A 70,826-nucleotide genomic window follows, 5' to 3' on the forward strand; every position below is an offset into this window, starting at 1 on the left:
CCCGGCCTGCCCTGCGCTTGCCTGGGGCCACGCCAGCCCTGCCAGCCCCGGCCCAGCCCCTGGGGCCCAGCTGCCAGCCCTGCTGGGCCCAGTGCTGCCAGCTGAGTCCAGCTCTGCTGCTTACTTTCTTACAGGACCCATGCACATGATGGCACCGATCAGATGCATTTGTAAATATGTTTGAAAGTTTAGAAGTTTCCTGTAAATATGTTTTCTACATTAGAAGTTCTCTGTAAATACGTTTTGAAGATTGTTACCCCATCGGATCCCATGTAAATATCTTCTGTACGTTGTTGTTGTTGTTGTTATAACGATTGTTATAATGACACATGTTCTGAAAATCCTAGATTTGCCAATTTCGGCAAATAAATACTGTTTCTTTTTAAAACCTGACTCCTCTTGGCCATTCCTTTGGGCACAGGCAGCCTTTGCACATTTGTGGGTTCCACTTGTTCCACGTTCCCACTGCTGGAGGCCCCTGGGGGTGCTGGCACGGCCACCCCTGGGCTGGGGGTGCCTGTGCACAGGGGCTCCCACTGACACCACTCCTGGCCCTGGGCACTGCTGCTCTTCCTGGCCTGGGGCACAGCGCTGTCCCCAAGAGCTCAGCTCTCACCAGCTCTCACCCAGGGGGCTCTCACAGCACTGGCCCCTGCAGCCATGCCACCAAAGCAGCCAGCAAACCTTCAGTCACCCTTCCTGCTGCAGACACAGGCACTCCTGGGCCCAGAGCCGCCAGCAGGCCACAGCCCTGCAAAATCCACCTGCACACTCTCAAGGCCACCACAGCCTTGGCAACTGGGCCAGCTGCATCTGGGCTGCTGCAAGGACAGATCTTGCAGCCTTGCAGCCTCCAAAGGCCCTGGGCTCGGCTTCCCAGCCTGCTTTGCACTGCCCTGAGCCCGCATTGTTCCACAGACAAGAGCCAAGCCAGGGCATCCTCACCCTGCCCGCATTCCTGCTGCTGCCAGCGGCCACCGGGCCCTGGGCCCGACTCGGGTGACAGCTGCAGGGACAGGGCAGCCTGTGCTGGGCAGGGGGCACGGGGCTTTGGGCCCTGAGGCTGCTGCTGCTGCTGGGGGCCATGAGCCCAAGAGGGCCCCAAGCTCAGCCCCTGCCCGGCCAGCTGCCCCCAAAGCCCCACACTCCCTGAGCATCCCCATCACAGCTGCCAGGGGAAATACCACGGGCTTCAGGAAAGAAATTCCCCATAGTGACTAAACCAAGGGGTCCAAGGGGAAAGTACACACCAGCTGATATTTACCCACCCTTACAATGGTGGCTGCAGGGCAGGTGAGATCTCCAGGGCCTCTGGCAGTGCCTGCTCTGCACGTGAGCCTGTGCGGCTGCTCCCAGTGGGACACAGCACCAGGCTCAGGCCAGCCCTCAGCCCCTCACAGCTGATCCCAAGGAGCAGGCTCAGAAAGCAGTTTCAGACCACTTCCTCTAGATATTTCAAAGGACTAAATGTCATTCAAGGAAGCCACCTTGCACATCCAGTTTTGGTGTCGTGGCATGAGAAGCCATGAAGGTGCCTCTGAATGTGCACTCAGGGCACTTCCACTGCCATCCCAAAGGGAACACAAAGGACAGGCCTCTGCTTTCAGCACTGCTGAGCTCCTCAATGAAGTCAGCAATGAAGTCTCAGGAAGTAGTAGTTTTTTGGAGTTCCAGGGGCCTACCATTGCAACTCCAACACCTCATTAGTGCTATGACGAACTAAAGTAAGTTGCGGCACCCCTCTAAAGCAATGATCTTGCCCATTGGCTTTTGTGGGGTCATTGGGGTTCAGGTAATTTTCATGATATCATGAAGTTTTTTCTTTCCTTCTATGTACTCCCCTAGGTGTTCTCCCCTTTCTTATCCTCTATTGGTCCTAAGTTACTGCATACAAGGTCCTTTTTTCCCGCATATAACACCTTGTGTGCCCAGCCTCATTTTGTCTCCCTCCCTGGACCCTCTCCAGCACAAACCACACTGTTTGGAGTTCCACACAAACGCTCCTCTCTTGCCTCATCCATCATCCATTCAAGCAAGCCTGCTCCCAGCTCTGGGAGTGCACGTCTCTCACACAGGCTGGCTGTGGACATGCCACAACAAGGGGTGCCCAAACAGGGACCTTCTTTGAGAATTCCTGAGAGCGATTCCAGTGACGATTCCACTGTTCCACCGTCACGGGACAGAAGACGCCTTGGGTCAGCCTCCGCCCTGGAGTGAGACCTGAGTTTTATCAGGGCTTGCTGAAGGCAGCGTTGGCACCCTCCTCCAGCAGCAAGAGGGCCGACTCGATGGACAAAGCCCATGGCATATTTTGAAACACCTGCATCCAGAGCCACCAGAGCAGTGAGCTGGGGGACAGCCACCAGCAGTGCAGGATCTTTGGGTCATATTTTAGTCCTGGGGGTGGGCAGCCCTTTACATCAGGGGCAGCTCTAGGTAACAAATTATCCAAAGATGAGAGGGACGTATATGTTCCAGTTAGGGACGTTCTCCTTTCAGAATGGAAGACTTTTACTAAGGGAAGTTTGAAGTCGTTTGTTCATTGGCTGTTTACGGAGCACCCAGACATTTCTGTTGATTCAGTTCGTCATGTAGCATTTTGGGACTGAGTTAGGGAAAGACTCTATCTTTTGCAAACTCAGGGAGTGATAAGAGTCGCAACATTTTCCACAATTTTTCACATGTTTTATGGAGTTTTCTCAAGGGTTCAAAGTTCTAATATTCAACCCAGACTTTCTGTTCTGCCCCCTGCATTCCTGAACCCACTGACACCATTAGGATGAGAGACAGAAACTGCTGTAAAGCACAGACGAGCCACCTGCTGTCTGCCATCTCCCCTCCTTCTCTCCCCCCTGCCCATGTCTGTACGGATCACACAGGCCTGGATTCTAGCCTAACCCCTTCTCCAGTACCTCTCCTCCCTGGATCACCCTCAGATAGCTCTGACAAAATGGAGTCCCTCCTCTGGAGGGGGTTGTCAATGCCAAACTCCCGCCCACCCCCAGCTCTCTCATCAAATCCTCCCCCTGTGTTGGATCCCAGCTCTGCTTCAGGAACCACCCCTGCATTGGGATCCAGCGCTTCCTTGCCTACTCCCGCTGCCCTACCCCCTCCAACTCAGCCCCTTGCGGATCCCACACTGTCGGAGCCGGAGGTGTGAGGGGCGGTACCCGGAAGGCCGCCATCTTGGCTACCAGAGGCCCACACCACCGGGCCTGGCCAGTCACCCCAAGGCCCCGCTCCTCTGCCAGAGACCAAGTTCCCTCTTCTGGAGAGGAGAGGGAAGGGTCATCCCACCTTCAGCATGAGCCTGAGGATTCTTGGACAAGGATGTGGAAGCTGGCGACAGAAGAGGGGAACTGGGAATTGGTAGCTAAAATACAAGAAGCACCGGTGCAGAAGCAGAGCGGTGCTAAGCCCCAATTGGAAGTTCTCATACATGGGAGATGAAAGACCTTTAAAATGCAGCGAAAGACCATGGGAGGGGCCTGCCCTATATTAATAATTTGTTAAATACCATCTATACAATACATGTGTTGGTGCCCCACAATTTGTGCCACTTTATGCGCATCCTACTTTCTCCCACTGAAATTATTCTGTGGGAAGGAATGGGGAAAAAACTACTACAACAACTATTAAAAGACTATGCTAGAGAAGAGAGGCGGGCACACCTAACACTAGACCATCTAGCCAGGGAGGAAGATTTCACTAAACCTCATTCAATAGACCTTCCTGGAGCTCTGTTAGAAGAGACCTGCAGGGACCTGGGAAATCCCTTCTAAAGTTTATTGATCACCTTACACAAGCAATAGAGAAGAAAGTTGAACATCCAAAAGCCAGGAAGGTACTGCTTTCTAAACTTGCTGAAACAAATGCTAAAAACACCTTTAAAGACATTTTACCTTCTCTACCCCTCAACAGAAAGCCTACCATTGCACAAATGGTCGTGGCATGCACCATTAGGCCATCCTTATACTGTAATGCTACCCGACATAATGCTTCCTGTCACGGTGTAGTAGAGGTGCTAGTAGCCGCCCAGTTTATTCCCTGGCACACACATGAAAAAGGATCTTGCTTTAAATGTGACGAGATGAGGCATTCTCAATAGAATTATAAAAATACAGGCTATTACCAGGCACCTTCTAGGTGTCACAGCCACTGCCCTCACTGCCCCCCTTGTCCACACACTTTCCAACACCAGCAAAACCGGTGGCCTGCGGGAAACCCCACACAAAAAAAGGCCCCGCGCAATGACACCAAATGCGAGGCTGTTCTGCCCTACTCTCCCCAACATCGCGCACAACCACCACAGTGACCTTCTCAGATCCAGCGGGACAGCTTGATCGCTGCAGAAAACTCGACAGAAGACAGCTCTGCCCTGGAACCTAAAGGCAGCTGGTAAGCGCCTTTTCAATTCCAATCCACGCTATTTATGTTCACCATATTCCCACAGGCAAATACAGGCCTGAAGGACGGCCCAAAGACATTTTGATTTAAACCATAACCGGGAAAGGGATGCAGACACTCACTCTACTACCTGAGGTACTCGCCTTGACCTCTTTGGAGGAGATAACTGTCCAGGCTCTATGCTTAGTCCCTTTTCATTGCAAAAGGAACAGTTACAGCCAGATCACCACACCAACTGATCCAATGGTGATGTGGGCACAGACAACAGGCAGAAATAGACCCATTCCAAAGTGTGCTTTGTCATGTAAAGGGAGAAAGAGATGTCTTTCAGGACTATTAGATACAGGAGATGACATCAGCATAATTTCCCTCCCTGATTGGCTAAAAGTATGGCCCCTGGTTCCAGCAGCTGGGGTAATTTTAGCCATTGCGAGAGCCACTACCAGCTTCTGGAGTCAGGGTACCAACTGCATGGAAGGTCCTGAGGTCACAGTTGCTACAGTAAGATCATTCATCACCCAGGCACCAATAACAATTTGTGGAAAGGCCTGTTGTCCCAATGGGGGACAGGTCTAGAGATGCTATCAACACCTCAGGATTTCTAGACGGGGCCACAGAGCAGCGCGCCACACTTCAGTCAACCTCTAAGATCAATGACCCCATATGGGTGGATCAGTGGCCCCTCCCAGGCAGAAAGTTAAAGGCCCTGCAGTCCCACGTGCAGGAGCAGCTGCCTGTGGGCCACATTGTACCATCTACTAGCCCCTGCAATGTGCCCGTCATTATCATATGAAAAAGACAAGAGGTGGCTGCTGCAGGACCTCAGGAAAATCAACGAGGTCATCGAGGACATGGCTGCCCTTCAGTCCAGCCTGCCCTCAGCCTCCATGTTTCCCCAACACTGGTAGATACTTGTCATACATCTAAATGACTGCTTTTTTGACTTCTTCTTGCGCCCCAATGAAAGCCTATTTTTTGCTTTTTTCCATCCCCAAATCGACAAGCACCTTAACAGAGGTGCCAGTGGACTGTATTGCCTCAAGGAAATGAAGAAGAATCTAACTACTTGTCAATGCCTTGCAGCCCAAATTCTTTCACAAAGCCGGACAAGATGTCCTAATTCTATCATTTCTCATTACATGGACCATATATTAGTTTGTTCAGAAGCTCTGATCATTTTGGACTTTGCAGTACAGGATGTCATCACTGTGGTACAGCAGAAAGGTTTTGAGATTGCAACAGATAAAGTCCAAAAGACAGACCCCTGGAAGTTCCTTGGCCTAAAAAGCACAGAGAGAACCATCACAGGCTAAACACTGCACATCAAGGACAACCCAAACACTCTTCATGGATTCCACCAGCTCTGTGGAAGCATCAGTTGGGTATGCTCACTGCTGGGAATCACCACAGAAGATCTCGTGTCACTGCTACTCCTCCGTAAAGGCAGTGAAGGACTCCATTCCCGGCAATCACTGACACCGGAGGCAGAAGCAGCTGTACAAAAGGTCTCCTGGGTGATTCAAACCAAACAGGCACACAGATACCACCCTAATTTTCCTTTCTCTCTGGCAATCCTTGGTGTAAGTCCAAAATTCCATACATTATTGTTTCAGTGGGACTCAACTATTTTAGATCCCCAAATACAAACTGAATGTATCTCCAGAGCATACCAACCTACTAAAATGATAACAACCCAACAGAAAGTTATTACACAACTAATCAGGAAAGATAGAAAATATCAGTGCTCCCTTGCAGGAACAGACCTTGTGAATATATACTTAGTTCTAACTCAAGAGCACCTCAATTGCCTACTTCAAACATCTGAACCACTGCAATACGGCTTAGATAGTTTTTGAACAGGCTGGGATAAGCCACCAATTCTACCATCAAAACATTCCTGTGCTGCTCAGGATGTTCAATATTACCCGAGACCCGGCAAGATCACTCGTTGCCACCTGCCCAATTTGTCAGGAACATGGCCTTGCTTCTCTCAGAGCCGCAGTCAATCCAAGAGCACTAGAGAGTCTCCACATCTGGCAATCAGACATCACACACTAAGCCTCTTTTGGCAGTCTAAAGTACATCCACGTCTCAATCAAAACCTTTTCAACTGGGATTTTTCCCTCTGCCCATGCTGGTGAATAATCAAAGACGTTATAAAATATTAATTTTTAATTTCTCCACCTTAGCATATCCACAGGAAATTAAAACTGATAATGCTCTTGCTTATACCTTGCACTGATTCAAACAAGGGGCTTTCTGACCACTGGGGTATAAAACATGTCACAGGCATACCACACTCCACCACAGGACAGTCCATAGCTGAGAGGGCCAACTGAGCCATCGAAAGGATCTTTGATCAACTGAGAGGGGTAGTCCAGATATTATCTCCCATTGAGACACTGGCCAAGGCCTTTTATGTACTCAACTTTTTGAACAACTCATTTAGGGAGACAACTCCCCCAGTCATCAGGCATTTTACTAATTCAGCTGCAGCCCAATTAAAAAAACAGCCACCTGTGTTGACCAAAGACCCTGAATCTAAACAAATTATCGGCACCTTCCCATTGATTACTTGGGGAAGAGAAGATGCCCTTGTCTCTACAGCAACACTCCTAAGATCGATCCCAGCAAAATGCATTAAAACTCTTTCTGGGAACTGCGAGGCAAACACCAGAGCCACCATCAGAAGAACAGAATGGAAGCCGAAGAGAGACAGCAGCAGCCTGGGAAAGAAGAAAAAGAAGGACAGAAGAAGATCTCCTAAGCAGCGTTGACCACACACACCAAGACCAAGATAGCTCAGACCTCATTAACGAGGATATATGACTTAACATTGGTAAAAATTATATTTTAGCATTGATATATATGGCTCTTATAATAAGATGTGTTCACACCCTTGCCTTATAGAAGAGAAAGTTTAGTGGGAACAAAACTTAACTTTCATCTTCTAATCTCTTAATCTGTTTACTTTTAGTACACCCAAGCCTCCAGATACTAAATTACCAAAGTCAGAGGATGCTCCCATTGGTTGATGCCGAACAGCAATCTGGATGCTCCTCACTGAGCCACATGCCTTCAGCTGGGTGCTTCCACAGACAAGCCACAAATTCTTGTCCATGTACAAGCCTGTCAGGCATTTGAAGGCATGTGTTTTTTCTACCTGCTGTCGCATAGGGAGTCAGTATACCAGGGCATCCAGCTGCTGAAAGATCAAGGAAACAAGATGCAGATGGAAGGCAACAACAACTGGTTCAGTGGACTTTCCAACCACTGGGGGATGAAAGGCTGGCTTACATCTTTGCTGAAGACTGTTGTGTGGGTGTTGTTTATCATATTCATTGTGTTGGTTACTTTATCCTTTTTTGCTAAACGCCTGCAAAACTCTATGGCAGAAGCCTTCTTTATAGACAACAAAAAGGGGGAGTAGTGAGGGCCCAGGGGCCTACCACTGGAACTGCAATACCTCAGGGAAAAGGGACCAAGGTAAAAGAGAGACACCGCTCTGAATGCAACGATCTCGCCCATGGGCATTTTCAGGCTGGTGGTGTTTTATTGGTATCACCCGGTTCAACTGCTGTATTTTCCTTATATGTATTCCCCCTAGAAGGTCCTAGCCTCTCCTGTACCGTTTCAGTCCTGGCTCTTTCCATTGCTCCCTGGCTTTTCCCCCCAATTTTCCCTCTGTGTGCCAAGCCCCATTTTGTCTCCGTTCCTGGACGCTCTTCAGTGCAATCCACTGATGCGTTTGCAGTTCCACACAAAGATCCCTCTCTCATCTTGTTCACCAGCAGTTTAACCAAGCATGCTCCCAGCTCTGGGAGTGCAGGCCACACACAGATGCTGGCTGTGGACAGGCTGAAACAGGGAACCTGGTCTCTAATAAAAGGCACGAATCTCGCAACCTACCAGGAAAAGACCTGCATGTCTCTACTTTTTCCTTATCCTCTCAGTCCTCATGCCACTTTCCCCATCATTTCTGACAGGGAACATGGATTCTCTCTCTCCTGTCTGCAGGTCCAGCCACACATATGACCCTGCAGGAACAGCCTGACCCAAAGGGAAGTGGCAGAACACACTTTGTCAGGAACTTTAGTGACAGAACAAGGAGGAATGGGATCAAACTGCAAGAGGTAGAGGAGATTTGATGATGGGACGAAGTTCTTTACTCTCAGGGTGCTTGTCCCTGACACAGGGACCTGTGCAGAGAGGCTGTGGATGCCCCATACCCAGCAACGTCCAAGGACAGGTGGGACAGGGGCCGCAGCAACCTGCTCTTCTGGGAGCTTGCTCAGCTTGGAACCACATCACTTTAAGGGTCCCTTCCAAGCCAAACCATTCAAGGATTGGATCATTTCGCCATCCCCATCTCCCACTGCACAGCACCCCTGAATCTTCAGTGACATCACAGCTCCCAGAGGGTTCCAGGTGGAACGTCCAGGACCTGGAAACGAGCACAGCAGACACTGCAACGGCTGCCAAGGGTCAGTTGCTGCTCACCCTGCGCTCTGACCCTCAGTGCTGAGCTGCTGCTGCCGCCTGGGCTTTTCCTGACGCCTGCTCTGGAGCGCCAATCCCGCAGGATGTGCTCTGCTGTGCCCGTGGAGGTACAGTGCCATGCCAGGCAGGGGGCACCCGGCTTGGGCAGGCTGCAGCCATGTGGGAATTGATGGTGCGGGACAGAAAGCCCACTGGGAGATTGTGCTGCCCCTTGCAGACTGAGAGAGACACTGTGGAGGCAATGGATGTGGACCAGGGGCTGGAAGAGGATGGTATGATGGAGGTGGACTCCTCCTCTACTTCCATGTCCTCCCCTGTTGAGGACATGGAAGTAGACGAGGAGGAGACCATCGAGGAGATGGAGGTGGACATGGAGGATGACACGGAAGATATGAAAGTCGATGAGAACGATGAGGAGGAGCCCATGGTCCTTGGATGAAGATGGTGCCCCACAGGTAAGACAGGCAGATGCTTCCCACGCCCTGCCCACGCACACACTGGGTCCCCTGACGCCAGGCTGGGGCTGGGCTGGATGGCCCTGCCCAGGGACACGGTGCCCACAGGGGGCCTGGATTGTGCTGCCACAAGCACCAGCCCCGGCCTGCCCTGCGCTTGCCTGGGGCCACGCCAGCCCTGCCAGCCCCGGCCCAGCCCCTGGGGCCCAGCTGCCAGCCCTGCTGGGCCCAGTGCTGCCAGCTGAGTCCAGCTCTGCTGCTTACTTTCTTACAGGACCCATGCACATGATGGCACCGATCAGATGCATTTGTAAATATGTTTGAAAGTTTAGAAGTTTCCTGTAAATATGTTTTCTACATTAGAAGTTCTCTGTAAATACGTTTTGAAGATTGTTACCCCATCGGATCCCATGTAAATATCTTCTGTACGTTGTTGTTGTTGTTGTTATAACGATTGTTATAATGACACATGTTCTGAAAATCCTAGATTTGCCAATTTCGGCAAATAAATACTGTTTCTTTTTAAAACCTGACTCCTCTTGGCCATTCCTTTGGGCACAGGCAGCCTTTGCACATTTGTGGGTTCCACTTGTTCCACGTTCCCACTGCTGGAGGCCCCTGGGGGTGCTGGCACGGCCACCCCTGGGCTGGGGGTGCCTGTGCACAGGGGCTCCCACTGACACCACTCCTGGCCCTGGGCACTGCTGCTCTTCCTGGCCTGGGGCACAGCGCTGTCCCCAAGAGCTCAGCTCTCACCAGCTCTCACCCAGGGGGCTCTCACAGCACTGGCCCCTGCAGCCATGCCACCAAAGCAGCCAGCAAACCTTCAGTCACCCTTCCTGCTGCAGACACAGGCACTCCTGGGCCCAGAGCCGCCAGCAGGCCACAGCCCTGCAAAATCCACCTGCACACTCTCAAGGCCACCACAGCCTTGGCAACTGGGCCAGCTGCATCTGGGCTGCTGCAAGGACAGATCTTGCAGCCTTGCAGCCTCCAAAGGCCCTGGGCTCGGCTTCCCAGCCTGCTTTGCACTGCCCTGAGCCCGCATTGTTCCACAGACAAGAGCCAAGCCAGGGCATCCTCACCCTGCCCGCATTCCTGCTGCTGCCAGCGGCCACCGGGCCCTGGGCCCGACTCGGGTGACAGCTGCAGGGACAGGGCAGCCTGTGCTGGGCAGGGGGCACGGGGCTTTGGGCCCTGAGGCTGCTGCTGCTGCTGGGGGCCATGAGCCCAAGAGGGCCCCAAGCTCAGCCCCTGCCCGGCCAGCTGCCCCCAAAGCCCCACACTCCCTGAGCATCCCCATCACAGCTGCCAGGGGAAATACCACGGGCTTCAGGAAAGAAATTCCCCATAGTGACTAAACCAAGGGGTCCAAGGGGAAAGTACACACCAGCTGATATTTACCCACCCTTACAATGGTGGCTGCAGGGCAGGTGAGATCTCCAGGGCCTCTGGCAGTGCCTGCTCTGCACGTGAGCCTGTGCGGCTGCTCCCAGTGGGACACAGCACCAGGCTCAGGCCAGCCCTCAGCCCCTCACAGCTGATCCCAAGGAGCAGGCTCAGAAAGCAGTTTCAGACCACTTCCTCTAGATATTTCAAAGGACTAAATGTCATTCAAGGAAGCCACCTTGCACATCCAGTTTTGGTGTCGTGGCATGAGAAGCCATGAAGGTGCCTCTGAATGTGCACTCAGGGCACTTCCACTGCCATCCCAAAGGGAACACAAAGGACAGGCCTCTGCTTTCAGCACTGCTGAGCTCCTCAATGAAGTCAGCAATGAAGTCTCAGGAAGTAGTAGTTTTTTGGAGTTCCAGGGGCCTACCATTGCAACTCCAACACCTCATTAGTGCTATGACGAACTAAAGTAAGTTGCGGCACCCCTCTAAAGCAATGATCTTGCCCATTGGCTTTTGTGGGGTCATTGGGGTTCAGGTAATTTTCATGATATCATGAAGTTTTTTCTTTCCTTCTATGTACTCCCCTAGGTGTTCTCCCCTTTCTTATCCTCTATTGGTCCTAAGTTACTGCATACAAGGTCCTTTTTTCCCGCATATAACACCTTGTGTGCCCAGCCTCATTTTGTCTCCCTCCCTGGACCCTCTCCAGCACAAACCACACTGTTTGGAGTTCCACACAAACGCTCCTCTCTTGCCTCATCCATCATCCATTCAAGCAAGCCTGCTCCCAGCTCTGGGAGTGCACGTCTCTCACACAGGCTGGCTGTGGACATGCCACAACAAGGGGTGCCCAAACAGGGACCTTCTTTGAGAATTCCTGAGAGCGATTCCAGTGACGATTCCACTGTTCCACCGTCACGGGACAGAAGACGCCTTGGGTCAGCCTCCGCCCTGGAGTGAGACCTGAGTTTTATCAGGGCTTGCTGAAGGCAGCGTTGGCACCCTCCTCCAGCAGCAAGAGGGCCGACTCGATGGACAAAGCCCATGGCATATTTTGAAACACCTGCATCCAGAGCCACCAGAGCAGTGAGCTGGGGGACAGCCACCAGCAGTGCAGGATCTTTGGGTCATATTTTAGTCCTGGGGGTGGGCAGCCCTTTACATCAGGGGCAGCTCTAGGTAACAAATTATCCAAAGATGAGAGGGACGTATATGTTCCAGTTAGGGACGTTCTCCTTTCAGAATGGAAGACTTTTACTAAGGGAAGTTTGAAGTCGTTTGTTCATTGGCTGTTTACGGAGCACCCAGACATTTCTGTTGATTCAGTTCGTCATGTAGCATTTTGGGACTGAGTTAGGGAAAGACTCTATCTTTTGCAAACTCAGGGAGTGATAAGAGTCGCAACATTTTCCACAATTTTTCACATGTTTTATGGAGTTTTCTCAAGGGTTCAAAGTTCTAATATTCAACCCAGACTTTCTGTTCTGCCCCCTGCATTCCTGAACCCACTGACACCATTAGGATGAGAGACAGAAACTGCTGTAAAGCACAGACGAGCCACCTGCTGTCTGCCATCTCCCCTCCTTCTCTCCCCCCTGCCCATGTCTGTACGGATCACACAGGCCTGGATTCTAGCCTAACCCCTTCTCCAGTACCTCTCCTCCCTGGATCACCCTCAGATAGCTCTGACAAAATGGAGTCCCTCCTCTGGAGGGGGTTGTCAATGCCAAACTCCCGCCCACCCCCAGCTCTCTCATCAAATCCTCCCCCTGTGTTGGATCCCAGCTCTGCTTCAGGAACCACCCCTGCATTGGGATCCAGCGCTTCCTTGCCTACTCCCGCTGCCCTACCCCCTCCAACTCAGCCCCTTGCGGATCCCACACTGTCGGAGCCGGAGGTGTGAGGGGCGGTACCCAGAAGGCCGCCATCTTGGCTACCAGAGGCCCACACCACCGAGCCTGGCCAGTCACCCCAAGGCCCCGCTCCTCTGCCAGAGACCAAGTTCCCTCTTCTGGAGAGGAGAGGGAAGGGTCATCCCACCTTCAGCATGAGCCTGAGGATTCTTGGACAAGGATGTGGAAGCTGGCGACAGAAGAGGGGAACTGGGAATTGGTAGCTAAAATACAAGAAGCACCGGTGCAGAAGCAGAGCGGTGCTAAGCCCCAATTGGAAGTTCTCATACATGGGAGATGAAAGACCTTTAAAATGCAGCGAAAGACCATGGGAGGGGCCTGCCCTATATTAATAATTTGTTAAATACCATCTATACAATACATGTGTTGGTGCCCCACAATTTGTGCCACTTTATGCGCATCCTACTTTCTCCCACTGAAATTATTCTGTGGGAAGGAATGGGGAAAAAACTACAACAACTATTAAAAGACTATGCTAGAGAAGAGAGGCGGGCACACCTAACACTAGACCATCTAGCCAGGGAGGAAGATTTCACTAAACCTCATTCAATAGACCTTCCTGGAGCTCTGTTAGAAGAGACCTGCAGGGACCTGGGAAATCCCTTCTAAAGTTTATTGATCACCTTACACAAGCAATAGAGAAGAAAGTTGAACATCCAAAAGCCAGGAAGGTACTGCTTTCTAAACTTGCTGAAACAAATGCTAAAAACACCTTTAAAGACATTTTACCTTCTCTACCCCTCAACAGAAAGCCTACCATTGCACAAATGGTCGTGGCATGCACCATTAGGCCATCCTTATACTGTAATGCTACCCGACATAATGCTTCCTGTCACGGTGTAGTAGAGGTGCTAGTAGCCGCCCAGTTTATTCCCTGGCACACACATGAAAAAGGATCTTGCTTTAAATGTGGCGAGATGAGGCATTCTCAATAGAATTATAAAAATACAGGCTATTACCAGGCACCTTCTAGGTGTCACAGCCACTGCCCTCACTGCCCCCCTTGTCCACACACTTTCCAACACCAGCAAAACCGGTGGCCTGCGGGAAACCCCACACAAAAAAAGGCCCCGCGCAATGACACCAAATGCGAGGCTGTTCTGCCCTACTCTCCCCAACATCGCGCACAACCACCACAGCGACCTTCTCAGATCCAGCGGGACAGCTTGATCGCTGCAGAAAACTCGACAGAAGACAGCTCTGCCCTGGAACCTAAAGGCAGCTGGTAAGCGCCTTTTCAATTCCAATCCACGCTATTTATGTTCACCATATTCCCACAGGCAAATACAGGCCTGAAGGACGGCCCAAAGACATTTTGATTTAAACCATAACCGGGAAAGGGATGCAGACACTCACTCTACTACCTGAGGTACTCGCCTTGACCTCTTTGGAGGAGATAACTGTCCAGGCTCTATGCTTAGTCCCTTTTCATTGCAAAAGGAACAGTTACAGCCAGATCACCACACCAACTGATCCAATGGTGATGTGGGCACAGACAACAGGCAGAAATAGACCCATTCCAAAGTGTGCTTTGTCATGTAAAGGGAGAAAGAGATGTCTTTCAGGACTATTAGATACAGGAGATGACATCAGCATAATTTCCCTCCCTGATTGGCTAAAAGTATGGCCCCTGGTTCCAGCAGCTGGGGTAATTTTAGCCATTGCGAGAGCCACTACCAGCTTCTGGAGTCAGGGTACCAACTGCATGGAAGGTCCTGAGGTCACAGTTGCTACAGTAAGATCATTCATCACCCAGGCACCAATAACAATTTGTGGAAAGGCCTGTTGTCCCAATGGGGGACAGGTCTAGAGATGCTATCAACACCTCAGGATTTCTAGACGGGGCCACAGAGCAGCGCGCCACACTTCAGTCAACCTCTAAGATCAATGACCCCATATGGGTGGATCAGTGGCCCCTCCCAGGCAGAAAGTTAAAGGCCCTGCAGTCCCACGTGCAGGAGCAGCTGCCTGTGGGCCACATTGTACCATCTACTAGCCCCTGCAATGTGCCCGTCATTATCATATGAAAAAGACAAGAGGTGGCTGCTGCAGGACCTCAGGAAAATCAACGAGGTCATCGAGGACATGGCTGCCCTTCAGTCCAGCCTGCCCTCAGCCTCCATGTTTCCCCAACACTGGTAGATACTTGTCATACATCTAAATGACTGCTTTTTTGACTTCTTCTTGCGCCCCAATGAAAGCCTATTTTTTGCTTTTTTCCATCCCCAAATCGACAAGCACCTTAACAGAGGTGCCAGTGGACTGTATTGCCTCAAGGAAATGAAGAAGAATCTAACTACTTGTCAATGCCTTGCAGCCCAAATTCTTTCACAAAGCCGGACAAGATGTCCTAATTCTATCATTTCTCATTACATGGACCATATATTAGTTTGTTCAGAAGCTCTGATCATTTTGGACTTTGCAGTACAGGATGTCATCACTGTGGTACAGCAGAAAGGTTTTGAGATTGCAACAGATAAAGTCCAAAAGACAGACCCCTGGAAGTTCCTTGGCCTAAAAAGCACAGAGAGAACCATCACAGGCTAAACACTGCACATCAAGGACAACCCAAACACTCTTCATGGATTCCACCAGCTCTGTGGAAGCATCAGTTGGGTATGCTCACTGCTGGGAATCACCACAGAAGATCTCGTGTCACTGCTACTCCTCCGTAAAGGCAGTGAAGGACTCCATTCCCGGCAATCACTGACACCGGAGGCAGAAGCAGCTGTACAAAAGGTCTCCTGGGTGATTCAAACCAAACAGGCACACAGATACCACCCTAATTTTCCTTTCTCTCTGGCAATCCTTGGTGTAAGTCCAAAATTCCATACATTATTGTTTCAGTGGGACTCAACTATTTTAGATCCCCAAATACAAACTGAATGTATCTCCAGAGCATACCAACCTACTAAAATGATAACAACCCAACAGAAAGTTATTACACAACTAATCAGGAAAGATAGAAAATATCAGTGCTCCCTTGCAGGAACAGACCTTGTGAATATATACTTAGTTCTAACTCAAGAGCACCTCAATTGCCTACTTCAAACATCTGAACCACTGCAATACGGCTTAGATAGTTTTTGAACAGGCTGGGATAAGCCACCAATTCTACCATCAAAACATTCCTGTGCTGCTCAGGATGTTCAATATTACCCGAGACCCGGCAAGATCACTCGTTGCCACCTGCCCAATTTGTCAGGAACATGGCCTTGCTTCTCTCAGAGCCGCAGTCAATCCAAGAGCACTAGAGAGTCTCCACATCTGGCAATCAGACATCACACACTAAGCCTCTTTTGGCAGTCTAAAGTACATCCACGTCTCAATCAAAACCTTTTCCACTGGGATTTTTCCCTCTGCCCATGCTGGTGAATAATCAAAGACGTTATAAAATATTAATTTTTAATTTCTCCACCTTAGCATATCCACAGGAAATTAAAACTGATAATGCTCTTGCTTATACCTTGCACTGATTCAAACAAGGGGCTTTCTGACCACTGGGGTATAAAACATGTCACAGGCATACCACACTCCACCACAGGACAGTCCATAGCTGAGAGGGCCAACTGAGCCATCGAAAGGATCTTTGATCAACTGAGAGGGGTAGTCCAGATATTATCTCCCATTGAGACACTGGCCAAGGCCTTTTATGTACTCAACTTTTTGAACAACTCATTTAGGGAGACAACTCCCCCAGTCATCAGGCATTTTACTAATTCAGCTGCAGCCCAATTAAAAAAACAGCCACCTGTGTTGACCAAAGACCCTGAATCTAAACAAATTATCGGCACCTTCCCATTGATTACTTGGGGAAGAGAAGATGCCCTTGTCTCTACAGCAACACTCCTAAGATCGATCCCAGCAAAATGCATTAAAACTCTTTCTGGGAACTGCGAGGCAAACACCAGAGCCACCATCAGAAGAACAGAATGGAAGCCGAAGAGAGACAGCAGCAGCCTGGGAAAGAAGAAAAAGAAGGACAGAAGAAGATCTCCTAAGCAGCGTTGACCACACACACCAAGACCAAGATAGCTCAGACCTCATTAACGAGGATATATGACTTAACATTGGTAAAAATTATATTTTAGCATTGATATATATGGCTCTTATAATAAGATGTGTTCACACCCTTGCCTTATAGAAGAGAAAGTTTAGTGGGAACAAAACTTAACTTTCATCTTCTAATCTCTTAATCTGTTTACTTTTAGTACACCCAAGCCTCCAGATACTAAATTACCAAAGTCAGAGGATGCTCCCATTGGTTGATGCCGAACAGCAATCTGGATGCTCCTCACTGAGCCACATGCCTTCAGCTGGGTGCTTCCACAGACAAGCCACAAATTCTTGTCCATGTACAAGCCTGTCAGGCATTTGAAGGCATGTGTTTTTTCTACCTGCTGTCGCATAGGGAGTCAGTATACCAGGGCATCCAGCTGCTGAAAGATCAAGGAAACAAGATGCAGATGGAAGGCAACAACAACTGGTTCAGTGGACTTTCCAACCACTGGGGGATGAAAGGCTGGCTTACATCTTTGCTGAAGACTGTTGTGTGGGTGTTGTTTATCATATTCATTGTGTTGGTTACTTTATCCTTTTTTGCTAAATGCCTGCAAAACTCTATGGCAGAAGCCTTCTTTATAGACAACAAAAAGGGGGAGTAGTGAGGGCCCAGGGGCCTACCACTGGAACTGCAATACCTCAGGGAAAAGGGACCAAGGTAAAAGAGAGACACCGCTCTGAATGCAACGATCTCGCCCATGGGCATTTTCAGGCTGGTGGTGTTTTATTGGTATCACCCGGTTCAACTGCTGTATTTTCCTTATATGTATTCCCCCTAGAAGGTCCTAGCCTCTCCTGTACCGTTTCAGTCCTGGCTCTTTCCATTGCTCCCTGGCTTTTCCCCCCAATTTTCCCTCTGTGTGCCAAGCCCCATTTTGTCTCCGTTCCTGGACGCTCTTCAGTGCAATCCACTGATGCGTTTGCAGTTCCACACAAAGATCCCTCTCTCATCTTGTTCACCAGCAGTTTAACCAAGCATGCTCCCAGCTCTGGGAGTGCAGGCCACACACAGATGCTGGCTGTGGACAGGCTGAAACAGGGAACCTGGTCTCTAATAAAAGGCACGAATCTCGCAACCTACCAGGAAAAGACCTGCATGTCTCTACTTTTTCCTTATCCTCTCAGTCCTCATGCCACTTTCCCCATCATTTCTGACAGGGAACATGGATTCTCTCTCTCCTGTCTGCAGGTCCAGCCACACATATGACCCTGCAGGAACAGCCTGACCCAAAGGGAAGTGGCAGAACACACTTTGTCAGGAACTTTAGTGACAGAACAAGGAGGAATGGGATCAAACTGCAAGAGGTAGAGGAGATTTGATGATGGGACGAAGTTCTTTACTCTCAGGGTGCTTGTCCCTGACACAGGGACCTGTGCAGAGAGGCTGTGGATGCCCCATACCCAGCAACGTCCAAGGACAGGTGGGACAGGGGCCGCAGCAACCTGCTCTTCTGGGAGCTTGCTCAGCTTGGAACCACATCACTTTAAGGGTCCCTTCCAAGCCAAACCATTCAAGGATTGGATCATTTCGCCATCCCCATCTCCCACTGCACAGCACCCCTGAATCTTCAGTGACATCACAGCTCCCAGAGGGTTCCAGGTGGAACGTCCAGGACCTGGAAACGAGCACAGCAGACACTGCAACGGCTGCCAAGGGTCAGTTGCTGCTCACCCTGCGCTCTGACCCTCAGTGCTGAGCTGCTGCTGCCGCCTGGGCTTTTCCTGACGCCTGCTCTGGAGCGCCAATCCCGCAGGATGTGCTCTGCTGTGCCCGTGGAGGTACAGTGCCATGCCAGGCAGGGGGCACCCGGCTTGGGCAGGCTGCAGCCATGTGGGAATGGATGGTGCGGGACAGAAAGCCCACTGGGAGATTGTGCTGCCCCTTGCAGACTGAGAGAGACACTGTGGAGGCAATGGATGTGGACCAGGGGCTGGAAGAGGATGGTATGATGGAGGTGGACTCCTCCTCTACTTCCATGTCCTCCCCTGTTGAGGACATGGAAGTAGACGAGGAGGAGACCATCGAGGAGATGGAGGTGGACATGGAGGATGACACGGAAGATATGAAAGTGGATGAGAACGATGAGGAGGAGCCCATGGTCCTTGGATGAAGATGGTGCCCCACAGGTAAGACAGGCAGATGCTTCCCACGCCCTGCCCACGCACACACTGGGTCCCCTGACGCCAGGCTGGGGCTGGGCTGGATGGCCCTGCCCAGGGACACGGTGCCCACAGGGGGCCTGGATTGTGCTGCCACAAGCACCAGCCCCGGCCTGCCCTGCGCTTGCCTGGGGCCACGCCAGCCCTGCCAGCCCCGGCCCAGCCCCTGGGGCCCAGCTGCCAGCCCTGCTGGGCCCAGTGCTGCCAGCTGAGTCCAGCTCTGCTGCTTACTTTCTTACAGGACCCATGCACATGATGGCACCGATCAGATGCATTTGTAAATATGTTTGAAAGTTTAGAAGTTTCCTGTAAATATGTTTTCTACGTTAGAAGTTCTCTGTAAATATGTTTTGAAGATTGTTACCCCATCGGATCCCATGTAAATATCTTCTGTACGTTGTTGTTGTTGTTGTTATAACGATTGTTATAATGACACATGTTCTGAAAATCCTAGATTTGCCAATTTCGGCAAATAAATACTGTTTCTTTTTAAAACCTGACTCCTCTTGGCCATTCCTTTGGGCACAGGCAGCCTTTGCACATTTGTGGGTTCCACTTGTTCCACGTTCCCACTGCTGGAGGCCCCTGGGGGTGCTGGCACGGCCACCCCTGGGCTGGGGGTGCCTGTGCACAGGGGCTCCCACTGACACCACTCCTGGCCCTGGGCACTGCTGCTCTTCCTGGCCTGGGGCACAGCGCTGTCCCCAAGAGCTCAGCTCTCACCAGCTCTCACCCAGGGGGCTCTCACAGCACTGGCCCCTGCAGCCATGCCACCAAAGCAGCCAGCAAACCTTCAGTCACCCTTCCTGCTGCAGACACAGGCACTCCTGGGCCCAGAGCCGGCAGCAGGCCACAGCCATGCAAAATCCACCTGCACGCTCTCAAGGCCACCACAGCCTTGGCAACTGGGCCAGCTACATCTGGGCTGCTGCAGGGGCTGATCTTTAAGCCTTGCAGCCTCCAAAGGCCCTGGGCTCTGCTTCCCAGCCTGCTCTTCACTGCCCTGAGCCCGCATTGTTCCACAGACAAAAGCCAAGCCAGGGCATCCTCACCCTGCCCGCATTCCTGCTGCTGCCAGCGGCCACCGGGCCCTGGGCCCGACTCGGGTGACAGCTGCAGGGACAGGGCAGCCTGTGGTGGGCAGGGGGCACGGGGCTGTGGGCCCTGAGGCTGCTGCTGCTGCTGCTGGGGGCCATGAGCCCAAGAGGGCCCCAAGCTCAGCCCCTGCCCAGGCAGCTGCCCCCAAAGCCCCACACTCCCTGAGCATCCCCATCACAGCTGCCTGGGGGAAATCCCACGGGCTTCAGTAAAGAAATTCCCCATAGCGACTAAACCAAGGGGTCCAAGGGGAAAGTCAGCACCAGGTGATGTTTACCCACCTTTACAAAGGTGGCTGCAGGGCAGCAAGCAAGAAAGATTTTAAAAAACCCAAAACAAACCACAACAGAGAAACCTAAAAAACCTTCAACAGCTGAGCCCTGCTCAAGTTATTTCTTTAGGGACAGCTACCACTCTCCAGCTGAAATGCTGGGCTTTTGGGGAAAAAGAAAATTACATGTTCACCTCCAAATTGAAAAGGATTAAGATAAGAGAACCTTTCAAACTAAAAATTACTGTCCGAAAGCTTTCATCTTTGCAAGAAATCTCTAGGTAAGACCAGCCTGACAGTTAAACAACTGGTTCTTCTGGTGGGGAGAAACCCTCCTCCTTAAGGGAAGCAGCCTGATAGTTAAAAGCAACTGTTTGCTCAAACTTAAGGCTCCCTGGCACAGCCTGCACTGCCTTTCCTTCCTGTTCACTGATTTACAGGCAGTGCCACGATGGCCCGGGTTCAGATGTTCGGTGCCATCCAGGCAATTTGGCATTGCCATTTCCATATGTTTTAATCGAAGTTTCAGTCCTTGCAACCACTCTTCAAGTGCCAGCTTTCCTTTCTTTTACAGAAAGCTCAAGGTTCCCAGAAGACTTCTGACATCCTCTCTTGCGCTCAGAGAGATGACATTTTCAAACAGATGTTTCCAAAGTTAACAGCATTTGAAAGAATAATGACCTCAAATGCCCCTGCATTCCAGCTTAGCCCAACTCCATTCTGTGTCAGACACTGAGATTCCCACCTCTAAGGCAGGAGCCCTTTGTGCCCCCATCCCTCCTGTCCTTCTCCCCAGCAGCCTGTGCCTGTTTTCCCCGGCAGGATCCCTGTCCCCATGCACCAGGAGCAGCTGCACACAGGCTCACAGCTCCCCTTGCCCTCACCAGGGGGTTTCTCTCATCCCCGAACACGCCGATGAGAACGTCGGTGCGATGCGTGCCCAGGGCCTGCACTGCCACCACAACTGGGATCTCTGCTGTGCTCTGGGGCTGCACAATCCCACAGGGCTTGGGGCTGGAGTAGAGCACAGCAGAGTCCTCCTTGCGCTTCTGGAAGGGACACAATGAAACGCAGATTCAGAGGGACCTCTCAAGAAACTGTAGGCTCCTTAACGTCCACCACAACAGCAACTTACACACACCTTGAAAGATCCCCAGGACAAAGGTCAAAGGCACAAACAAGATGCAAGAATTGTAGGGTTAGCACTCCCAGGGCATCCTGCAAGGAGGCTGCCAGCACAGGCACTGGTGTCTGTGGGTGCAGCAGCTTTTCACAACCCTCTAAGATCTCCCACAGGAAAACACCCTGAGGACTAGAGCATCAACTGTTTCCTCAGGAGCTTAAACTGCCTCCTCAAGTTAACACTGGGGTAGGATCCTGTTCTCAGCAGATCTTTAAGACTGAATAGAAAGCAGCAAGGTCTTATCCAAACCCTTTGTTCCCCTAATAATCTCCTCAGGAATATTTGACAGGAGGAGGTGGATGTGATGCCAAACCTGGGGAATAAGCCTGTAGCAGCCAGGAAGGTGGCTGGCATTCCTAATGAGGATCTTCCTCTCATAGGGCACCTTCAGGTGGCACTCATCACACAGCAGCACTGGGGAGGACACTTGGAGCTCAGGAACGAGACACCTGGGCAAAGAGATGAGCCCAGGACAATCAGAGATACTGAGAGAATGGAGAATGCCTACACCCAAGGATTGTGAAATGGAGCAGAACACATTGGTCACTGTCAAATGCACACTGAAGAGCCCTGCAGGGATAAATTGCCTTCTACCTCTTCCCACTCCCACATGTCTTGTCAAGGAGGGGCAAACCCTGAGAGGCAGCACCCAGAGGCTGCCAAGTGCCCCAGGCAGAGCACTTTGCCCCACAGCTGCCTCAGCCCCTCCTTTACCCAAGAAGGCTTGCAAGGACTCCTGCAATAGTGCCAGTGACCCACGAGCTCTGGGGGAGCCTTCCCAACAAGGATCAGTGCTCCCTAAGGCTCAAGGAACACACAGCTCCAGGGTCTCAGTAAAAATGACTCCCTTCTCTGCCATGGTGCTGTTGCCCTGCCTGAGAACTCAGCTCTTTGCCCCAGCCCTGGAGGGCACGAGACAGCAGCTGCCCCACAGAGGGGCTGATCAGCCCCTGCCAGGCCCTGCAGCTCCCTGGCTCCTTCACTGCACAGCTCCAGGCACTGCCTGGCCCCAGCTCCACCTGCTGTACACAGTGGCAGCCCAGGCACTGCCTGCATGGCTCTGCCTGGCACAGGGAACAGCACCAGGGAGCTGCATCCCTCTGGGCATCACACTGACACCCACAGCAGCACAGCAGCATGGAATTCTGCTGCAGCAACAACGACTTTTGCTCTCAACTCTGACAACATTAAAGCTCAAAATGGGAAGCAGAGGCAAGGACAACAACTGGAGCTGACCTGCCACATCAAGGACTGCTTTCCCCTTGTCAGACCTTGCCCTCCCCACTCTTGCTGGGAGCCACTTCCCCCCTGCCATGTGCCCTCATGGACAGAGGCAGAGCCTGACTCTCAGCAGCTGCTTGGTGTGGCCCAAACCAGTGCACGGTGCTCACAACCAGCACAACTCCACCTCTTGCAGCCAAAAGGAGAGGAGGCCCTCAGGAAATTTGTTCCACCTCAAGCACCAAAAACAAGGCCAATCAATGATATCATTCCTGGTGCCTTTGGAAGAGGGCCCAGGACCGTGCTGGGCTGGGAGCAAACGTGCTTTTCACTACAGGCTGCTGCCCAAGCACTGCTGTTCTCGTGTCCAGCTGGCACAACATGAGGGCATTCAGCAGCACTTCTCCTTGGCAGCTGCAGCCAGCACAGCCTGGGCAAGGCAGTGCCTGGGGGAGGCCAGGCAAGGGCTGGTACCTGGCTGTGATGATCAGGCTGCCACTCCCTTGCCAATACCCTCCAGGTCCACCAGCAATCTCCGGTAGAACTCCATCACCGTGTTGGAGCACAGGGTCACCTGGTGGAAGAGAAGAACAGTCAATTCTTCCTTCCAAAACCTCATTACCCACGGGTGATATCCTCCAGTTCCTGAGGGAGGATTTGCCTTTCATTCTTCTGCTGCTCCATGTGTCAAGCACAGTCTCAGAGTAACAAAAGCCTTCTGGCAATACCACACTTGTTAAACACACCTTGCTATCAGGGCACAGGTCAGCTACATTAAAACATTAGACTACAGCTCCATGCACCGCTGCATTCAAATTAAGGGGCCAATTTCTCATCTGACTACAAAGACATCCATGCAGAGGAAATCTGACTTGACCACAACGAGTTCAGCTTTACAGCAGGAGGCTGAGGGCAAAGTGTGGCCCAGCAGGTGCTGGGCAGTTCATGGCTGCCCTGGGACCCCAAGCCCGGGCTGGCTCTGAGAACTCCAGCCCCACGCCAGGAGTGGGGAACTGCCCCAGGGTGGGCAATGACCACAGGCAGAACCCTCAGAACTGCCCCAGAGTGGGCAATGACCACAGGCAGAACGCTCAGAACTGCCCCAGGCTGGGCCATGACCAGAGGCAGAACCCTCAGAACTGCCCCAGGCTGGGCATTGACCACAGGCAGAACCCTCAGAACCTCTTGCTCTACACTGCAAGAGAGCAGCCACCAACGGGACCAGGCAGAGGAGAAAGGAGGAGGATCTGTGTCTTGAAATTACACAAGAAAGGGTTTATTCCAAGCAAAAGGACCAGAGCCAAAAGAGCCCTGGACACTCCTGTGAAAGGGCTTTTGTACAGACACAAATCAGGGGGTGGATACAAACAGCAAACCAAAAGGGAATCCTCAGGGGAGCACTGAAGGGATTACATCAAGTGTCTGCGGCCACTTTGGGTAGGAGGGTGGGGAGGATGGCTCACTTGGGCCAAAGGGGCCTCCAGGAACAGGGGAATTCCAAAGGGGCGTTGCAGACAGGGATTGGCTCCAGGTTAAATTGGCAAAGAAAGTTGGGGAACAAAAGGGGCTGGGTTTGACAGGCAGGGAAAGAGCTGGAACAAGGGGCAGGGAATGGCATGAGGGACAGCTTTGAGGGAGGGTAAAACCCAGGGGTAAACTAACTCCGGGACAACACGGGGTACAGCACAACAAACCACTTCACAAGGAATCAGTACAATAAATTTGAACCGCTACACATGGCTGCAGATTTGTTTGTCTCCACTGGAGCTTCCTGCAGTGAACACAAATCATTCTGCTCCCCAGGAGGGGGGAAATGACACCAAGAAGAAAAGCTCACTGCATGATACAATGACATCTCTCTAACAGCCACCTTCTGCCCTCATCCTTGCTCTGCCCCGTTGCAATCAAATCAATTGCTCTCAAAAACACAAGAATGGTTTCAGGCCTTGACCATAAGGTCTGTGAGCTCAGCATATGAGTTTGGAAAGCAAACAGTGCTCCTTGAGGAACATCCCGACTAAGCCAGCCAGCAGAGGCCTCCCAGCAGTGCAGATCTCTCAGTGCCAGCATGCTCCAAGCTGGCACCAGAGCCAAAGCCCTCCCACCCTGCAGTGCAGCTCCAGCCCTGGTGCTGCAGCGGCTGTGGCCGGGCTCTTGCCGTACCTCGATGTCCTGGTGTCCCTGGGGGAGGATGGTGCCTCCGCTGGGATTGATGGTAAACTCCCTGGGCTCCACATGCAAATGGATTCCCTTGCTCCAGGCCGGGTCGCTGTCCCTGCGGATCTGATCCACGCTGTCCACAGCCGGCTGCGTGCCATCGTCCGACATGCGGAGCTGGAACGTCAGGGGCACCGCGGAGCTGCTGGTGAGGCGGCAGCGCTGCGTGTAGGGAAAGCCTGGGCAAGGACACAAACAGCCATTCAGGCACCCAGCAGGGCATGATCCTGGGGGCAAGATCCTGGCACGATCAAAGTGGGATTGGAGTTGAGCTCTTTATGATCTGAACTACAGCTCACCCAGAAGCTGCGTGAGGAATTAATCGTCACTTAGTTCCCTTTCACACAGATTCCAGACTGCAGCCTTGAAAATGCCCACTCCTAGCCCTGCTGAACACTGCAAGCTTCTCTCTTTGGGATGGGGACGAGCTCCCTCACCTGCCCCAAACCAGCCCCAGTTCTCTCTCAGTGATGAGTGTGCACCCAGACCCAGCATTTACTCTGAGAATTCAAGCTGTCCAATTCCCTGCTCAGCCTGCCAACACTCCCACCTTTTTCAAGACATATAAAGAGTGAGTTGTCAGTGAGAAGAAGCTACAGCAAAAGAAAGTGAGGATGGGATCAGCAACTAGAACGTGATGCAATGCACCCTAATGCAGCTTCTCTCTGCAGGATCCTTAAGGCATCTCTTGCTTTGGGCCAAACAGACTGAGCACGCGACAGCTCAGAGCCCACTCAGCTGGGGGCACAGCCGAGCCTTGCTTTGAGATTAGCAATCAGGAACCAGGTCCCACCTCAGCCCACAAACAGGGACATCACAGCCATGCTGCTCACTGAGAGTGCTGCCTGCAAGGGTTTACCCCACTTTGGCTCTGAGATTTGCTTCCCATCCTGCAAAGCCAGAGATAGGGCCACTCATGGTGGGGATGTCCTGCAGAGCGCGCAGAGCAGCCACAGCCTGCTCTGCACTGCACATCTGGCTGGGCTGGCCAGCTCTGTGGGGAGGAGACTTCTCCCCAGGCCTGCTCACCAAGAGTCACTGGGACACAGATGGGGAGGAAAAACAACTGCAGCTGCAGCCCAGAGCTTCTCTGTGCCCATCCAAGTGACCACTGCCAGCTCCAGCAGGGACTCCAGCAGGGAGGCAAGAGAGGCACAAAAAGGACAAACCCAGATGTCAAAACCTCCAACGAGACTGAGGCCAGCACATGCAGACAACAGTCAACAGTTACAAAGAAGCAAAGATACAACAGCTGCCTTCAGCTAAGAGCCCTTAGGCATGAAATTGGATTCAGCAGGATCAGTCTCCTGCTTCAGACCCATATTTCCGTCTGTTGCCTTTCTTGTTTCATTCCTTCCAAAGTCAACTTGACAAGCACCTCCGTGGTGATGCAGGCTGGGGAAGAAGCAGCTCAAGAAAGGCAATGAGTTTCCTTCAGAAGTTCATGAACTTCTTTGTTGTGGCTTTAGGCTTGGCCGTGAAGGGTGCCCTGGGTCTGGGAAGGGGTTCTGGGGGGTTTTGGGCGGTTTTGGCCCTGGGCTGGGCCTTTCCCTTGGGGGTTTTTGGGAGTTGTGGCGTGATGCCGTGGGCGGCTGTGCAGTGGGAGCTGAGGCTGGGCAGGGAGCGGAGCTTCCCTTCCTCCCGCTCGGGGGTCGCAGCTCGGCCGCTGCTGCTGCGGGAGGTTTGTGCTTGGCCCGGGGCTGCCCTGGCTGCAGCTCAGCACTGGCACCGACCCTGCCTGCCTGCCCCGCTGCTGCTGCTGCTGCTGCTGCTGCTGGGCACTGCCCGCATCCCCTGCCCTCTAGGGCTCTGCAAAAGGAGCATTTCCTCCTTCCCTTCCCTTCCCGCACCGGCTGGGGGGGATCCCTGCCCTGCCAGAGCCCACAGCTCCTCCTGCTGTCACCAGACCTCCACCAAAGGGGAAAAACAGGACTTGGCATCTGGGAAATGTCTGTTCTTGCCTTCTTGTCTGTGCTCTCCTGAGATAGTCTAGCAAAGAACTGTTATTCCCTTTCCCACAGTTTTGCCTGGGAGCCCTGTCATTTCAAAGGGATAATCATTTGGAGGGAGGGGCTCACCTTTCCATTGCAGCAAGATTCCCACCTTCCTTGGCAGACATCTGTCTTTTAAAGCAGCACAGAGACACCAGAAAATTCTGCCTTTCTATTCCTTGCTTCCATTGGATCTCACAATGGCAAAATGCCCCCTGAGGCAGCAGCAGCCCTGCAGTTCACAGCCTGAAGAGGCTGCTGGGGCAGAGCAGGAGTGAGGGATGCTTTTCTGTTGGAAGGCACAGATCCCTGAGGCTGTGTCCCAGCCCAGGGAACACTCACCAAAGGAGATGTCCCCGAAGTCGAGCTCAGCGAGGTCGAAGTGTAAACTGGGTGCAGTGACGCTGCCCCTGCAGGCCGAGGACAGAGCAGGCAATGGCTCGGTTAAAGGCATTGCAAAGGTGCGGCTGTCGTGGCTCGGGGGCACAAAACGCGGGCTCAGGGCACCCTGGGTTTCCAACCAACACAGCCCCGTGTGCTCAGCACAGGGCCCTGGGCACAGGAGGCAGCTCCAGCCAAGGGGCAGCAGCCAACAGCCCCTGATGGGCTCTGGGCACAGGGCAGGCAGGAGAAGCCCCCGGTGTTTTGCGGAGAAAAGAAGAAACCTCACAAGTTTATAAAAGTTGTAAAGCCCAGTATGTTTATTTACGGCGCGCGCGCCGGATGCAAGTCCCCCAACAAGGCATGCGTACTTCTGAAGACCTCGAGTCTTCTTTTATCCCCCTTCCAAATGCATATGCATACAGTTTCACAATAAGTTCATACATATTCATTCCGTGTGACATTTAGCACCAGTTCTTCTTTATCAAAGGAATTTCTAAGTCAGGGGCAAATCGACCTTCAGGTCTTTTCTGTTTTTCTTTCTCTGTCTCCTTGCTGTCTCCGCATGCTAGTTCTTGCTTCAGCTTTGGCCTCACAGACTTTTCACCTCTCTTAGACACTTCACCTAATTCAGAATGGATCTTTACTCTGTCTCATTCCCCCTTTCCTAGGAAATAAGTAAATTCTTTTACTTAATGAAAACCTTCACTACAGTAAGTGTCTTTTAGTGCTTCACCATGTGCTTTTTACAAAGATGTTAGTACAGCTATTCGTTGTAGCATTCTCCAGTTCCAAATTAACAATATAATAGATAATCCTAAGCTTACCCCAACTAATAGTAGTAAAACTACAATGGGGTGGCACAACTTATTAAAGATTCCATTTGCAGTTGGTGACCACCCAAAGATCACATCCAATAATCTTAACAAAATTACATATACAGAGATTAGAATGGTTTCTACTAGACAGAATAACATCATTGCTATCAATTTGTACAGCAGCACAAGCAGTTCTCAAGCATACACCCTTTTCCAGTATATACGAGCACAGTTTTCTGGTCAGTGACTGGATGAATTTCAAAGTGACAAATACTCTGCTCAGTGTCCAAACACACATCCTGAGCATTAATAGTATTGCTTTCACAAATGAATCCCATCTGTTCTCTAGTAATGCAGGATTCTAAGTTTACTGTCTGCCACTTTGCATTCATCTTTCGTGCCCACACTCTATGTTCTGAAGGATAGAGTATTGTTTTTTCATGGTTTAATCCTAGGGCAATGATGGGATGGATAACATAAACAGTGGCATTATGTATGGAAGCACAAAGGCAGTTGCCACATTAGAAACAGGATCACAGGTGAAATTCACCATAGTCTGCCAGGATTGAAAGTTCCTTTCAAAATCAATTGCATTATCCCAAACAATTTCTTGAATTTCAGCTGGAAAATTACCTTCACCCCTTTCCCATATGATCAGAGCTGCTGTTGCTTGTATCCATAACTGTGCTTGTATACAACTGAAAGCTAAAGACACATTATCTTGAACTGTACTAAGTGCTTCTACTATCAGCTTGTGGTCTTGGTCCCTGGCCTTTCCATACTTCCTTAGATTGGCAGTACTTTTGAAATCTGTCACTGGCTAGTTCCTAATGCCAATAGAGATTACTATAAAGGCTGCTTCAATTTTGTTAGGCTACCTGCTGCAGTGGCGAGTTTATTCACCAGTATTTCTGAATCAATTCCATTTAAAACTCCTAATCTTGTCCCTAATATGCCAGTTAGATGTTTGTTATGGGGAACAGGAACTGCTTTCTGTTTATGACCATCCCTCCCTGCCAGAGGGATGTGCTGGACTCACACTGCAAATTCAGACACACTTCACCAGTGTATCTGACAGAGGTTTAGGTCATATTTGAGGCAGATGTTTGTTCTGAAATGTAGAGACCTCAGGAATCTCCTTCCCCCTCCAGAGCACCTGATTTCCCAGATGTGTGGCAAGCAGGAATGTCTCTCCTGGTCTACGAAACTTCACTCACCTTGCCCCTAGCTTCAGGTCTAAGCTTCAAGTAAATAATGAAGGGGAAGTCTAAGAGAAGAGCCTAAATTCATTGCAGTGCCTCAGAAGAAACTGGGATCAGGTTTCTGCTACTTGAAACACTCAGCACAAAGGTGATGCTCAAAATCCTACAGCTTGCTGCTGAGCTCTGAGGTGGAGTCTCTCTCTACCTCTTTTAAGCAGAATCCAACTGCCTCAGACTGGGACAATCACTGATCCAAACCTCAGTAGGAAAAGGGATAGCTATAAATAAAGAAAATCACCTTTCTTGCTTGGGTTAATTTACCACCTGCAGTTCAGCACCCTTTACCAGTCATTGCCTGAGTGTTCAGCCAACCGGCTTGGAAAATGACCTAAGGAGCTGCTGTTCAGTCACATTCTTTACTACGTTAGGTTCAAGTTTGGAGTTTGGGTAGGGTCTGAACTAGTATGGGGTGTATAAGGCCCTGCTGTGGTAAAAAGTGCAGAGTCCACTTTGAATTCAAATGAAAGTCTGATAGTAATTCGAGCTCAAAGGCAGGTCACTTCTACAGGCTGTATCAAGGTGAAATTACACTAACAGTCTGATTCACTGAGGTTATTACAGACTTCCTGGCGTTCATATACATCAGGGGAGGTTCAGACACTAATTACATCTGGTCTCTCATAAGCTACCCTATTGATGACCTGGCACCCTACTTTGATTTCTTCTCCTCTGATTCCTTGAAGAGTCCACAGTTCCTGCTCTTGCCATTCTTGCTCCTCACATACCTGATTCTCGTGGATTACTACAGTAGATATGTTTAAATCTTTTATCTCAGAAGGTTTTCTTATGGATCCAGTATACTGATTAAATGCCAGGGACCAAGGCCATTTAGCATTGCTTTGAACAGAGGTACTCTCAAGTTCTGAAACTTCAGTTATGATTACACACAATACAATTCTACAAACTAAAATATGAGCTACTCCCGACCGCAATATACTCAGTTTGCCCGAGTAAGTTTTAATCTCAGTTCATTGTCTCCTGGCGTCACTCCTTAAGGGGTTTCTGGGCCTTCTTCACCCGAGAGTGATGGATCCAGGCATTCTGCTCCTTGATTTTGATTGCAGTGAAGGTGGTGAGAAGTACTCGCAGTGGTCTGTCCCACTGTGGTTCCGAAGTCTTCTCTGTAAGAGACTTAACATATACATCATCTCCAGGCTATCGAACTCCCTGCTCCGAGTTCCAGCCACATGTTTCTCAATTACTCTGAACTGTTTGCTTAATGCCACCATGTAGGTGGACATTCTGGACATTCCCTTTGTGTTCTATATGGTCTTCTATAAGGCATTCCAAAAGGACTCAGCATTCCTTTAGCTCAAGGTTTAGTTTGAATTTTCAATAGTGCTAGTGGAAGAGCTTGGGCTAGGGTAGATTAACTTCTTGCCCCAGTCTTATGATTTGCTGCTTAATCAAATGATTCATTCTCTCCACCTGGCCGCTTGATTGGGGGTGGTATGGGGTGTGAAGTTCCTGATCTATGCCCAGATGGCTACTAATCTGTTGCACTATTTTGGAAATGAAATGTGATTCTTTATCTGAGGATATCGTGGCTGGAACTCTGAAGCGTGGTATTATTCCTTAAAAAAATAATCTGGTCACCTCTTGAGCTTTGACAGTTCTGGTGGGGAATGTTTCTGGCCACCCTGAAAATGTATCTATCAGTACCAGTAAATACTGGTACCCCCCTTTCCTTGGGAGTTCTGAAAAGTTAATTTGCCACTGCTGTACAGGCCCATGGCCTCTCCCAGTCTGACCGAGTTTTGGCCGGGGGGTATTTTGGGGTTAGTCTGGAGGCAAGGATCACATTGTCGGCTTACCTGAGTGATAGTGGCATATAAATTCCTGACAACGATACAACGATTGTTTCAATCAGATGTGTGTTCTAGAAAGCCTGTGGAAATTACTGCTTCAAAGTCAACACTTCATTTCAATGCACTCTGTATCACTCGCAGCCTTGGTCATTTCGAAAAGGAGCCACACTCTATAAAAGGCTTCTAAGTAGTTAGGCCCTAGTGTGTTTTCTAGTGCCCTTCCTTCACTAGTAACCATGAAAATGGGAAGGGATTACTAGCTCTCTTTCAATGGTAGCCCACCCCTTGCAGTTGTACGTCTCTTTTGGTTAGTATTATTGTATTATGGCTTACCTTCGAGGAAAATCTGTACCTCACTCTTTGCTGCTTTCTTTGCCTCTCCATCCGCCAGCTCATTTCTTTCCTCCAATTTTAAGCTCACTCTCTAGTGTGCCTTAATATGCCTTTTCAGGTAGCTGAACTGCTTTCAGCAGCTGGATTGTCTCTTCTTTCCCTGCGAGGTCAGCAGTCCCCTCTCTTTCCAGATGGCTCCATGTGCATGTATGACTCCAAATGCATACCTCGAATCTGTGTAGATGGTTATTCTCCTCCCTTTTGCCCTTTCCAGGGCACGGGTCAGGGCAATTATCTCAGCCTTCTGCGCAGAGGTACCTGTTGGTAAGGGTCCAGACTCGATTACTTCTCTGCAGGTGGTCACTGTGAACTTTGCAATGTCGCTTTCCTGTCAGTGAACCAGGTCTCTGCATCGTCCGGAGGAGTGTCCCTTAAGTCTGGGCGGCGGGAGTAGGTAGCTTCGGTGGTCTCTAGGCAACTCTGGTGTCCACTGAGAAAAGAAGCTGAGTTGACAATATTAGTCACCACTATCTCTACATCGTCTTGCTCTACCATGATGGCCTGGTATTTCAGAAACCTCTGCGGTGAGAGCCAGTGGCCACTCTTTACTTCCAGTGCTGCGGACACTGTGTGGGACACTAGCACAGTCATTTTTGTCCCAGGGTAAACTTGCGTGCCTCTTGAATATTCAGCACGACTGCTGCTACAGCTCTGAGGCAACCTGGCCATCCTTTGGCTGTTGCATCTAGTTGCTTAGAGAAGTAAGCAACTGCCTTTCAGTAAGGGTCTAAGTCCTGAGCCAGTATTCCCTGGGCAATTCCTTGCGTGGGAAAAATAGAAAGAATGGTTTACATCTGGAAGTTTCAAAGCTGGAGCTGACATGAGGGCACTCTCTCTAGCTGGCGAAAGGCCCATGTGGTGTCTTGTGTCCACTGGAGATCTCTGTTTCCATTGGCAATAAGAGCATAGAGGGGTCTGGCGAGCAGTTCATAATTATAAACCCACAGCTGGCACTACCCTGCCATGCCTAAGAGGGTTCGGAGTTCTTTCGTTGTCTGGGGTTTCAGGGTTTGGCATATGGCTTCCCTGCCTTAAAGTCTGCTGCACAGCACTCGCTTCTTACCCCAGGCAGATTACTTTCTGTTTCACTACCTGTGCCTTTTTCTTTGAGACTCTGCATCTTTGGAGTCTTAGGAAATTCAAAAGGCTTACCGTCCAGGCTTCTCTCACTTCCCTCATCCGAGTGGCTACTAGAAGATCGTCCACATACTGCAACAGCCTCCTTTCCTCTTGTGGAGCTTCCTGGGACTCTGGGTCTTTGCAAGCTGTTCTCCAATCGGAGTGGGGAATCTTGAAGCCTTCAGGCACATGGACTATGTGAGCTTGAGTTTGAATGCAAAAATTTCCTGGCTGGCTTCGTGGATAGGGAGGCAAAAGAAGGCATCTCTTAGGCCTAAAACAGTGAACCAGGTTAGCTCAGGTGTTAAACAAGTTAGTAAGGTAGATGGATTTGCTACCACAGGGTATAAATTCTGTGTTATCTTATTGACAGCCCTTAATCCAGTACTATCAGTTATTGGGCTGATTCCTTCCTTATTTTCCTTTTGAGGGTACTACTCAATTCTCACTAGTTGTGTTCTTTCCTTAAGCTTGATGCTCATGGGGGAGCATCTTTCACTCTCCCTGGTACAGCAGAGGCCCATACCCTTGAAAACACTTATTTACTTATTCTAATATCTCCTTACTAATGTCTTTCTTAATTTCAGTGTCTGTTAATGTTAAGCCTAACATCTTTATATCATTTGCCTCCAGAGTAACCTTTCTCATTTGAGAATGTTTAGCAAATTGAGCGAATTGTACAAAAGCTTTTAGGTACACATAGTACACATATTACTTTAAAGGTTTGCACAAGGATGCCTTCTCAGACTGGCCAGCTGTTCAGTTGTTCCCCACACTGCAACATAAACATTCTCCACAGGTACTAAAGTTTTATTTAAAACTGAATATATGGCTCTTGTGTCAACAAAAATTCTTCCCTTTTGGGGAGGTCATCTTTACCCTTCCTCCCTTACTTTGGGAGGAGCCTTTAGCAAATCATATGTACTCATTTTGTGAACTGTGATTGCTTTGCATTTCAGCATGATAATCCTTCCCTGATTTCATACGTTGCTATCTTATGCTGCATGCTGAACAACATGTTTGATTTGCTTTCTCTTTGCCTTGTTTTCCCTTTTCAAGAAATCTGGGTGATTTCTTAAAACACAAAGACATTTCAGCATACAAAACTCTATCCCATTTATCCTCCTATTTTAAAACAGTACTAACAGCAATGAAGTATTATAAAACTTTTTATTTTCTGAGCTGCTCCTACTGGCAGCCTTCTCCCAGTGAGCCCCTCCCAAAAGGGGCTAATTTAGGAACCTTTTTGCTCTGGTCAGTTCCCATTATTTATTTCTCCTTGCCCTATCTCGCTTCCACTCAAAACTTTTTGCAGACCTTCACAGTAGTTTCTCAACTTTCCTCCTATACACACAGCTCCAGGTGGCAGGTATCAGATGTGGTTCCCACACACAAGTTCTAAGAACTTAGGTTCTGAATCCGCTTGACCAGAAACCTCTAATTTACATGTGCCCTGACACTTATTAGAACAGCAAAACCAGTGTTTCTCATAAACACCGCACTGCAATAATAACTGCACATCCAGCTTTTGCTCACAGGCCATTCCCGTGTTCCCTGGGAATACGGGGCAGCCAGAGCTGTCCCTGTGCCCAGGGGACAGCCACTGTCACCTCACACAGCATGCTAATCAAAAACGTGACATAGACACTATATTCTGAGCAAACAAAATATCAGTCTTTTCTAGTTCTCTTCTTGCACAATCTAATTAAGCCCTGTGTCTACTTACACTTGTTTTACTGCTTTGCAAAAAGGCTGTGCTAGTCACAGCCGAAACTCTGATATGCCCACAGACACAAACACTCGCACCCGCACCCCCCCTTTATCTCAAATTCCTTAGAGCCAAGGCTTGAATTGCTGTGAGGGGGGGGGAATTCTTGGAATTCCTTTAACTCTATCGTAATTAAGCATAAATCACCGTACTATAGTTCTCCTATGTAAAATGCCACTCTTGTTCAACAAAATCTTAAAATCTCCACAAACACTACTATACAATCTGAGAATCAAATTACCACAATGCAGCGGAAGAAAATCACCACACAAAACCACTGGGAAAGGGCATATCTCTCAAAGTGCTCGCTTTTCTCAACACAACATAGCATGCCATAATTCAGCATTTACTCACATCAATTTTCTTGGACACAATCAAAATCAAACATCCAAGGCAAAGGAACTCTCTGAGCTCATACTCATACTCACAGTTAAAATGTACCAGATCTACACAAATCACTACATTTAAACACGATAAATACCATCACTGACATTCTTCCACTCGCTTCTCTGCGGGGCACTTCTCTCCCTGCCCCCGCAGCCTGCTGCAGCCGGCGCCTCAGGCCTCACTCAGTTGCTTCAAACACAGGTAGTACTGACCCTCCCGCACTGTAGATTTATTCTCTTTTATACACCATACACTTATACACTTGCACGATTAGAAACACAGTGCACCGACCACACAATGCACACATTAACTATACAGCAACACAGTGTCTGGACATCACACACACACAAAAAAAGCACACACGGGCTCAACAGTTCTGCTCTATCACAACTATGAACCCCCAACCCACACATACACGGGTTCACCCGGCTCACCCCCAGAGCCACTAGTGTCTGCTTTATCAGAACGATGAACCCCGTCTCTAATACAGCTGCTCTATCAGCTATACCCAGACGTCTCTGGGTGGTTTACTGCCTTGCTCTCCTTTCCCTCCCCCGGGGGCCCCTCAGTACATACCGTATCTTCCTCCGCAGGCCAGCAGGTCCTTGTCTGTCCTCGCAGGTGGCAAGTTGAGACGAGCGGAGCCCCACCAGGAAAAAATCCTAGGGCGCGCCTTGGAGGTCCGTCTATCCCCCCTGCCCCTGCGGGGACAGAGAACTCCGGGCTTGGCTCGCCATAATGTTTTGCGGAGAAAAGAAGAAACCTCACAACTTTATAAAAGTTGTAAAGCCCGGTATGTTTATTTACGGCACGCGCCGGACGCAAGTCCCCCAACAAGGCATGCGTACTTCTGAAGACCTCGAGTCTTCTTTTATCCCCCTTCCAAATGCATATGCATACAGTTTAACAATAAGTTCATACATATTCATTCCGTGTGACATTTAGCACCAGTTCTTCTTTATCAAAGGAATTTCTAAGTCAGGGGCAAATCGACCTTCAGGTCTTTTCTGTTTTTCTTTCTCTGTCTCCTTGCTGTCTCGGCATGCGAGTTCTTGCTTCAGCTTTGGCCTCACAGACTTTTCACCTCTCTTAGACACTTCACCTAATTCAGAATGGATCTTTACTCTGTCTCACGGGGTTGCTGGGGGTCCCATGAAGGACCCTGAACACACACCCAGACATGGCTCCGTGCCTCAGTTTCCCCATCTGCAATGGCATGGACATCAAGGTGTCCCCACTAACTTCTGTAAGCAGCCCTTCCAGCCACAGCTTCCCTGCTTTGCTCCTTCTGAGCTGCAACTGCTGTTCCCATGGAGGAGCTTTCTCAAGAGAGTTTGACCCACACAATCATTACAGACACTGTTCTGAGACACGAATCCAGGGCATTCCCAAACATCCTCTGAAAAGAGCAGCAACAGTTCTACCCAGGGCACAGATGAATCCTACAGGAAAGGACCAGCTTGTCAGCAGTGCACCAGCTGGCACAGCCAAGAGCAAGAGCTTCAACAACCAAACTTGGCTGTCCTGAATCTAGCACAGCACCTCACCTGCCCTTGAACTCAGCAGACACACTCCAAAAGCCACCAACATCCACTGAAATCAGCACTTGAAGCTGCACAACATTCACCAGTTGATTTCATGGTTGATGCCAATCAGTGCCCACTCTGCCTTTTGGTTCAAAATCAAGAACCAGTGAACTGTGTCCTCTATTGTACTCACAGGACTGCCCCTGGCTCTGCTCTGCACATCTCAACAAGAGACACCTGCCCCTGCTCAAGGAGAAAGCTGCTTATGCACAAACACCCCATGGCCATTTTGGGGGAGGGACAGAGGAGAATCAATTATTTGATGGTGAAAGGTTACCTCTTGATTTCCAAATGTAAAAAGCAGCACTTTTCCTCCAAAAACAAAGGCAGCATCATTGTTTCTCCACTATGGGCACACCTGCTCACCACTTTTCTCTTGCTAAGGAATAACTTCCTTGTTCTTCTCTACCCATCTCCCTTATCTCATTGGTATCATCCAGTGCAGATTGCTTTCATTTCTTCACTGCCTTGAGCCAGTGCCGCCCAAGAGCAGCAGCCCAGCTCCAAAGCTGCAGAGCAGCCAGCATCAGCTCTCCTGCTTCCACTCCATTATCCTGCAGCACATGGCTCAGGCTGGCAGGGACAAGGCCTCACGCTGCTGTGGTGCTGAGCACTGAGCTCTGCCTCCCCTATGATCCGCCCTTCTCCCTGTGCCTGGGCCAGGATTGTCTCTTGCCATGGCACCAGCCCACGGGATGGTGCCCAAGTCCTTGGCACAGTTCCTGACTCCCACATCAGCGCTTTGCTGGCTGTGCAAAGGAGGCACCAGAGCCCTCTGTGCACAGGAGCTGGGGGCACAGCTTGTGCCCCACAGCATGGCCATGAGAGGTGAGCTGAGGCTGCTGCTGCCCATCTGGCACGGAGTATTCACACAAGGTTTTACAAACACTGCTGCTGCTGCAGAATCAGCCAGGCTGGCCCATCTGCAAAGCCCTGAGGGCCTTGCTGGGTGTTCAGCTGGGACATCCCAGAGTAGCTGCTGCCCAAAGCTGATCCATACCACTGCCTGCCATGGCCCAAGGCACAGGGAGATCCCTGCAGGGAGGAGTCATTCCAGCTCCCGGCTACCACACAGGGCAGGAGGCCGCCTCACACTAAAGCAACCCAGCGGCAGAGCAGAGATTCAGACCTCAGGAAACACCTTTTTCCTCTGCTCCACCCCAAAAGGAGGCAGGTGGGGGATGTCCCAGAGACAGCTACAGATGTGCCCACCCAGCTCCCAGGGTCCTTACTTGATGGTCAGGATGGCAGGCCTAGGAGATCCAGCCACACTGAACTGCAACTCCTCCTCAAAGCTCCCCAGCACGGTGGCTCTGAAGGAGATCTGCACAACCTGGCTCCCACCTGCTGCAATGATGCCCTCCTCGGGGGCAAACTTGAAGAGCAAGCCCAGGTTGGTGGCTGAAGGGAGACAGGTGAAGGGAGCATCAATAGCTCCTTGGTTCATCAGTTTCACCTGCAGCAGCAAGAAAGCAAAATGGAAATACGTGTGGAATCTTCCCTTCTTGTGAGTTATTGTCTAATGATGCAATGAACACCCAGAAAAGGCAGAAGATGCTTTGTGCTGCTGAATGGCACAAGTCCAAAGAGACAACAGGACAAGTTCTGCCTTTGGGTTTTCATGCAGAGCAGTGGCAACTCCACAGAACTGCAGTCACCTTGGGCTTATCCCATGGACACAGAGCAGTGCCCCTCTGCTCAGCAGCACCAAGCGCATTGAGAGCTGGCGCTGAGAGCAACGTGGGCTGATTGCAGCTGCCTAGGGAATCACCCCAGAGCTGCTGCTGCCCCAGTGAGCACAGCTCCAACAGCACCATCTGCTCATTCACCTTTTCCCAGACCATGAAAACAATACCTTGAGAATGAGGCATCAGCATCAAAACAACACCATCTTTTGGTGAGAAAACTCAGCGTGTCTTTCCCATCCACAGCCAGGCTTTTGAAAGTGTCTGCCATGATGCAGTGCTTCATGAAGTTTTGCAAGCTTGACTCTACTGGGGGAGAGGCAAATAGGTAGAAAACCCCTTTGCTTTATTCCCAGGAACACTTTTCTCTTTCTAGAGCCAGAGATGCACCGAGGCTGAAGTGTGCAGAGGGACTGGTCAGCAAGGGAGAGAACTCCCAAGGATTTCCTGTGATTGCAGCAATAAGCAGAAGACACTTGGCTGGGAGCTGTTGGCAGTGGGCTGAAGCTCAAAGGCAGCCAGTTTGTTGCAGCTGCTTCTGCAGAGCCCAGTCCAAAGGTGCCTTGTGTCTGGCACTGCCACACAAGCCTCTGAACATGCAGCTTTGGGAGACAGTGTTGGTTTCATGTGCCAAGGGGTTGTTTTGCAGGAAGCCTCCCAGCTGATCCCTAAGGAAGGCTGCCCAAAAGAAGGGACTGGGGCTTCAGGAACAACTGACACACCTTTGTGACCCCCCAGATTTGAGCAGTCCATCAAATATTCCCTGCTCACAGCTGCCCAGGTTGGCAGCAAGTCCACAGCTGCACCAGGCTTGCTGCTGCTTCAGGAGCCATCAGGATCCATCCCAAGCCCTGCTGCTCACCTCACAGACATGGGAGGTGTTGATGAAAACATTCCCAATGTTCAGAGTAGGAGAGCTGAGTTCAACCAAGGCTCCTTGGCCTTCCCCTCTGAGCTGCAGGGGCAGCCTGCTCTCACGGCCTGGGGAGAGATGTCCATTGCAGTACAATCATTCCCTCTGCTACACTGGATTTTCCAGGCTGCCTCAGTGCTAGTCCCTGACTCTGAGCTGGATGCAACCAGCTCCTGATGCTGCAGGAGAAGATATGGACCCTTCTCTTCCCTCAGGACATATCCCCTGAGGCTGACTTGCAATTTCTAACCCATTCCCTGGGCTGCTTTTCAATTTGAGCCACCAGTTTGCTGAGTTTAAAACATCTCTGATGCCTGTAGTGATGGGTCAAAGAGTAATGGGTACAAATGGAGAGAAAGGAGATTTAGGTGAGATATTAGGGAAGAAATTTTTCCTGTGAGGGTGGTGGGGCACTGGAGCAGGTTCCCCAGGGATGTTGTGGAGGTTCCACCCTGAAAGTGTTCCAAGCCAGGCTGGATGGGGCTTGGAGCTCCCTGCTCTAGGGGGAGGTGTCCCTGCCCATGGCAGGGGCCTTGGGATTAGATGATCTTTAAGGTCCATTCCATCCGTACCATACTGTGATTCTGTGGTTTCCTTCCCATGCACCTAGAGGAGCTTTGAAAGCCATTCAGTGCAGGCACAAAGCTCCTACAGAGTTTGGCAATTCCCAAACTCCCTGGCCCAGGAGCACAGGACTTTGTTGCCCAAGTGCTCCCCTTGTGACACTCAGCACTGTGTTCTATTGCCACAGACTGAGAGCTGCAAGGTGACAACTGCCACACAGGGAGAGAAGCAGCTGCTGGCCAAGGCTGCTCCCTCTACCAACAGCCCGGGCTCAGTGGGGCTCAGCCCCCTCTGCTCTGCTGCTGTCTGGGCACTGGGAGGTGGTCCAGGCTCAGGGAGCCCATTTCTAACTCAGCTCCTGCTTCCTGATGATGGATCCATGGCAAATGGAGCCATCCTGGAGGCCAGGCACCTGCAGGGGCTGAGTGCTTGTTCACTAAAGCTGTTCTGCTCTGGAGCTCTCTGGCCTTTGAGGGAATGCTGGCAAAGCCATGGCATGAAAACCTCTCCCTGCACTGCCTGGGCTGTTCTGGGATCACTCAGGCACACACAGCATTCTGAGCCCTGGCCTGGCACGGGAGAATCCCTGGGAGCTGCAGGGCCAGGGGGGATGTGCCAGCACTGCCCTGCTGACCAGGGACCCTTCCCAGCACTTCCATGGGAGCCCCGTGGGCTCAGGCTGGCACCATGGCTTCACTGAGGGGGAGAGAGGCAGGGCAAAGGAGCTGCACCTGAGATGCTGCAGTAAGCCACACTTCCATACTCCAGTGCTTCCAGGGGTTTGAAGGTCACCTTCATTTCAGCCAAACAATTCGGCCCAATTTCTCCCTCCTGCAGCAGAAAGAGACAGCAAAACATTGCTCTGCAAACTTCACATTGCTTCTTTTCACCACCCTCCTGTAAGCCTTTGTTTAGAGTATCACTGATGAGTGAACAGCACAAGGAGCCAAGGAAACACTCCAAACCCAGCCCAACACAGCTCTCAATGCTCAGCTGATCAGCTCCCACTCTCCACAATATTCCTGCTGCTCTGACACAAGCTCTTGGGCACATCATGCTGCTGTCAGCTACAGTGGGATGCAACTGCCACTGTGCCCTGCTGGCTCTTGGCCTTAGATGGACCATAGCTGTAACCAAGAAGAGAACATGATCCCCTTCCTTAGAAATAAAAATATTAGTTTAACCTGTACTGAAAGAAAGCAGAGGCTGGGATTATTGTAGGGTTTACTCCAAGATGAGAAGGGTGTTCCACTGTGCAGACACCAGGCATTCATCATCTCTCACAATGCCAGTACTCAGAATAAAGGCTCTGGTCGATGGGAGCATGTGGCAGTTTGCTTGCATCACCAGAAAAGGAAAAGGTTTTCTGTCCCTGTGTGCAGGACAACTCCAAAGGCCCATTTCAGCCTTCCACCCTGGTGTCCAGGCTCACAGATGACACTGGAAGGGACACTCAGAAATAGTGCAAGGCATGGTTACAGGAGGGGATGGCATTTCTGTCATTAACCTTGGGCTGAATTTGGCCTCCTTTTGCCAGAGAACAATTGCAAGCTTCAGGTCAGTGTGTGAGCTGGCAGTGCTCCAACAGCCTCTGCTGAGCCCCACGTGTGGGGGGAGCCCCTGCCTACAAGAACTGCTCCCTGGGACACTGACAGGACACGCAGGCAGTGCCTTGAGCTCGAGCCTGGCAGCAGAGCTGGGCTTTGTCAGGCTCCCAGCCCTGCCTGGAGCCTGCAGGGCACAAATGCTTTCAGCAGCGAGCCCTGCAGCCTCACCAGAAACTCCATGTCCTCCCTGCCAGCACATGGAGCCAGCTGAGGATCTGCCCAGTGACCGCAGCCGGGGAAGGGGTGGGTGTAGGGAGTAGGGTGGGAGGAGGAGGAGGAGGCGGAGGAGGAAGAGAATGTTCTCAGCTATCACTTACCATTGGCTCAAGGAAAAAAATGTCATCAGAGAACAGCATGGGGTCTTCCTGCACCTTTGCCATCTTCTCCTGGTCCATGCTGCTCAGGAGGGCACTGTGATCTCCACAAAAGCCCTTCACCTTCTCTGTTTCTTTCTCCTCTGGGAAGTTTTCCTGGGACACCTCTTTGGGCGGCCGCAGCAAACACTGCCTGCAGCCCCAGGGAGAGACAAGGCCAGCAGATGGTTTCATGAGCCACAGATTTGCAGAGAGAAGTGTCAGCGCAGGAGAGCAAAGCACCTGGGGAGGAGCAGCAGCAGCAGCTCCCCAGCAAAGGCTGAGCCCAAGCCACGAGGGTCCCACAGGGATCAGAGGACAACTTGCTGTTCCCCGGCCCAGCAGGGAGTTTCACTCCACCCTTGCAAGCTCAGCAGAGGTTTGCAAAGCCAGCATCCCTCCAGAGAGCCTCCTGCCTCAAAGCCTCTGCCACAGCTGAGGGAGAATCAACCAGCCATTTCAAGTGGCTTTTCCTCCCACTGAGCTGCTCGGGGGGGCACAGAAAGATCACAGAGCACCCACTGCAGCATTTCCCTGGCAAGGGGAGACAAAGCTGGCTTGCAGCTACGTGTTACCAGCATCACTCTTTGTTTCTTCCATTTTGGACCTGCCCCGTTCCCTCCTCTGCCTTTCACAAGAGCATCCCAGAGCACTTCCACAGGAAATTGATGAATTCAGGCACCGAATCCCTTCGGGGACATTCAAGTTTTTATATGCAATATGCATGAAAACAGAGGCTCTGAGAGGGGAAGGAACTTTGCTGTGCAGGAGGGAGACAGCAAACTCCTGGAGAGACCTTTTCATGAGCCAGAGCTTTTTGGATCCCATCCCAGTGCACGGCACTAGAATGTCCTGAGAGGGAAAGGATCCTGCACTATCTTCTCTCACAAAAAATCCTCTCTGCTCTGAGAGCACAAAACCTCTCTGACAGCAGCACAGGGACACACTAGCAGCCCGCATGGGCAAGGAGCTTTTGAAGGAACTAAGGGGAAAAAATAGGGTGTATCACCTTTGGAAAGAGGCAACTCAGGAAATGTCTAAGGATGTTGCCAGGTCATGTAGAAAGAAGATTAGAGAGACAAGAGCCCAATTAGAACCTGAGGAAATCCGGTCATCACAATCAAGCTTTCCTTCCCAAAATGCCATCCCAAAATTCCATGACCTGGAATGCTGAGTGCTGAGCTCCTGAAGCCCAGGGACACACACCCCAGTGCCAGGAATGGTTCACTTGGCCTAAACCATTCAAAAGCACCAACATCCCCTGAGGCCACTCGTTAGTTTCAGTCTTGGGCCTGTATCTCACTGAAATGCATCTTTCAAACCAACCTCCTCTTCTCTTCATTCTCTTCTTCCTCAGTAGCAAAAGCCTTCCACTGGAAGTGGGCTGTGATGTTACTCCTGTTTTCAATGAACGGGGTTCTGTGGCTTGACATGGTGGTGAAAGTCTTGTCAAACTCCACGGAATTTGTGCTCAGCCCAACGTTGACATCTACAGCTTCTCCCTGGAGCTTTGTGTGGATTCTTTCTTCACCTGGAACAAAGCAAAGGGGAGTCTTTGCTCAGCTCACTGGCTGATGGAAGCACAAGGAACAGAGCAAAGCACAGGGCACAGAAGAAAGTGTCCCAGTTTTGCGCTGAAGGAGCAGTTCTGTGGACCACTCCCTTGATCACATCCTTCAGCTCTGTGTGTACAGCGTGAGGATGTCCTGGGCACCTCCTAAAACACCTTATTTCTGAGGGTGTTTGTAGAGATTTGGCCCCAAGGGGACAGGATGGACAGGGAGATTGGTCCATGTGCTCCGGTGACCCACTCAGATCACCAGGATTTCTGCATCCAAGTCCTTCAGGTGACAGGGCTGAGGAGCCCTGCTCAGTCCTGCCTTGCCCAGGCTCTCTCCAGACATCCCAGGAGACTCCTGTCTCTCCTGATCCCTTGGATCCCTTCTTGCTGACCAGCAAATATGCCTGGGGGCAGGTGGGCAGCAAAAGGAGGCCCAGAGGAACAAGTGAAGTGACAGCCCACAGCAGGAGGGGACACAGGTGAGGAAACACAACCAGCCTGGCTCTGTAATTTGACAAACCACTACAGAATGAGCACCGTGAAAATCATCTCCCTGTCCAAATCCACAGCCACATCAGCCTTTAAATATTTTACACTGTTCTTATCTGAACAACCAAGCTGGAGCATTTCAAATCAAATAAGAAAGGGACAAAGGAAAGATTAGTGAGTACAGAGCAGTTTCTACATTAAGACTGAATGGGATCCCTCAGTCTAGAAATCAAATGGGAGATAGACGTGAGAGGTTTGCAACAGCTTGAACAGCCTGGGAAATGGGGACAGGGAAAAATTTGTTTTGATTTGTCACAAAAAAGGAACTTGAGGGCCTGAAAATGTTGTTAGGCAGAAACTACATCTATGTGTAAGGGCCACATAGAAAAAGGGCCTGTGACAAGCCAGTGGAGAAGCAGCATATGGGACAGAGGTGTGCAAGAAATCCATTGCATTGGAGAGAGTCTGATGGAGACCTCACCTACAGCACTGCCCAGGAATCAAATAAAACTTCACCCAGGCATAGCCACATGGTAGTGGAGAATCAGAGTTCCTCCTTCCTCCACTCAGCAAGTCCCAGCAAAACAGCAGTCAAAAATCTTTGCCTTTCTCAAGCCCCTAAACACCAAGCAGTTCTCAGTTTGCTTTGGGGTAAGGCTGAACAGGGGAGGCACCTCTGGAGGCAATGCAGGGGATGGGACAGCAGGGAGCCACGTGCAGAACTGTCCTGTGCCCTGCAGGGCCCAGCACTCACCTGAGCTGCAGCACACGGCCAGGGAGCCGCAATGGGCACCGCTGGCCAGCGGGTGAAATGCCACTGTCACCTGCACGGTGTCACCAGCGCCCAGAGCTCCTGTGGCCGGCACCACGGAGAAAGGACTGCAACACAGAGAGAGGGGTCAGGCCTGGGGACGCCTGGCCATGAGATTCCTGCTGCACTGCAGCTCCCTGCAGCTCCCTTGGGCAAGCAGGGAGCAAACCAAGCACAGGCAGCACAAGAGACAGAACAGACAGGATCACAAACAGCCACTGAGCCACTGCTGACAAGATCCTGGGGGTTAAAGGGCCTCAGCTCCCCATACTCTGCATCCAGCTCTCTGCAATGAGGCTCAAGGCTCCCACTGCCAGCAATCCCATCAGAGAATGGTTTGTGAAAGCACAGAGAGGGTTCAGAGCTATTTGCATGCACAACTTGACACTGACTGCCTCAGGAATTTCTCTTTTCGTACTGCCTATAAATCGCATCTCAAGAGATGCAAATGGTAGGGCACTCCCTGTCCTGGGAGATTACAGCCTAGCAATCAGACAGGGAGAAGGAACTTTTCCCTGAAGACCAAAGAATAGTTCCTGTTGAATTTGCAGTGTGCTTCTTTGGTTTATTTTAATTTGAAATCCTCATGATTTAGCCGAAAAAGGGCAACTTTTCTAAGCATTTCAATGAAAGCTGCTCTAAGAAAAGGAGTAATCAAAACTCTGAAAGAGTGCAAATGCAGATTAGAGCAATACAGTGACATGGAAACCCAAAAGGACAATGCCATTTACAGTCTGAAGGGTCCAATCCCAGCTAAATGAAGCACCATGAGCAGGAGCACATCAAGGAGGCAGAACCGGAGGTTTCTGTGTGTTTACCAGCAATGCAGTCTGGGACTCTGGGCTGTCATGCAGGCTGGTAACTGTTTGCTTGGCCCAGCAGAGAAACTCTGTGCAATGTGTTGGAAATAATGATGCAGATGCGTTGGTGCACTTTGGATTTAACAGGAGCAATCAGGATTTAGTCACCAGGTAAACAGCTCTTGCCTGACAAACACAAGACTCTGTGCTTTGATGCTCAGGGACAGCTCAGGGGAAATGTGCTTCTGCCCAGCAGCTGCTGGGCTTGGTGCCCTTCTACAGCCCCAGTGAGGAAACAAAAGTTCCTGGCCTTGGTGCTTTGTTGCTGGTCAATCTGTCACATCAAATGTGTTCTGGGGACTTTGCTGATGAATGCATCACACACAAAAACAAAGAGAACATCTGGCAAGCTGAACTTTGTTCATGTCAGTAGTAACAGCTGATGAACTCGCTTCAGGTTCTGCTCCTTAAGGACCTCTTGCTGTAATTATGGGCTGACCTGTTCCCATTGCCACTGGTGAGAACATCACTGCTGGCTGATGGAGAAGCCTTGGGCCAGCAATGTTCATGTGCAGGACGTGAGACTTTGGAGGGAGGGGAGGAAAGACAAGGCCCCAGCAGCCCCAGAGCCAGATCAGTGCTCGTGCTCCTGCATCTGCCCCGGGGCTGATGCCAGCACTGCTGCAGCTCTGCTGGGGCTGGGGGGATCAGGGCCTGCTGGGGGCAAGGCACAGCATTCTGTTCTTAGTCTTTGGCCAGAAATTTCACTGCAATAGAGAAGCTGCCAGTTAGGGGAATCCCTGGCCAGGCTTCAGCACTACCTTCCATTCCATTCCCTTCCCACTCCTGCCCCATGTTACATGCTCCTGCCTTCAGGTGGCAGGATGGGAATAACATTCCAGGGATGACTTCAGGGCTTGCCTGAGATACAAGGTGTCTTCTTCTTTTCAAATTATCAGGAGAAGAGGATCCAGCCAAGTTCAGGACTCAGCTGTCAGGACTGAAAAACTGAGTGCAAATCAGCCCCCGCATCGCCTCCATCCCTGGGCTCTACCCACCAGACTCCTCTGTTCCTGCTGTAGCAGTCATCTCTCACACACACCTGGCTCCCCAAGACCCAAAGACACAAGCTCCACAGCTAAACTTAACTCCTCTGAATTTCAGCCAACACCACTAAACTGTTCCCTGAGCCCACAGCTAGAAGAGCTGTGAAGGAGACATCCCTGACACTGTAAGAACCAAATTAAAATCGCTGTCAAGAGATGGGCCTGGAAAGCTAAATTTTGGGCTTTTCTCTGTTAATTGTGAGCTGCTCCTTAAGACACTTCTCATCCTGTTAGATCCATCCTCTCAATGAATCACTACTGCACCTGACAGGCAGAAAAGATAAGGTATGGAGGGGGTTTTAAAAGGTTGTTTTCTTCTGCTTTTATAACTAGGTCCATTGACATGTTTGTTTTCTTGTATGGCATCTAAAGACAGGTCCATGTCTCCCAATGGCACCTTGCAACCCCCAGACACTACTCTTGCTTTGAGCAGTGTGTTTGCTCAGATGATTTCCAGAGGTCCCCTCCAGGACCACTGCAAAGCCACGTGCCTGTGGCCTCCCAGAGAATGGCTCTGTTTGGCTGACAGTGCTGAGGAAGCATTTCAGAAGCTGCTTGTGCTCAGCAGGGTGCAAGCCGGCTCCCAACATGTTCCAGCAGCCTCCAGGAAATCTGGGACACAGAAAGCTCCAAGGCCACTGAAAGCAAGAGCAGATGCCTTCCATCCTGCTCACTTCCAGCCAGGCTGCAGGGCAGCAGATCCGGTGCTTGGTTCCTTCTGTAGCTCTTTCCCAACTCCGCTCTCACCCAAAGGTGTTTGCACAGGGACAGATGAGCTGCCTCACCTCTGGGTTCTCAGCTGGTACCGAGCTGCCCGGGCACCGACATTGCGCACCAGCAGAGTCTGCTGGGTGCTGACCTTGACTGGACACTTGGAGAAGTCCAGCTGGGCAGGGAAGTTCAGCACAGCTCGGGCACCAATGGCCCGAATTGGCACAACGATCCTTTCCCTTGCAGTGAGGCACACCAGCTCGTGGCAATAATCCTGCAGGAAAAGAAACTGGCTCAGCACAGGACATTTAGTGCCATCCCCATGGCAGAAGAAAAACCATTTCCTATACCCCTTCCAGGGCATCAATTTACCTATTGCACCCTCACATGAACACTAAGTTCTACTACTATGTCACATTTTAAAGGCACCAGTGCACTTTGCAAAATCTGTCTCAGTGGCATTCAGCTCTTGTGTCACTTGGGTCATAGAGATAACAGCCCTAGGCCACCATCATTTTTACTCTAAACTTTAATGATGTTAAAGAATTCCTAAGCCCCTTCTAAGCAACATGGAGCTGGGGAACACAGGACATAGCTCTTTAGGCTTCTATATTCCCACTGTCTGAGAATAGGACAAAGTGTTCAACTGACTCGAAGCAGCAAAAGGAAGAGGAGAAAACAGCTGCACCCAAAGACATCCTGCACCTCTGGCCTGGTGCAGAAACATCAGTTGCCTCACAACTCCCCTCTAACTTTGCCTGTCCAACCAAGTCAGGAGAAGAACGGTGCTAAGAGGTAGCAGGATGCTGTTGGAAAGGGCCTCTCTTTGTTCCCTGCAAGGCTTCCTCCCTTCCATGCCACGCCCTCAACCCTTCTGTATGAACAAGCCTCCAGATCAGAACATGAACCCTCCAGATCCCAGCACTGAGATCAGACTTGCCAGGGCCTCAGCACTGCTGTTCAAACCTCCCCGCAAAAGCACCTTTGGCACGGAACGGGTGCCAGCTGACAGAGCAAGCACAGGGACAGGCATGAAGACAGAGCCCCAGCAGTGTCACTGCCATGGCCTCTGGGCTCACAGCTCTGCCTGCAGCTTGTACCTGCCCTACACCAGCTCCTTCAGGCAGGTGTCCAAGTGCCCTGCAGCTCAGCAACCTCCTGCTGACCAAGGGCACCCAGGGCCCAGTGTGCCTGTGCCAGGCCGGGCTCACGGGCACAGCACATCCTCTGCCCTGGCCCTGCAGCTGTGCCATGCTCACTTGTGCTCTGGGACAGCACAGCTGCAAGGCTGCACAACAGAGGGGGTGACAAAGCACCGGCTTTGCTCCAGCTCAGGGGCAGGCAGGGAAGCTGTTGGCAGTCCAGGAAGGAGGAAAGCTCTCTGACCTCTTTGTTCCTCTGGTGTTTTTCATCAGAATGAAACCCCTTCCACTGGACCTAGAGATGGCCCAACATCTATCAACACCCCTCTGTCATTTTCATCCTGTTTCCTGTGCATCTTCCCTTGGCAATGCTCTGCAATGCGCAGGGAGGGGAAGCAGAGCCTGTCAGGCCTTGCTGCAGTGCCTGCCAGCAGTGCCAAGGTGTGACTGGCTGCAGGCTGCCTGCCCACGCCTGGAGCCAGCCCACAGCATGCAATGGGCTGGAGCCAGAGTGCAGGCAAAACAATGGCTGTGGAGATCATTGTGTGCTTTGGCTCCTCCAGCCTCACCCTGTTCTTGCTGGGGGTGAAGCGGATGCGCACAGGGGCAGAGGCGCCCGGCGGCACGGCACGGTACGCATCGCTGGAGCTCACCAGCTGGAAGTAAGGTGAGCTCTCCATGGAGACCTTCACCACGTGAAGAAACTCCAGCAAAGACATGAAGTTATGATTTTGCGACTTGTGGAAACAGGATGGATTTTTTTGCACTGCCCTTTCTGGCCCACCTCTCTGTCCCAAGGTTGCTGAAAGCACATGTGATGAGCTGTGTCTGTTTTCACTCTGAGTTCAGGTTTGGTAGAGAGTTGTGTGCCTCCTGTGAAAGGAGTTTCCAAAAGCAATCCCTGCAGCTGGGACAGTGCAGCTCCTGCCAGCTGGTGTCCTGTGCACAGGGACCTGCCATGGCCATGGCCAGCACACCTTGCTGTGGGGACAGAGCCAGGAGATCAAGCCTGGTGGGATGGGCTTGAGGCTCCTGCAGCAGGTGGACAGGAACTGGCAGGGACATGCCCCTGCAAGCAGCACTGCTAGTGCCCTCCCTGGCACAGCAAGGTGATGCCCTGCATGCCACAGGGCTGGGCACTGAGCCTCCTCTGTCCCATCCCACAGGAGGCCGCTGCTCTGTGCCAGTGTCCCCCATATGCCTCAGATCTCTGGGGACCATCAAAGCAGCAGTTTCACGATGCAGAACATCAAGGCTTCCCCACATACAAGTGCACAGCTGCAGCGTCTCCTGGTACACCACAACAAGGTAGGTGTGATGAAGGTAGAGACACAGAATGGTGACTGAGGCTTTAAGCATTGCTGACTATCCAGGAGGAATCTGTGCCTTCAGTCCCCAGGGAGACCTGGGTTAGGAGGATTATTGGAGGGTGCTGGATTGGGGCCTGCATTGCAGCCAGCTGCCCTCTCCTCCTCAGCCTAGTGTGACCCTGCTGCACGGTGATGGACACATCTCGAGGGGCCGTAATGACCAGCATCGCACGGCGATCAGGACACAGGATGCGTCAGACATGGCCCTGTCGGGGCAAGGGGGTCAGTGACGACAGGGGGCTGATTATCTGCAGGGTGCTAGCTGGGGGATGAGTGGGGCTCTGTGTAGCGAGCTGGGTAATGTGGCATGGGTATTTTGCGTCTGGGGTAAGAAGGAAGGGGCAGAATGGAGCAGGAGGACTGGCACATGGGGCAACTGAGCTTGGAGCTGGAGTTACGTGGGAGAATGGCCATGCCCAGTGTGGGACAAGACCTTGAGTCCTGGTGCGCTGGAGCCAGCACCTGTGGCGGCTCACCCTTGTCCTTCACCGCCCAGGCCCTGCCGCCTCAGGACAGCACCGGCCAGGCACAGCTCCTTGACAGGTCTCATGGGCCCCAGGGCTCGAGCAGCCTCTCCAGCCCCGCCAGACATCAACAGCCCCCAGCCAGCTGGAAAGGACTCAGCGCCCAATGCTCGGCCTGGGACATCTTGTCCGAAGCGAGAAACACCTGTGACAACTGTCATAAGGAACTTGACTTTTTACTTGTATATAATAACTAAGTTAGTTGTATATAGTTATTAGGTTAATAAAAACTGTTAAAATTACGGGCAGAGCCTTGTCTCACATCCTGTCTCTCCCCGGGCTCTCTGGTGCACCTTCAGCTCCTTCCCCCCTGCTGTGGCTCTGCCCCCGGGCTGAGCAGATCGAGCCCCGGGCCAGGCCCTGAGGCCGCTGCTGCTCCCGCGGCGCCTGCGGGGCAGCCCTGAGGCTCGGGGCCGGCTGTGGGAGCAGGAGCCGCGCTGCAGAGCCCGCGGCCCTCACGGGCTGTGAAGGCCCTCACAGGCAGATGGCCATGGGGCCCAGCTGGCAATGCCGGCGCTGCTGCTCTCGGCTGCCACCTGCAATCCTTACAGGCAGCCCTCATGCCGGCTCAGGAGCCGCTCGGAGCCGTGCCCGAGGGCTGGCCCCGACCCGCGGCCCCCAAGGGCACTTGTCCCTTCATCTCTGCACTGCCACATTCCGAGCTCATTTGTCAGCTCCCTCCTCCCCTTCCTTTCTGCGGGGCAGCGTTAGGGGCCGGCCCAGCGGCTTTCCTCCCGCACAGCCGGCAGCCCCTGGCCCACAGCTCCCTGGCGGGAGCCAGAGCTGCTTTCCAGCCGGGCAGCCCCGCCGTGTCCCGCAGCCCGGGCCGGCTCTTGCCCGCCGCCGGCGAGGCCCAGCGGCTGGGCCCGGCCATCCCGGGCCAGAGCAGCTCCCTGGCCGGGGGAACACAGCCGGTCATGGGAGGACACACAGCAACACAAAGGGGACACACGACGGGCACCGTTTCCCTTGTCCCCGTTGCCGCAGAGCAGTGCTGTGTGCGGGGCTGGCACAGACCCGGGCACAAAGCAATGTCTTTGCTGTCACCGGAGAAAGGACGCGGCAGGGGTGCTGCTCACGGATGAGGGTGCTTGGGGCTGGGGGGGCTCTCCGACCTTCTCACACCTGCGGAGGTCGGGGCAGTGTCTGTCCCTCTCAGCCCTGGTGTGACCCCACCCAAACGTCATCGGGATCAGAGGGACAGAGACACCCGCAAACCCCCAGAACGGCAGAACCTGGGATTTGGTTTGGGGCTGAGGATTTAGGAAGGGGCTGGAATTGGGGCTGGGTGGGAGTTGGGGCTGAGATTTGGATTAGTGCTGGGATTGGGGTTAAGGCTAGACATGGGATTGGCTTTGGGCTGGGGTTGGGTTGTGGTCTGGGGCTAGACAAGTTTGGAATTGGGATGTGATTAAATACAGAACTGTGTGTCTAAACGTGGAGTGAGACTGAGACCAGGATCAAGGTCAGGTTTGGGACTGAGCTCACACAGAGCGGGACAGAGGGGATGTCACTGCAGGATGTCCCTGGCATCATCCCAGCCCTCCTCAGGCACCTCCAAACATGAGGGGCAGCTGGGTGCCCCAAGATCCAGGTGCTCGCACACTGCCCCTTCATACCAGGCGAGCATTCCCTGAGGGAAGCCCTGACTGTGACCCTTAGGGCTCTGGGATCAGCCCTCACATCCCTGTGGGAGCAGCTGCAGACAGGATGAGAGATTTCCCCCCCTCTTCCCTGTGGAAAGATGAAGCCCAGCTGCCCTTTCCTTCTGGTGCCTCCTCCTCTCCTCAGCTGAGGATGTCAAACTTCCCAGGAGCAGGAAAATCCCCATTCCCTGTTTCCTTGTGGCTGCAGCTTGGAACACCCACTCAGAATTAAGGACTTTCTGACAGCCCTGCTGAATGACACTGGGAGGAGATTTGTGAGAAAGGGAGGAAATTGTATTTCAATAGTAAATAAAAGGCGCAAAATTATTTCTTCTGTCACATTTGTTTTCAGTCAGTTGCACTTCTGGTCCCAGGCCAGAGAAGAGGGTGGGGCTGGGGGCTGGGAGAGGCAGGGGGCTGGGAAAAGGTTTGCGTTGGTGCTCGATGAAGAGATGCAGGGGGGTCTGGGTTCTCAGGAATGGGGGTGCCAGGGGGGTCTCAGGGTCATGGGAATGGGGGTTTGGGCAGGGACGTGGAGAGGTAGAAGGGAGTTCCAGGGGGTCCTTGAGCCCAGGAAAGGGGAGTCCAGGGTTTCCCAAAAAGGGGGGACCAGAGTGGGGACACCCGGGATGTTCGGAAAGGGGGAGTTCAGGCTGTCTCTGCTTTTGCAGAAAGGTGTGCCTGGGAAAGGCAGGAATAGGAGACCAAGGCGTTCCAGGTCGTCCCAGAGACAGGCCTACGCCAAGTCTGGAGGCTGGGAGCCATGGGATGGCCGGGAAAAGGGGAGCAGCGGGACCTGATGTCCAGAACAGGGGGATTCAGGGGGTCCCTGTGCAGGCTAAGGGGCGCAGGGGGGTCCCGGTGCGGGCAGTGGCGGTTCAGGGTCCCGGTGCCGGGGGTCCCACTCGCCCCTGGCCCCCCAGGAGCGCCCTCAGCCCCAGCGCTGGAGCCATCGCGCTGCTCCTCCTCACTGCCAGTGTGATCCCAGGATGATCCCAGTAGAACTCAGTCACCCAGGAGCTGCTCCCAGGATGATCCCAGTACAGCCCAGTCACTCCCAGTCCTGGCATCCCCCCAGGCCTCTCTGCGTTCCGACCTGTCCTGGCTCCATCCCCGCCCCTGCCGGGGGCTGCGAGGGCTGCGGGAGCGGAGGAGGAGGAGGAGGAGGAGGAGGAGGAGGAGGGGGGAGGGAGGAAGAGGCGGAGCGGGGGAGGAGCGGGGGAGGAGAGGGGGAGCCAGGCGGCTCCGGCGCTGCCTGAACTTTCAGCAGCCTCTTGTCCCCTCCTGTCAGGGAGTTGTGCAGAGCCAGAAGGTCCCCCCTGAGCCTCCTTTTCTCCAGGCTGAGCCCCCTTCCCTGCTGCCTCAGCCCCTCCTGCTGTTCCAGCCAGGGTCGGATACTAGTGCTGCAAAGAGCAATGTACAGACCTGGCATAGGTGCCTTTGTCACCACATTTTAACCTTTCATTAGTTACAGAAAGACTCTTGGGAAGCCCCAAACTGCAGTCAGTCGCTGCAGTGACAATGTCCTTTGCAAAGCCCTGCGGCCCGGCCCGGCCCCGCCCGGCCCCGCACTCGGCGCCGCGGTTGCCCGGTAACCGCGGCCGGGCCCTCAGCGCCTGTGACAGCGGCGCGGCCTCAGCTGCCTGAGAGCGCGGCCCTGGCTGGGTGTGCGCAGCCCGGGCTCCTGCAGGCGGCTGCACCGGGCCATTCGCCGGGTGAATTGTCGGCGTAGAGAATTGCTAAAGTTGCAGAGCATTGGCCTCTGCGAAAAGCTCCGCAGCGTGCAGAACACTGGTGTCTCCTAGGGAGTCCTGAATTTCATTTGAAGGTAAAGACCGACTAAAGTTGAACTTTTTGGTTTTGTTTCATCTGTGCTCTGAAAGAGAATGCCAAAGGGAAATAGAGGATGTGATCATGCCAGTCTTCTGGCGCAGTAGTTCAGTGACATGTACACCTGAGAGGATGAACAATAAAGTGACTACTGATTGTGCTTTTTTTACAGAAGAAATGCAACATTTTCTAAAGATAGTAGTCTATACATTTTTTTCCTATGGTAAGTGCTTAAACTGCTTAAAGGTGAATGAGTTCTGTTCAAGTTTCAGTGGGTTTTTATCATCTGGGTTTTAAAATTTTTAGGGAGATGCCTCTGTATTGAGGTGCAAAGGAGACCATATGCCAAAGTCAATGGTCTGGATTTTATGGAACAGTAAATGTGAGGGAGAAAGAGAGAGAAAGAAAAGAAAAAGTGGGAGGGGGATGGAGGTTGGGAAGGGGGGGAGGAGAAAGAGAGTGACAGAGAGAGACTTAGTAGAAAATATCACCATTCCATGGATCCCATTGGCCTACCATTAAATCCTCTTCTGGTCTTCTCTGTGGTGAGGTCTGGCAAAATGTAAGACTCCAATGGATTAATGCAGATTTGGGCAAGGTGATACCTTGTCCAGGTACCTCCCAGGAGTGGGGCAAGTTGGACTCTGTCTCTTGCTACTTTCAAATAATATAAAATCTTTAGCACCCGTATATCCTTTGAGTCTGCCATGAGTTGGGTTCTGGATTTTCAGATTTGTTCTGTTAGCTTGCATGCCCTGCAGTCGTCTGGTGCGAGGCCTCAGGAATGGGTCTGGAGGCACTGCGGAGGTCTTTGCTGGGAGGTTTGTGTGCAAACCTGGCCTCAGCAGAAGAGTCTGTGGCTATGACTTCCCCAGCCTGAACCCAGACAGAGCTGATTTTCAGGACAGCTGCTGGGTTTGGCTTTGTTGTGGATAGGTTTTTCTCCTCAGCCTTGTTTACTTCTCCCCAGACCTGAGCTAATGGGACAATAGTGTCACCTTGATCTTGTCTCAAGTTCCCTTAGGCAGCTTAACTCACAGTGCCAAGTTCCAGTCAGGAGGCATTTTCAGGGAAGGGTGGGCTTGGGTGGTCGCAGCTTCTTTATAGAGTTTTGTCACAATGGGCAGAAAGTCCTTTATAATGATATTTAAGCCATTAGCCATAACATTCCAGTCTCTCATTAGTCTCTCAGCTGTGAGGAGCAGCTGAGAGAGCAAGGGTGCTTTAGCCTAAAGAAGAGGAGGCCCACTCTAGCAATTTTTGAGTAATATTTAAGCTACAGCTTTGTCTGTTCGAACTGTTATTAATGTTCAGATTTTTAGCTCCAGGTTTCAGTATGATCTAACTTTGAATTGCACAAGGTAGCCATAGAGTTCAAATAAAGTCCAACTAGAGGCCTAACTATACTAGCTGCTTACACCAAACAAGCACTTAGCTACTTTCAAGTAATGTAACATTTTTAGCACCAGAATATGCCTTGAATCTGCCATGAATTGGGTTGTGGATTTTCAGAGTTGCATTGTTGCTCCTTCCAGTTTTGTTGAGGCATTGTTGCTCACCTGCGACATCGTCCCTTGGAAATGGCGTCTGGATTGCCAAAGAAGACACCGACACCTCGTCTTTTGTCCAGGGAAGGGCTGAAGCCTAATGCTGTGAGTACCCCCTGGGGCTGTGTTAAGGCTGGCACTGCCCTGGTGTGCCTGCTCTCCCTGCCCCTGTTGTCCAGCAGTGCTGTGAAGCTGCAGAGCCCCTCCCCAGCCCTTTGTGCTGTGCTGCTGTTGCTGGGGCTGTCCTGGTGCAATAGGGAACACTGTGGGATGCTTCAGCTGTGTCTTGCCTGGCTGTGCCAGCAGAGCCAAGCGAAACCAATGTACAGCTGAAGCCCTGAGCATGTGTTCTGTCCCTTTCCCTGTGCCACAGGAATTCCTTCTGTCAGGCTGGGCACCAGTCACCTGTGCTGCTCTGACCATGCTGCCCTTGGGCACCTGGGCGTGTTGGGGGGGGGAAGCTCAAACTCTGCCCAAAGCCTTGAGAGCCATGGCTGGTCCCAGCTGGAAGAGCTTCCAAAGCAGCTGCTCTCTCCCAGCTCCTGTGTGGGCACAGATGCAGCCCTGCAGGCAGCGCTGGAGCCAGGGCCACAAAGGTCCCTTGCTGTCTGCAGCTCACTTGGCTGAAGATGCCCCACTGCTCAGGCTCTGTCAAGGAGATGCCTGTGGAAGGCTCTGTCAGCCCAGACAGAGAAAACAATCAACAGGGAGAACTAAAACCTAGAGACATTGCTGTGCACCTCAATCTTGTTACAGTGTTCCTTTCTTGCATCTCTTGGACTCATCCAGCAGCGATATCTCCTTGCTGTGAGTTCTGAGCGTTGTGCAGGGATGGAGTTCAGGCAGTTGTGAGAGCTCCTCCCCATTCTCTGGAAAGGTCACTGCCTCAATCCAATGAAACGTAAGAGGAAACAAATGCCCAAAGAGCAGAAATCCCCAACCATGTCCCATGCAGTCATGGAGAAGCCAATGGGACAGAGCCATATGGCTGGAGTTTGTGTGTTCCACTCTGTGTTATTAATTCACTGATGCTAAGTATTTCAGCAGGAAACTCCCAGGGCTTCCAGGAATGTCCTAGTGGCTGTGATCACAAGTTATTCACCAGTGCCACTTGTTCAAGAAAAGCCTTTCTGAACAAGCACAACTCTGAGGCTCTAGCTGGTTTACTTTTGCCTTTCAGCTGCTTCCCTGTAAGTTCCAGAGGGAGAAGTTTCTCAGCAGGAAGAAGGAGGCCAGCACTGGGGGGAGTATTCTGCCCAGAATTGGCCCATTTCTAGACAGGAGTGAGACTCGCCCAAAGGTAGCCTTTTCCTGCTCTTTTCCTTTCTGTTTCACATGAAGTTTGAAGAGGGTGTGTGCTTGTGACAGGCTTGCCTCCAGCAAAATACCTCAGTGTCCAGGTCCTGCTGTCATTGCAAGGTGCTGGGAGTGGTGGACTGCACTGGGAGTCCTGATCTGCACTAAGCCAACACAAATACCCTCTGCTGGAGCTGCTGGGGTGTGCTGGAGTGCAGCTGCCATTGCTAAAACAATGGGAGGAAGGCTGGGGACACAGAGGCCCAAAATTGCCCTCTGCCATTCTCCTGCTGAAGGAGCCACCTCTTGCTTTGGTGTGGTCACCATGAAATGCTCGGGGTCACAGGATTTCCTGCAGAGTGGCAGCGTTGGCCTTTGAAGGCCAAGGATCTGCAGGAATTACTTCAGATTGAACAAAACAAATTGCATTACTGCTTTGGGCTGGAACAATGTGTTGGAGCCTGACGGGGTGTTAGATTTTGCAGGCTGCCAGATGTAGAGGGGACTGGCCCTGGGCAGAGGGGAATGGATGTGCTTTGTCTGGATCAGTGCCTACTCAGAGGTGTGTTTAAAGCTGCTTTTCTGGCAGGACTAGCTCGGTATAAAGCACAGTCCAAACGGGTAGGTGACTGAGGTGGGCTGTTGAGCAGGAAATTGGCAGCAAGAGACACGGAACACAATCCAGGTTAAGGATTGTCCTGGAGAGGAGCCTTGGGAACACCTCAGGGAAGGGCACAGCTAAGGGACAGTGTGCTGCAGCCACTCCCTTCAAGGGAATGTGTCTGCTGTGAAGTCACAGAGGAGACCTGCTTGTGTCTCTGCGGTGACAGCAGTGTGGCTGGAGAAGGCAGACAAAGCAGGGCAGAGTTTTCTCCAAGCAATGTCTCTGCTCCAGAAGCATTTGCTGTTGTTGTGTCATTCCAGACGTGCCTCTACAATGGCATGAAATAAGGTTGCAGTAATGACAAGAAAGCACCCATTTAAAGGCCATTGAAAAAGGAGATACCAACTCTGCTTTTACCCAAGTTGCTGAGAAAAAAACCTGAAACTTATCCTCATTCAGCATTCATCTCACTTGTCTTTCTATTTTCAGCTCATTTGTCTTTTTATTTTTGCCTTTTCCTCTCTTTGGAACACACTAACTTTTAAATACAATGAAAAGGAACAAAATCATCAAAGCAAAAGAAAAGTGTTTCTTAGTAAGGATTCAGCTGAGCTGGGGATGTCTCCCTCCCTGAGAGCCAAGCGCACACACATCCTCTGAGAAAATGGCAATCTTTGTATCCCCTTTGTACCCGGCTGGGGCGGTCCCTGTGCCCTTTGCCATTGGATGGGTACTCAGGAGCTTCCATTCTCTACTGAGCACCAACTTTTCTGTCCGCTCCCTTCTCATCCTCCTTCCTTTTGGTCAGGTCTTCAACCCTGTCCCTCTCACTGTGACACTCAACAAACCAACCTGAACAAATCTAAACCACAAATAACACACAGAACCAACAAATTCCATTCTTTTGCTTAATAACCATTTGGCTTCAGCCAAATGTCACCTCATCTCTCACACCTGCTCTGGTCCTGTGCTCTTCTTACTGATGTCTAAGTTCTAGAGCAAAAAAGATATTTGCAGTTGTGTGGGCCTCGGTTTCCCTGTCTCAGAGCAAAAGACATCCCATATCCTTTCCCATGGAGTCTCCTGTAAATTCATGGGTTTTACTTACTCCATGAGTGCTCAGTCAGTGCCCCAGAGCTCTGTGACCGCATGGGCACAGGGCAGTGTTTTAGGAAAGTGCTGCCTGGCATTCTGGAGAAAGAAACCTGGAGAAAGAGCAGTTTGGCTTGAGCCTGCTCTGTGTGGCCCAGCAGCTGTGGATGAGCTCAGAGCAGAGGTGGGTGAGCCACTGTTTGCCCAGTGTGGGCTGGGCAGACGTGCTCCCTCAGAGTCTGTACTTCACTGGGGATCAGTGGAAGATTCTCCTGCATGAACCTTCCTCCCAGCAGCTGAAGCACTCCCTGCTCTCTCTCCTCTCCAGCTGCCGTCAGCTGCCCCGAAACAGAGCTGGTTTGGGGTTTCCCCACCAGAGCTGGTATTTCAGAACTTTGTCGCTCGGGAGGTGTCGGAAATGGTGCTGTCTCTCATGAATAAGGACAAGGTAAGTGCTGGCACCCAGAGCTTTGACGCTGTGCTGGAAGAGGAGAGTGCTCTCATTCCCTGAGTGTACAGCAAAGCAAGTTATCTGCTGCAGCACATGCAGAAGAAAATGTCTTAGCACCTTCTTCTGCAAGATGGTGGAAATCTTCCTGTGCTGGGAATTGTCCCCATATTTTGGCCAGGCATTGATGGTGTCTATCCCAAAGGAGTTTCCTTCTCTTGAAAGCTCTGGATTGACTGGAATGTTGAGGGCTGTGCAGTTCTTCCCTGCTCTCATGCTTTGCCTTGGGTCTATAGCACACCCTGTGTGTCCTTGGTTAATCTTGGCTCCTGGTAGGAATCTCTGCCAGTTTGGCTCCCTTTGTGCAGCTCACAGCCAAAGCTCAGGGGCTGAGCCTTCTGCACTTTATGCTGGAATCACTTCTCATTAATGGCATTGGCCCTGCAGGAACCGTGTTCTGAAAGAGCCCTGCAATCAGAGTGATGGAGCAGAAGCAGTGAGAGGCCTTTAGGTGCCACTTGAGGCTCCTGCTCAGCTCCATCCAGCTCTGCTCAGCTTTTCCAAAAGCAACACGGTGCTCTGCTTTCCCTTTGCAGAAGCACAGCACATCCAAAGCCATGTGCTCCTGGAGGTTTCCACCTTCACCTGAAGAAATTGGCATTGTTTTGCAGTTTCCCAAGAGAGCTGAGAGGGAAAAAGTTGAAAAATGTCAATTGTGTTCCACTGTAAAGAGGAAAACTTGAGACCATTTGAATTTCAGTCCGGGAAACATTTTCTCAAGTGAGGCTTGTGCCAAGAGTGGGCTGGTGGGAGGAGACAGGAGGGAGTCCAAATCACCTGGTTTAGACTTTTGGAGAGCATTTTGGTGCTCAGGGGTTGATGAGATCAGTGTGCTAGAAAATGCATGTGTGCTGTGCACGTGTACCCCAGAGGGCCGAACCTGGCCTGCTGGCTGCAGGCAGGAATGCCCAGCAGCCCAGCTTGCCTGCACAGGCAGCAGGAAGCCCTGGAGAGCCAAGATTGGCTTTGCATACTGGAACCACACTGTCAGTCAGTGCTGGTCCTGTTTCTCCAGGCAGAAAATGCCTCTGAAGCCCCACGGTCAATAGCCACCGCCTGTCTGTGTTTCTGTCACTTTTGGCAAGCTGGTTGCTCTCATGGTTTTATGATTCTTGCTTGCTGCTTTACTGCCCATTTAAATTCTCTTTGCCATCTCCTTGTTTTAGGGATTGTCTTGCTGTGTTCATTCCTTCTTTTGCTTTTCAGGTTTGCTTTTATTCTCAGTAAGACCACAGTGTTTGGTCTCCTGTCTTGCTGCTCTGCCTGCCTGACTGTATCCCCAGAAGGTCCCTACCCAAACCTGATCTGCTGGAAGGGAATTTCTTCCTTCCCCCACAGTAATGGGCTGGTTTGCTTTTAGGTAGCACATTCCCCCTCTGGAACATGACCACTTCATGGCTGTGTGCAGGCAGAAGCCAGCAGGTTTTTTGGCCTTGTTGAATATGCAGGTGACTTGGTTCAGGTGCTGTGTCTCCATCCTGCTGGTGCTGACCTGCTCGGCCCTTCCTTCCCAGCAGGCACTGCCCTACTGCCCCTGGCCAAAATGCTGGAGCCAGAGAGAAGGGATTCAAGTTCAGCCTTGTGAATGATGTGCCTGTGCCTGCTCAGCTGAAAGTGCTTTGGAAAAGGGGCAGGGGAGGGATGTTAGCAGGCCATGGACAGGTCTCCTCTCGTCCTGTTTCCACAAGTGGCAAAATCATAATTTCATGTCTTTGCTGCAGTTTCTTCACGTGGTGAAGGTCTCCATGGAGAGCTCCCCTTACTTCCAGCTGGTGAGCTCCAGCGATGCGTACCGTGCCGTGCCCCCGGGCGCCTCTGCCCCTGTGCGCATCCGCTTCACCCCCAGCAAGAACAGGGTGAGGCTGGAGGAGCCAAAGCACACAATGATCTCCACAGCCATTGTTTTGCCTGCACTCTGGCTCCAGCCCATTGCATGCTGTGAGCTGGGCTCCAGGCGTGGGCAAGCAGCCTGCAGCCAGTCACACCTTGGCACTGCTGGCAGGCACTGCAGCCAGGCCTGACAGGCTCTGCTTCCCCTCCCTGCGCATTGCTGAGCATTGCCAAGGGAAAATGCACAGGAAACAGGGTGAAAATGACAGAGGGGTGTTGATAGATGTTGGGCCATCTCTAGGTCCAGTGGAAGGGGTTTCATTCTGATGAAAAACACCAGAGGAACAAAGAGGTCAGAGAGCTTTCCTCCTTCCTGGACTGCCAACAGCTTCCCTGCCTGCCCCTGGGCTGGAGCAAAGCCGGTGCTTTGTCACCCCCTCTGTTGTGCAGCCTTGCAGCTGTGCTGTCCCAGAGCACAAGTGAGCATGGCACAGCTGCAGGGCCAGGGCAGAGGATGTGCTGTGCCCGTGAGCCCGGCCTGGCACAGGCACACTGGGCCCTGGGTGCCCTTGGTCAGCAGGAGGTTGCTGAGCTGCAGGGCACTTGGACACCTGCCTGAAGGAGCTGGTGTAGGGCAGGTACAAGCTGCAGGCAGAGCTGTGAGCCCAGAGGCCATGGCAGTGACACTGCTGGGGCTCTGTCTTCATGCCTGTCCCTGTGCTTGCTCTGTCAGCTGGCACCCGTTCCGTGCCAAAGGTGCTTTTGCGGGGAGGTTTGAACAGCAGTGCTGAGGCCCTGGCAAGTCTGATCTCAGTGCTGGGATCTGGAGGGTTCATGTTCTGATCTGGAGGCTTGTTCATACAGAAGGGTTGAGGGCGTGGCATGGAAGGGAGGAAGCCTTGCAGGGAACAAAGAGAGGCCCTTTCCAACAGCATCCTGCTACCTCTTAGCACCGTTCTTCTCCTGACTTGGTTGGACAGGCAAAGTTAGAGGGGAGTTGTGAGGCAACTGATGTTTCTGCACCAGGCCAGAGGTGCAGGATGTCTTTGGGTGCAGCTGTTTTCTCCTCTTCCTTTTGCTGCTTCGAGTCAGTTGAACACTTTGTCCTATTCTCAGACAGTGGGAATATAGAAGCCTAAAGAGCTATGTCCTGTGTTCCCCAGCTCCATGTTGCTTAGAAGGGGCTTAGGAATTCTTTAACATCATTAAAGTTTAGAGTAAAAATGATGGTGGCCTAGGGCTGTTATCTCTATGACCCAAGTGACACAAGAGCTGAATGCCACTGAGACAGATTTTGCAAAGTGCACTGGTGCCTTTAAAATGTGACATAGTAGTAGAACTTAGTGTTCATGTGAGGGTGCAATAGGTAAATTGATGCCCTGGAAGGGGTATAGGAAATGGTTTTTCTTCTGCCATGGGGATGGCACTAAATGTCCTGTGCTGAGCCAGTTTCTTTTCCTGCAGGATTATTGCCACGAGCTGGTGTGCCTCACTGCAAGGGAAAGGATCGTTGTGCCAATTCGGGCCATTGGTGCCCGAGCTGTGCTGAACTTCCCTGCCCAGCTGGACTTCTCCAAGTGTCCAGTCAAGGTCAGCACCCAGCAGACTCTGCTGGTGCGCAATGTCGGTGCCCGGGCAGCTCGGTACCAGCTGAGAACCCAGAGGTGAGGCAGCTCATCTGTCCCTGTGCAAACACCTTTGGGTGAGAGCGGAGTTGGGAAAGAGCTACAGAAGGAACCAAGCACCGGATCTGCTGCCCTGCAGCCTGGCTGGAAGTGAGCAGGATGGAAGGCATCTGCTCTTGCTTTCAGTGGCCTTGGAGCTTTCTGTGTCCCAGATTTCCTGGAGGCTGCTGGAACATGTTGGGAGCCGGCTTGCACCCTGCTGAGCACAAGCAGCTTCTGAAATGCTTCCTCAGCACTGTCAGCCAAACAGAGCCATTCTCTGGGAGGCCACAGGCACGTGGCTTTGCAGTGGTCCTGGAGGGGACCTCTGGAAATCATCTGAGCAAACACACTGCTCAAAGCAAGAGCAGTGTCTGGGGGTTGCAAGGTGCCATTGGGAGACATGGACCTGTCTTTAGATGCCATACAAGAAAACAAACATGTCAATGGACCTAGTTATAAAAGCAGAAGAAAACAACCTTTTAAAACCCCCTCCATACCTTATCTTTTCTGCCTGTCAGGTGCAGTAGTGATTCATTGAGAGGATGGATCTAACAGGATGAGAAGTGTCTTAAGGAGCAGCTCACAATTAACAGAGAAAAGCCCAAAATTTAGCTTTCCAGGCCCATCTCTTGACAGCGATTTTAATTTGGTTCTTACAGTGTCAGGGATGTCTCCTTCACAGCTCTTCTAGCTGTGGGCTCAGGGAACAGTTTAGTGGTGTTGGCTGAAATTCAGAGGAGTTAAGTTTAGCTGTGGAGCTTGTGTCTTTGGGTCTTGGGGAGCCAGGTGTGTGTGAGAGATGACTGCTACAGCAGGAACAGAGGAGTCTGGTGGGTAGAGCCCAGGGATGGAGGCGATGCGGGGGCTGATTTGCACTCAGTTTTTCAGTCCTGACAGCTGAGTCCTGAACTTGGCTGGATCCTCTTCTCCTGATAATTTGAAAAGAAGACACCTTGTATCTCAGGCAAGCCCTGAAGTCATCCCTGGAATGTTATTCCCATCCTGCCACCTGAAGGCAGGAGCATGTAACATGGGGCAGGAGTGGGAAGGGAATGGAATGGAAGGTAGTGCTGAAGCCTGGCCAGGGATTCCCCTAACTGGCAGCTTCTCTATTGCAGTGAAATTTCTGGCCAAAGACTAAGAACAGAATGCTGTGCCTTGCCCCCAGCAGGCCCTTATCCCCCCAGCCCCAGCAGAGCTGCAGCAGTGCTGGCATCAGCCCCGGGGCAGATGCAGGAGCACGAGCACTGATCTGGCTCTGGGGCTGCTGGGGCCTTGTCTTTCCTCCCCTCCCTCCAAAGTCTCACGTCCTGCACATGAACATTGCTGGCCCAAGGCTTCTCCATCAGCCAGCAGTGATGTTCTCACCAGTGGCAATGGGAACAGGTCAGCCCATAATTACAGCAAGAGGTCCTTAAGGAGCAGAACCTGAAGCGAGTTCATCAGCTGTTACTACTGACATGAACAAAGTTCAGCTTGCCAGATGTTCTCTTTGTTTTTGTGTGTGATGCATTCATCAGCAAAGTCCCCAGAACACATTTGATGTGACAGATTGACCAGCAACAAAGCACCAAGGCCAGGAACTTTTGTTTCCTCACTGGGGCTGTAGAAGGGCACCAAGCCCAGCAGCTGCTGGGCAGAAGCACATTTCCCCTGAGCTGTCCCTGAGCATCAAAGCACAGAGTCTTGTGTTTGTCAGGCAAGAGCTGTTTACCTGGTGACTAAATCCTGATTGCTCCTGTTAAATCCAAAGTGCACCAACGCATCTGCATCATTATTTCCAACACATTGCACAGAGTTTCTCTGCTGGGCCAAGCAAACAGTTACCAGCCTGCATGACAGCCCAGAGTCCCAGACTGCATTGCTGGTAAACACACAGAAACCTCCGGTTCTGCCTCCTTGATGTGCTCCTGCTCATGGTGCTTCATTTAGCTGGGATTGGACCCTTCAGACTGTAAATGGCATTGTCCTTTTGGGTTTCCATGTCACTGTATTGCTCTAATCTGCATTTGCACTCTTTCAGAGTTTTGATTACTCCTTTTCTTAGAGCAGCTTTCATTGAAATGCTTAGAAAAGTTGCCCTTTTTCGGCTAAATCATGAGGATTTCAAATTAAAATAAACCAAAGAAGCACACTGCAAATTCAACAGGAACTATTCCTTGGTCTTCAGGGAAAAGTTCCTTCTCCCTGTCTGATTGCTAGGCTGTAATCTCCCAGGACAGGGAGTGCCCTACCATTTGCATCTCTTGAGATGCGATTTATAGGCAGTACGAAAAGAGAAATTCCTGAGGCAGTCAGTGTCAAGTTGTGCATGCAAATAGCTCTGAACCCTCTCTGTGCTTTTCACAAACCATTCTCTGATGGGATTGCTGGCAGTGGGAGCCTTGAGCCTCATTGCAGAGAGCTGGATGCAGAGTATGGGGAGCTGAGGCCCTTTAACCCCCAGGATCTTGTCAGCAGTGGCTCAGTGGCTGTTTGTGATCCTGTCTGTTCTGTCTCTTGTGCTGCCTGTGCTTGGTTTGCTCCCTGCTTGCCCAAGGGAGCTGCAGGGAGCTGCAGTGCAGCAGGAATCTCATGGCCAGGCGTCCCCAGGCCTGACCCCTCTCTCTGTGTTGCAGTCCTTTCTCCGTGGTGCTGGCCACAGGAGCTCTGGGCGCTGGTGACACCGTGCAGGTGACAGTGGCATTTCACCCGCTGGCCAGCGGTGCCCATTGCGGCTCCCTGGCCGTGTGCTGCAGCTCAGGTGAGTGCTGGGCCCTGCAGGGCACAGGACAGTTCTGCACATGGCTCCCTGCTGTCCCATCCCCTGCATTGCCTCCAGAGGTGCCTCCCCTGTTCAGCCTTACCCCAAAGCAAACTGAGAACTGCTTGGTGTTTAGGGGCTTGAGAAAGGCAAAGATTTTTGACTGCTGTTTTGCTGGGACTTGCTGAGTGGAGGAAGGAGGAACTCTGATTCTCCACTACCATGTGGCTATGCCTGGGTGAAGTTTTATTTGATTCCTGGGCAGTGCTGTAGGTGAGGTCTCCATCAGACTCTCTCCAATGCAATGGATTTCTTGCACACCTCTGTCCCATATGCTGCTTCTCCACTGGCTTGTCACAGGCCCTTTTTCTATGTGGCCCTTACACATAGATGTAGTTTCTGCCTAACAACATTTTCAGGCCCTCAAGTTCCTTTTTTGTGACAAATCAAAACGAATTCTTCCCTGACCCCATTTCCCAGGCTGTTCAAGCTGTTGCAAGCCTCTCACATCTATCTCCCATTTGATTTCTAGACTGAGGGATCCCATTCAGTAGAATATAGAAACTGCTCTGTATTCACTAGTCTTTCCTTTGTCCCTTTCTTATTTGATCTGAAAAGCTCCAGCTTGGTTTTTCAGATCAGAACAATATAAAATATTTAAAGTCTGATGTGGCTGTGGGTTTGGACAGGGAGATGATTTTCATGGTGCTCATTCTGTAGTGGTTTGTCACATTGCAGAGCCAGGCTGGTTGTGTTTCCTCACCTGTGTCCCCTCCTGCTGTGGGCTGTCACTTCACTTGTTCCTCTGGGCCTCCTTTTGCTGCCCACCTGCCCCCAGGCATATTTGCTGGTCAGCAAGAAGGGATCCAAGGGATCAGGAGAGACAGGAGTCTCCTGGGATGCCCGGGGAGAGCCTGGGCAAGGCGGGACTGAGCAGGGCTCCTCAGCCCTGTCACCTGAAGGACTTGGATGCAGAAATCCTGGTGATCTGAGTGGGTCACCGGAGCACATGGACCAATCTCCCTGTCCATCCTGTCCCCTTGGGGCCAAATCTCTACAAACACCCTCAGAAATAAGGTGTTTTAGGAGGTGCCCAGGACATCCTCACGCTGTACACACAGAGCTGAAGGATGTGATCAAGGGAGTGGTCCACAGAACTGCTCCTTCAGCGCAAAACTGGGACACTTTCTTCTGTGCCCTGTGCTTTGCTCTGTTCCTTGTGCTTCCATCAGCCAGTGAGCTGAGCAAAGACTCCCCTTTGCTTTGTTCCAGGTGAAGAAAGAATCCACACAAAGCTCCAGGGAGAAGCTGTAGATGTCATCGTTGGGCTGAGCACAAATTCCGTGGAGTTTGACAAGACTTTCACCACCATGTCAAGCCACAGAACCCTGTTCATTGAAAACAGGAGTAACATCACAGCCCACTTCCAGTGGAAGGCTTTTTTGCTACTGAGGAAGAAGAGAATGAAGAGAAGAGGAGGTTGGTTTGAAAGATGCATTTCAGTGAGATACAGGCCCAAGACTGAAACTAACGAGTGGCCTCAGGGGATGTTGGTGCTTTTGAATGGTTTAGGCCAAGTGAACCATTCCTGGCACTGGGGTGTGTGTCCCTGGGCTTCAGGAGCTCAGCACTCAGCATTCCAGGTCATTTATACTCCAACCAGGGATGGCATTTTGGGAAGGAAAGGTTGATTGTGATGACTGGATTTCCTCAGGTTCTAATTGGGCTCTTGTCTCTCTAATCTTCTTTCTACATGACCTGGCAACATCCTTAGACATTTCCTGAGTAGCCAGTCCCTCTTTCCAAAGGTGATACACCCTATTTTTTCTCTTTAGTTCCTTCAAAAGCTCCTTGCCCATGCGGGCTGCTAGTGTGTCCCTGTGCTGCTGTCAGAGAGGTTTTGTGCTCTCAGAGCAGAGAGGATTTTTTGTGAGAGAAGATAGTGCAGGATCCTTTCCCTCTCAGGACATTCTAGTGCCGTGCACTGAGATGGGATCCAAAAAGCTCTGGCTCATGAAAAGGTCTCTCCAGGAGTTTGCTGTCTCCCTCCTGCACAGCAAAGTTCCTTCCCCTCTCAGAGCCTCTGTTTTCATGCATATTGCATATAAAAACTTGAATGTCCCCGAAGGGATTCGGTGCCTGAATTCATCAATTTCCTGTGGAAGTGCTCTGGGATGCTCTTGTGAAAGGCAGAGGAGGGAACGGGGCAGGTCCAAAATGGAAGAAACAAAGAGTGATGCTGGTAACACGTAGCTGCAAGCCAGCTTTGTCTCCCCTTGCCAGGGAAATGCTGCAGTGGGTGCTCTGTGATCTTTCTGTGCCCCCCCCCCGAGCAGCTCAGTGGGAGGAAAAGCCACTTGAAATGGCTGGTTGATTCTCCCTCAGCTGTGGCAGAGGGTTTGAGGCAGGAGGCTCTCTGGAGGGATGCTGGCTTTGCAAACCTCTGCTGAGCTTGCAAGGGTGGAGTGAAACTCCCTGCTGGGCCGGGGAACAGCAAGTTGTCCTCTGATCCCTGTGGGACCCTCGTGGCTTGGGCTCAGCCTTTGCTGGGGAGCTGCTGCTGCTGCTCCTCCCCAGGTGCTTTGCTCTCCTGCGCTGACACTTCTCTCTGCAAATCTGTGGCTCATGAAACCATCTGCTGGCCTTGTCTCTCCCTGGGGCTGCAGGCAGTGTTTGCTGCGGCCGCCCAAAGAGGTGTCCCAGGAAAACTTCCCAGAGGAGAAAGAAACAGAGAAGGTGAAGGGCTTTTGTGGAGATCACAGTGCCCTCCTGAGCAGCATGGACCAGGAGAAGATGGCAAAGGTGCAAGAAGACCCCATGCTGTTCTCTGATGACATTTTTTTCCTTGAGCCAATGGTAAGTGATAGCTCAGAACATTCTCTTCCTCCTCCTCCTCCTCCCACCCTACTCCCTACACCCACCCCTTCCCCGGCTGCGGTCACTGGGCAGATCCTCAGCTGGCTCCATGTGCTGGCAGGGAGGACATGGAGTTTCTGGTGAGGCTGCAGGGCTCGCTGCTGAAAGCATTTGTGCCCTGCAGGCTCCAGGCAGGGCTGGGAGCCTGACAAAGCCCAGCTCTGCTGCCAGGCTCGAGCTCAAGGCACTGCCTGCGTGTCCTGTCAGTGTCCCAGGGAGCAGTTCTTGTAGGCAGGGGCTCCCCCCACACGTGGGGCTCAGCAGAGGCTGTTGGAGCACTGCCAGCTCACACACTGACCTGAAGCTTGCAATTGTTCTCTGGCAAAAGGAGGCCAAATTCAGCCCAAGGTTAATGACAGAAATGCCATCCCCTCCTGTAACCATGCCTTGCACTATTTCTGAGTGTCCCTTCCAGTGTCATCTGTGAGCCTGGACACCAGGGTGGAAGGCTGAAATGGGCCTTTGGAGTTGTCCTGCACACAGGGACAGAAAACCTTTTCCTTTTCTGGTGATGCAAGCAAACTGCCACATGCTCCCATCGACCAGAGCCTTTATTCTGAGTACTGGCATTGTGAGAGATGATGAATGCCTGGTGTCTGCACAGTGGAACACCCTTCTCATCTTGGAGTAAACCCTACAATAATCCCAGCCTCTGCTTTCTTTCAGTACAGGTTAAACTAATATTTTTATTTCCAAGGAAGGGGATCATGTTCTCTTCTTGGTTACAGCTATGGTCCATCTAAGGCCAAGAGCCAGCAGGGCACAGTGGCAGTTGCATCCCACTGTAGCTGACAGCAGCATGATGTGCCCAAGAGCTTGTGTCAGAGCAGCAGGAATATTGTGGAGAGTGGGAGCTGATCAGCTGAGCATTGAGAGCTGTGTTGGGCTGGGTTTGGAGTGTTTCCTTGGCTCCTTGTGCTGTTCACTCATCAGTGATACTCTAAACAAAGGCTTACAGGAGGGTGGTGAAAAGAAGCAATGTGAAGTTTGCAGAGCAATGTTTTGCTGTCTCTTTCTGCTGCAGGAGGGAGAAATTGGGCCGAATTGTTTGGCTGAAATGAAGGTGACCTTCAAACCCCTGGAAGCACTGGAGTATGGAAGTGTGGCTTACTGCAGCATCTCAGGTGCAGCTCCTTTGCCCTGCCTCTCTCCCCCTCAGTGAAGCCATGGTGCCAGCCTGAGCCCACTGGGCTCCCATAGAAGTGCTGGGAAGGGTCCCTGGTCAGCAGGGCAGTGCTGGCACATCCCCCCTGGCCCTGCAGCTCCCAGGGAGTCTCCCGTGCCAGGCCAGGGCTCAGAATGCTGTGTGTGCCTGAGTGATCCCAGAACAGCCCAGGCAGTGCAGGGAGAGGTTTTCATGCCATGGCTTTGCCAGCATTCCCTCAAAGGCCAGAGAGCTCCAGAGCAGAACAGCTTTAGTGAACAAGCACTCAACCCCTGCAGGTGCCTGGCCTCCAGGATGGCTCCATTTGCCATGGATCCATCATCAGGAAGCAGGAGCTGAGTTAGAAATGGGCTCCCTGAGCCTGGACCACCTCCCAGTGCCCAGACAGCAGCAGAGCAGAGGGGGCTGAGCCCCACTGAGCCCGGGCTGTTGGTAGAGGGAGCAGCCTTGGCCAGCAGCTGCTTCTCTCCCTGTGTGGGAGTTGTCACCTTGCAGCTCTCAGTCTGTGGCAATAGAACACAGTGCTGAGTGTCACAAGGGGAGCACTTGGGCAACAAAGTCCTGTGCTCCTGGGCCAGGGAGTTTGGGAATTGCCAAACTCTGTAGGAGCTTTGTGCCTGCACTGAATGGATTTCAAAGCTCCTCTAGGTGCATGGGAAGGAAACCACAGAATCACAGTATGGTAAGGATGGAATGGACCTTAAAGATCATCCAGTGCCAAGGCCCCTGCCATGGGCAGGGACACCTTCCCCTAGGAGGGGAGCTCCAAGCCCCATCCAGCCTGGCTTGGAACATTTTCAGGGCTGGAACCTCCACAACATCCCTGGGGAACCTGCTCCAGTGCCCCACCACCCTCACAGGACAAATTTCTTCCCTAATATCTCACCTAAATCTCCTTTCTCTCCATTTCTACCCATTACTCCTTGACCCGTCACTACAGGCACCAGAGATGTTTTAAACTCAGCAAACTGGTGGCTCAAATTGGAAAGCAGCCCAGGGAATGGGTTAGAAATTGCAAGTCAGCCTCAGGGGATATGTCCTGAGGGAAGAGAAGGGTCCATATCTTCTCCTGCAGCATCAGGAGCTGGTTGCATCCAGCTCAGAGTCAGGGACTAGCACTGAGGCAGCCTGGAAAATCCAGTGTAGCAGAGGGAATGATTGTACTGCAATGGACATCTCTCCCCAGGCCATGAGAGCAGGCTGCCCCTGCAGCTCAGAGGGGAAGGCCAAGGAGCCTTGGTTGAACTCAGCTCTCCTACTCTGAACCTTGGGAATGTTTTCATCAACACCTCCCATGTCTGTGAGGTGAGCAGCAGGGCTTGGGATGGATCCTGATGGCTCCTGAGGCAGCAGCAAGCCTGGTGCAGCTGTGGACTTGCTGCCAACCTGGGCAGCTGTGAGCAGGGAATATTTGATGGACTGCTCAAATCTGGGGGGTCACAAAGGTGTGTCAGTTGTTCCTGGAGCACCAGTCCCTTCTTTTGGGCAGCCTTCCTTAGGGATCAGCTGGGAGGCTTCCTGCAAAACAACCCCTTAGCACATGAAACCAACACTGTCTCCCAAAGCTGCATGTTCAGAGGCTTGTGTGGCAGTGCCAGACACAAGGCACCTTTGGACTGGGCTCTGCAGAAGCAGCTGCAACAAACTGGCTGCCTTTGAGCTTCAGCCCACTGCCAACAGCTCCCAGCCAAGTGTCTTCTGCTTATTGCTGCAATCACAGGAAATCCTTGGGAGTTCTCTCCCTTGCTGACCAGTCCCTCTGCACACTTCAGCCTCGGTGCATCTCTGGCTCTAGAAAGAGAAAAGTGTTCCTGGGAATAAAGCAAAGGGGTTTTCTACCTATTTGCCTCTCCCCCAGTAGAGTCAAGCTTGCAAAACTTCATGAGGCACTGCATCACGGCAGACACTTTCAAAAGCTTGGCTGTGGATGGGAAAGACACGCTGAGTTT

General features: G+C 51.7%; 1 protein-coding gene and 1 pseudogene across 1 annotated transcript in view; one reads left to right on the plus strand and one right to left on the minus strand.

The window, feature by feature from the left end:
* Positions 1-20,275: 20,275 nt before the first annotated feature.
* Positions 20,276-48,858, minus strand: LOC134420900 (hydrocephalus-inducing protein homolog; annotated as a pseudogene).
* A 9,608-nt stretch (positions 48,859-58,466) lies between these two features.
* LOC134420902 (hydrocephalus-inducing protein homolog) overlaps positions 58,467-70,826 on the plus strand; it is a 22,321-nt gene continuing 9,961 nt past the window's right edge. Inside the window, exons 1-6 of the mRNA XM_063161307.1 lie at positions 58,467-58,496; positions 60,278-60,412; positions 61,851-62,050; positions 64,672-64,796; positions 66,069-66,345; positions 67,463-67,598. Coding sequence (XP_063017377.1) covers positions 58,467-58,496; positions 60,278-60,412; positions 61,851-62,050; positions 64,672-64,796; positions 66,069-66,345; positions 67,463-67,598 — 903 coding nt within the window. The remainder of the gene's footprint in view (positions 58,497-60,277; positions 60,413-61,850; positions 62,051-64,671; positions 64,797-66,068; positions 66,346-67,462; positions 67,599-70,826) is intronic.

This window comes from Melospiza melodia, chromosome 7, assembly GCF_035770615.1.
Source record: "Melospiza melodia melodia isolate bMelMel2 chromosome 7, bMelMel2.pri, whole genome shotgun sequence".
Lineage (NCBI taxonomy): Eukaryota > Metazoa > Chordata > Aves > Passeriformes > Passerellidae > Melospiza > Melospiza melodia.